Genomic DNA, 72,089 nt, shown 5'->3' with positions numbered 1-72,089 from the left:
GGTTTGTGTTGGATCCAGGTTTCTTGTAGACACCAAATATCTGCGGATCCTAGGTTAACGTCTGAGGAGTTCATCAAATGGGAGAAGCCTCGGGTGTTCCACGAACCTAGGGTTATGTTAATCTCCGAATCTATGTTCAGTAAATGGCCTGAGTACCTCTTATTTAGCTGGCATTTGTTTAATTGCTATTGATTGTAGTTTTTTGCTAATGCTTTGGGCAGCCATGCCCAACGATTGACTTCTTTCTTTGTACTTTGTTGCTTCTTCTCCCAGTTTAGCTTTTCTTTTCCTTTTAGCGGAATATCTTGCTTAATTGTGATGAACCAATTTTTTTGGGGGCCCGAAGGTACCCTTTCCAATTCTAGAGAGCTTGGCCGGTGGAACTCTGTCTGCTTTCGTGTAGTCGATCTTGGAAGGTGCTTGTCGTTCAGTACCGGGGCCTGGTCATTCCGGTATGTAGGTTCGCTCTTTACCTGGTCTTTCGTCTTTTTCTCCTGGGGGCATCTCACTGGGTAGTTCGGTGGGTCTGGTTTAGAATCAGTGCGCTCTTTGGGTCTTATGTAATCTGTGAGGTCATAGCCCAGCGCTCTCAATTTGTTTTTTTCTTTAGTTAAAGCCGATTTGATGGTTTCAGATTGAATGTGTAAGTAGACACTATCCACTCGTTTTTTTTCCCTGAATTCCACAATTGTAATGTCATCTGTGGATAGAGTTTTTAAAGCTGGGACTAGGTGTAGTATTTTTAGAATCGTTTTTCTGTTTAGGATGAATGATGGATCTTCCTTCCAGATGCTTTTCAGAGTGAAGGAGCGAGTCTTTGTAGACCCTATCAGTCGGTTTATGAGGTCTCTTCTTCTTCGGTGGTCCTTACTTTTACCCCTCTGTGTAGGAGGGTGCCTCTGGTTTCTGCGTCCTCTGGACCTTGGCGTACAGTGGTGGTTTGATGGGGATGAAGATCTCGGTCTGTATTCTAGTTTATGGAATCTTTTTGGAATTCTTGTTTTTGAGGGTGTACGCTCATCTTTTTGTGAACTTTTGTGCACTCTGGAACGCCGACGTGAGTTGAGCGCTAATGGTCGTTCCTGTGATGTGTTTTTAGCGTCCTGACTCGACGGTTGCGTCCTCCTAGAAGGAGGTGATCTAAAGTTGTCCCGTGCTCGGAGCGTTTCCATTTTCTTTGTAGGCGAGTACTGGGAAGTTTCTCTATGTTTATTTTTTTCCAAAAGTTTTAGTTTTTTTTCCTCCAATGTCAGAAAAATTGGACTTGCTGGCTCTTGAGCTGATGGTTTGTTATTTCTTGTAGTTTTTCTGTTTTCTTTTTTTTGTTTCTCGTCCAAGGGGTCGGCCAGAACCAATGGGGATTGACTATTTGCGTTTCTCTTTCTTTTTTTCACCGGCGTCTGGTCTTCCTCTTCCCAATCCTCACACATTTCTCTTGTGTTTAGAGCTACGTCCATCAACTCGCTTTCAGTAATTGAGCACACGGTATCTTCTACGGCCTTCTTTTCCTCGCTCGGTATTGTTGGGGACTTCGGTGGTAGGAGAGTAGTGTGGTCAATTAGTTTCGGCTCGAAATGTAGGTAAGATTGTTTAAGGGAAGCTGGCTGGTAGCTTTCGTTGGTTTTTAGTCTGGTTGTAGGCTTACTCGTTTTTCTCTTTGCGGTGCCTCTCAAAGCGGGGTCGTCTTTTTGAATGAATTGGTCTGCTGACCCAGATGCACATCCGTTTTTTGAGTGGAGGTCGGGTCTTGTTTTTTCAATAATATTATTCGACTTGTTTTCGTGATCTAACTGTAGTTTGATGTTCGAGGAGTTTGTTTTTTCTTTTTGCTTCGTTACCCGAGGCTTATTTGTAGTGACATTCTGTGTTGTACTTGTTGGAGAGTCTAGTAGAGCCTTTTCATCACTGTTAGAGTGGTCTATCGCTGTTGGTATGGCCGAGGCCCCTGTGAAGTTAAAGGTTTTAAAAACTGGTGCCTCAGTTTGGGTAGATCTCGAGCACTTTGGACGATCTGCAAAATGGTCTAACTGCTGTAGAGGTTGCTCTAACGGTTGGTGGGTGCGTTCCTTTGCTGTTATATATCCTTCAATAAAGGTGAGTCTCGTTTGTATGTGCGCCAGCATAGATGCTTGGTCTTTTGTTGAGTCGTTCAGTGCGTCATATAGTTTGGTGAACGGCGCGAGTGCTATTGTTAAGGATGACATAAGACCAAGAGATCTGTTTTTTTTTTTGATGGTGGAGATGGTAGTCCAATTGTAGTTTTGGTGGTTAAGGATTTCATTTGGCTTAGGTACTTTCTTGGATTTTGTGTTCCTTGTGGGTGTGATACTTTGAGAGGGCTCTCCATCTTTCTCACAGGTCTGTTCCAAGATTGCTGGCGTCCGGAACTGTGGAGGATCCGAGCGCCGAGGGGTCCACGGGGCAGGCACATTGGCCACATTTGTCCTTTTTGTGCTTTCCTCCTCTTTCCACTCCCGGCTCGGCTCTTCGACCTTTTTTGCAGTTTCTCCCTTTCTCTGGTCTCGGCGCGGCTCATCGGCAGCAGGGCTCGTCGCCTCCGCAACGAGCTCCCGGCCAGAGACTGCTCCCAGTTGAGGAGGGAGAAATCCGCTCTGGGTGATCTGACGGTCTCCAGGGGATAGGCCGGCGTCTTCGCTCGCGGGCTCTCCAGCCAACCTCTCCACAACGACTCCACCTGGGGACCGAGTGGACTGGTCCTTCGTCTCATGGACCTGCGGGCTGGTGGGTCTCCGTGTTGGCTTTTCACCATAGCGTAATGAGACAAGTGTTGATGAATTGTGGCTCGGAGGAGTCTGTTGCTTAGACGGAGCCTCCAATACTTCCTTTAGCGGCTGATTATTCGGTTCCCTCTTTAGTGGTTCGATACCCTCCGTTGATTTCGCAGGTGAGAGTTTCTGGTCAGTTAGATTTGTTTTCGAGCCATCTTTGCTTTTGTTTTGAGGCATTTGGAAGGGCACTTTAAGTGCTTTGGGTTTTGCCATGGCTGCCGAGTCTTTTAGCGAGTGAGGTTTTCTCAGGTGGCTCGCCCGCTTTAAGGGGCTTCGTCTCTCTAGGCCACTGTCTTCGCTTTTCGTTCTCTGGCTTCGCAGCCAGTGTCCTTCCCCGCTGGCCTCGCCCTCGTGCATTGCGACGTCGGATGGGCCGCGGAGCGGCCGCGGACTACCGTAGACTGCGAGCACCTCAGCGAGCAGCTCCGCGGCCGCTGCGCGGCCAAGTTGGTTATTTAAAGTCTGTGTGGCTCCTCCTCCACGCTATGCAGCCACTGTAAGCAGACTGGAGTCGAGCAGAAAATGGAAAGGAAAATGCCGGTGGGGTGCCGTAGACTGCGAGCACCTCAGCGAGCAGCTCCGCGGCCGCTCCGCGGCCAAGTTGGTTATTTAAAGTCTGTGTGTCTCCTCCTCCATGCTATGCAGCCACTGTAAGCAGACTGGAGTCGAGCAGAAAATGGAAAGGAAAATGCCGGTGGGGTGCCGTAGACTGCGAGCACCTCAGCGAGCAGCTCTGCGGCCGCTCCGCGGCCAAGTTGGTTATTTAAAGTCTGTGTGGCTCCTCCTCCACGCTATGCAGCCACTGTAAGCAGACTGGAGTCGAGCAGAAAATGGAAAGGAAAATGCCGGTGGGGTGCCGTAAACTGCGAGCAGCTCCGCGGCCGCTCCGCGGCCAAGTTGGTTATTTAAAGTCTGTGTGGCTCCTCCTCCACGCTATGCAGCCACTGTAAGCAGACTGGAGTCGAGCAGAAAATGGAAAGGAAAATGCCGGTGGGGTGCCGTAGACTGCGAGCACCAGCAATGACCTACAAATAGAAGCAAAATACTACAAAAAAAACAAATTTTGCGGAAACAGCGTTCTCACATCTAATTGCTAATATTTGGAACACCATGCCCAAAGAAATTAGAACCACAGAAGACAATATCACCTTCAGGAAACGGCTGAAAACCTGTTTTTTAAACATACAATAACTTCTTCAAAAGGCACACCTGCAACAACAACACCACAGACAAACAAATAGCTAAGAACCACAACCAAGAACCTGGCTAGGTACGATCAAACAGCAACCAAAGAGCCGTGCCAGGTGCTCAAACAAGCCAACCTACTTACTAACCCATTTTCCCTTTCCTGCTCCTCCAACATAACTGACGCCACCACACCAGACCTTGGTCTAGCCACACTACACATAAACAAACCAAGAATCAATAATATGTTTCACATCCAGAATTTCTAGATGCTGAAGCACACCTAGAGTGAATCACCCACAGAGTCCCTAAAATCATCAACAACGCAATTAGAACCAAGATACCGGATTATATTACTGCTATGGCCACCTGTGACTCCGGGTCCCTTATGGACACTATCTAACCTGTGGCACTACCAAACCTACCACAAACCCACACAACACACTAACACCAACACAGCACATTACCACACACCCATACGGTTACAACGCGTGAGGCCTCTCGCACAAACTCTCACATGCAATACAAAACTCACAAACGCCAGTTCCTCCAGGTTCTCGACCTATGTTCTCACCCTATCCCCACTAACCTCCCTAGTCCTTCTCTTGCAGTGCCACACAAGTTCCTGGGGACTGCCCCTGGATGGTAGTGGTGCAGAGTATGAATCAACATTACATAACATTTGTGGAGCTTTTTGAGGAGGCGTTAAGAACGCTGTTCATGTTTCATTGAGTTTGGACATATCACAGGATCTCTCTCTCCAAGTCTCTTGATGATGTCCCTTTATTTATCCCTCACTGGCCATACTGTTCCCCTTGCACACATTGTCATCTCTTCCTCCAATCCCCTTTCTTCATCTCACATCGGTATCATTCCCATTATACTTAACCATTTCCCTCTTACTATCTCTATTTCATCTGTCCTTAAGCATAATTCTCCAGAGTCTCTTACCAGCAGCATATTTTTATCACCTCATTCTTTATCTTACTCTCACCATCCACCTCTCACCTATCATCTCAACTTTTATTTATCCATTTCTCTCTCACTTGTATATTATGCACCCACCCACCATCTTTCCCTCACCTCCTTTGCTCCATCTCCCCTCCAAATCTCTTTCACCGTCTCTTTCCTAGCACATACTCTCTGTTCTTAGGTTCAAATGCTATTGCCCTCTTTCCCTGCTCTTGTTCCAGCAGCGCTCTTCTACTATATTTATTATGGGAACCCTAAACAGTAGGTAATGAAGAAAAGGGTGCCCCTTTCTTTCTAAGTAACTCTTGACCACCAGCTTCAGCCAAAAAGGGAAAGTGTGCCATTTCCCCCACAAAGATGTAGAGGCATGGGCCACCACCCGAAAGAAAAGAAGAAAACAAAACTCACCCCAACTCAAAATGAGCCAATGACGATATTCATTGGGAGGGGCTGGTGGGTTTGGTTCGTCAGAGGAACATGAGGGATCCCTAACCATTCTTTTTTCCCCATGATTTGGAACACCAGGGGACACAAACATTTATTTGAAGATGATGGATTGTTTGACCATATTTATTGTTTTAGTGTCTTTGCACTACAGGAAACCTGGTTGATAGATCATTTGGTGTTGGATGGGTGGACCCTCCCCAAAATCTGCCTCTAAGGGGAAAATTGGTAGACCTGGGGGTGGACTGGTCCTGGGTGCTAAACAACCTTTGTGGCTGGTTGAGATGGTATGTAATTCACTTAACATCCTGGTTGGTTGGTTGTCTCTAAATTATTCACCTGGGACAAAGGACATTATGCTTGTCAATTTATATGAGCCCGTCCCCTATGCTGCGCCCCATGGTGCTGTTATGAATCATCTGGTGTGGTGAGTTGAATATGAGACCGACGACCTTACAACAGTTCTGGTTGGGGACTTTAATTCCAGTATTCCCAGAAACCATGAACCAGAGGACGGGGTCATGGACGTACACCGCTCAGGCCCAATGCTTTAGTCCAGACTTGATCGCTGTTGCTCTAGGTGCCTGAGCTGGGCGACTCTTCTGTACACTCAGGGTTTTGTCATGATGAATGTGGCACAGACATCAGACTGTCCGCCACAGTTCACTTGGTCTTCCCCTCCAGCTCTACCATTATCGATTATGTGTTTGTTGCCAATGGTCCATCTGTTGTAATTGACATAGGCATTCACCAACGCTTGGAGAGCCATCACTTTCCCGGCATCCTAAGTATTGATGTGGAGTGCCCCAGCTACAGTGATCACAACACAGGGTTGGTTATCCTTAAGACCCGTTTGGGATGGAATCCTACCAGAGTTGAAGATGCTTTGGAAACTGCTCTTAGGGTTTTCTCCAACTTCTCCCCAATAGAGCCTGTCCCACTTTTGGTGGTAGACACTGGTTTTGGTCTGAAAAGAATATCACAATACGAGGGGTATGTTGCCCAATAGCACTATCCAACTGAACAGGGGCAACAATCGGAGAGCAACTGGTCATGCCAGGACACACAGGCATTGTTATGATAAAGTAATCTGTGACAAAAAGAGATTGATTTGCAAGTAATTGCAGAAACCTTTGCATGATGGCAGGAGGTTGATCAAGGTTACCTACTCCAAGTGGCTCAGACTCCACATGTTCTCTAAAGAGTGTCAACAAGGGTGATACTTGGTGATGTCAACCACCAACCATGATTTGAGGAATTTGAGGCTGATTGTTAATTGCCAAAATCCTCCTCCTCCCAACCTCAATGCTGTCCCTGAGCTTGAATGGATTGCTTACATCTCAGCCACCTTGGGTTACCCTAATCCCAGACAGGCGCATATGCCTCAGAAGCTGGGAGGTTAGAAAGTTGGGAAAAGCATGAACGACGTTGCCAGATTTATTAGTGTCAGCAATGTTTCTTGGGCCCACGGGTCAGATGGTCTCTACAACCTGGTAATAAAGGCTGACGTCCCACTTTGGGAAAAGGTCCTTCATCATCTATTTTGTTGCATTGCTGCTACCCAGGTTCTTCCCTGTTCTTGACACGACAGCATTCTTGTCCCAATTACCGCCTACTGGCAATGTTGGATGTTTCATTCAAAGTTTTTGTACAGATCCTATTAGAGGAATTAACCAACTGGGCAGAGGCTGGAAATTTCATCCCCTGGAACCAAACTGGCTTTAGAAAGGGCTGCTCGACTTCTGTTAACATCTTAGCTCTCCCTACCATCATCGAGCAAGCCCGGCAGATCCAACTGACCTGTCTATGCTGCATTTTTTCACTACAGTGCTGCATTTGATACAGTCGATTGCGCTAGGCTCTGGGGGAAGTTAAACAGCTGGGGGATTCAATATGGCTTACTCAAGATGATTATGCTGTTGCATGCTAAGACTTGTGTTAAGTTTCGGCTGGAGGGCAATGGGGGCTCGTCAGCTTGGATCCACACTGATGTAGGCTGCAAGCAACTTTCCATCCTAGCCTCCATACTATTTAATCTATACCTCTCTGACATGGAAAGCACTGGTTGACCCGAAGTGTCTCCCAACTAAACTCGGCAACACAGTGGGATTGTGGATGGGTTATGCCAATGACATTGTCCTCCTGAACCTCACTCTAGGTGGTCTCCAAATCACTCTGGATAATCTTTACTCCTATTCGGCCCTCAATTCTCTCAGTGTCAATACTGCGAAAACCAAGATTATGGTTTCTGAAATCCCACGCAGACGTGCATTTAGAGCCAGTTGGAATTTGGAGGGTATTCCCATTGAGGTCATGACCCAGTATGTATATGTTGAGATTGTTTTTGAAGCCAACCTTAGAAGTGTGCCCCATCTGAATGGCCCATACTTTGGGGGCCGTTTTTCTCCTTTGCTAGTTGGGGAGGAGGCTATTCAGTGGGGAAACTGATCAGGCTGTATTCTGTTAAAATTGTACCTATCTTTTGTTACATAGCTGAGGTCTAGACCCTGGGATCAGTGGGCAACCTAACTAAGGTCAAAAACAAACTGCTCAGGTAACTCTTGAGCTTGCCCCCGTACGTCCCTGATGAGATGATTGCTCTGGAGTTGGATCTCTCCCAGATCTGAGAGCAAATCATGCTAAATTGTCTGACGTTCTACTGGAAGTTAGCACATGCCCAGAGCTATACTCTCATGGGGATTCTGTTTGAGGTCTTTACCACCAAGGTCCCCTTTAATAATAGATCTACCTTGAGAATGATGCAGCGTCTTGTCGATCAGTAGCTTAGGAGCTCTCAGGAGGAATATCTGATGTTGGGCCTGAAACATTTTAAGAGAATGATGAGGGGTAACTTGGAGACCTGTGATTGTGACCAAATGATTCTTACATTGGCCCCTAAGTCTACGGCCAATGGGTTTTTCCCTACATACTTGACAGACAGACGGCTCCTCCGTACATATGTTAGTTTATTGGAAACCTTATTGTATGGGATTATCTACGTCTCAAATTCAATGCTGTTAAAATGCTTGAGATTGTAGGCAGGTGGTCGCAAACTCCAAAGAGGGACAAGCTCTGTCGTTTTTGTGGCGAACAGGAGGTGGAATCGGCCCAACACCTCCTTTTCCATTGTAATGCTCTGGTTGAACTGCGCAGAAGGGCTCTCAGAGCATCAGGGTTTTAATCTTCTGCTTCTCCCGCTGTTCTATGGAAGACTTTTTTGTTTGGATCCCATGAGGGACTAATTGGTTCTTTGACAAGATTGTGGCGAGAGGTGTATGTTAATTTTAGAGGAGTGAATATTTCTCCTTTGTCTTCTTAACTGCTACTATGTTATTGTGGTACATCTAGCTGGCAGGTTGTCCTGCTAAGATGAAATGGCTTTGCTGCAATGTATTAAAAGTTATTTATTTAACTGTCTGATACTAAAATGATAAAAATAAAAATAAAAAAAGCAACCTTCACCCAAACAGTGTGAGGGGCATGGTATTCACCTAGAAAAACAGTACGGCACAACTTTCACAGTAAAGATGAACTTGGAACATCCTTCGCAGCAACGAAAAGAAGGGCACACCCTTCACCACAAATACGATTATAATATGAAGCTTACTTCCTCAAAGGAGGGCACACTTCAGCCCAATAAGGGAAACAAACATAATGTACCCTCAACAAGGGGAGGGCACATCCTTTATCCAAAGAAGAACATACTTCTCTTAAATCCTAAGGATAGAACAGGACTACTGTTTTCCTGACAGACGAGAAGGGAATCGAATCACCCTAAAGAAGTGAAGGACACACACTATGCAACCCTTCACCCCAAAGAACAAAAAACAACTCTCACCCCAACAAAGGAAAGTAAGCAATGTTCAGCCAAAGAAGAACTTGTCAGGACTGTCACCCTTGTTAGGCAGAATCATATGCAGTACCCTTTGGGAACACCACACACATTTAAGGCTACAAGTGTAAGTACAATTTCACCTTTGGTACAAGCCTGTACTACACAGTAAATTGGTAGTGATGGCTACCATGAGCAGCCAGACTTATCTCAAGAGTAAAGTGAGCAGTACAAGAGTTTACACAAAGGACAACAATTACTATGATTCAAGCAAACACTGATTCAAGGTTTCTGAGTAAAAACATATACATTTATTTACACCACCAGTTAAAAAACAGTTCACTGTCATAAAGCAGCAGAAAATCACAGTCTGAATATACTACAACAACCCCCAATTAATTCTGGACAAGTTGGGCTTAAAATGAAGTGTGAGCAAAATGGCACTCCAGCAATTTAAAAGGGAGAAAAGACAAGGTTATTCAAAATCAACAGCACCAACACGTTATAGGCAGGGCAATCTAGAAAGGCTACTACAACTAGGATTCAAGTCAATAGGTCTGGGCCAATGTTAATGGTTCAGAGTCTTTGCAGAAGATCACACAGTTCAAAGTAGTTTGCGGTTAAGTCTTTGCCAAGAGTTAAAAACGAAGTTGGTCGGAGGGAAAGTTATTCAAAGGAGAAGAGAAGGACAAGCGTTCGGCGAGGCGAAAGATTTCAAGCACTTTCACCGTGGTCGGACAGAAAGAAAGACCAAGTTTGCACAGCACCTTAAAAGAAGAAGAATGCTGTAGCTGAGGCAGTTGTTCCTCTCCGTTCCTGCAGGCTCATGGTTCCTGAAGCTTCAGTTGTGGTGACAAGAAGGATGATGGCTGGAGGGTCCTGCACTGCCCAGGGAAGAAGCCAGCAGCGGGGCAAAACAACGAATAAAAGGTGTGCTCCTTAAAACCTAAAAGGTGTGCTCCTTAAAACCTAAACTGGCTCTCTTTCCACTGGCTATCTGATCTACTGCAATGATGCACAGCAAATTCGACCAGGATGAGGACCGGTGTCTGGTGTTTGGTGAGCTGGTTCTTCCCACAAAGCTCATGGGAAGAAGATTCCTTGCAGATCTCCTCTGTCGTCGAAGTTTCAGGTGATTTGGACTTGCAGCAGGGCTTCACCGGGTGTCCAGTAGTTGCAGCAGTCGTCTTCCTTCAGCTCCTCATTGGTTCTCCTCGTTCAAGTGGTGACTCTGACTTCCAGTCCCAGGGAATGGCTTTTTATGCACCAAATCCCCCATTCACACAGTCTGGCTGTCAATCACACAGCAGGGTGTCTGTCCTGGAAGGACCACCACCTAGCCAATCAAACAAGAGTGTAACTTGGGTCTCTAAGGAGATCATGTGCAGGGAGCCTCAAACCCTTCCCTCACATCCTGCCCACTCAGTCACTCAGGTGCCTAAGGAGGGCTTCTGTGCAGAAGCCCGCCAAAGGACGGCGAATAAAGGAACCAAACCAGGTTTGGCGCGCAGAGTAAAACACTAGAAAGACCTTTACAAAAAAATATGACAAAATAACTCGACTGGAACCAAGTTAAAATAAACATGGATTACCGGGTTTGAGTTTGAGGCTACCACCATAGCCTCTAACGGTACAGAGGCTATTTTCATAGTCCGCGGTAGAATAAAAATGGTAGATACCATTGCCACCAGCCAAATCTTAGGGAAAGGGGAACATAGTAATGTTCCATGAGAATCAGACAAAAGGGGATAACTATTAACCCCTCCAGTACTCTATTGGAAGATAGGGTGTACTGGGTCTGTAAATTTAAAAAGACTAGTAGAATCAATGGCAACTTTACATGTTTTGGGAGATAGTAGTCAGTCCCAGAAAATTGAGTTTAAAGTGGGAAGCCTGAAAAGACAACCCTGTGTCACTGCACTAAAGGTACTGGGTGACACACAGTAAACAGATGAGGCCTATGGGGTGGGTGAGACCAGGGACGTCATTTCACCAAAATGCCAGAGGTAGCAGAAGTGACATCAGATGACCCCTGACCCCTGGTGACATCACAGGAAGTGATGTCATTTGATCGCACCCCGAAGTGATATCGCAGGATGCGGTGGAATGCGACCTTTCACCCATTGACAAAACAGGAAGTGCTATCGCATAGCATTGTACACTACAAAAAATATGGTTACGATATCACTAGAATGTGATGTACATTTCATACAAGAATGGATCGCCATATGTATCGTTAAGATCAGTGTGTATAGGCCCATATCACCAAATTACTGTGAATGCAAGCACCATGACCAAATGATGATGTGTTGTTATATAGCACTTACGCTTAAGCGCTTTATATAGAAAAAATATACACCCAATATCACCCAACCTGTGTTGGTACTCATGTATCGACCTCAGAAGGATGAAAGGCTGATTTGAGGCGTTTAAGAACAGACTAAATCAGTGACTCACCCCCTGAAGTGTGCCTGAAATAAACCTTTAATGAGTATCGATTATTGAATAGAATTCCAGAAAGACACGTTATTTGGTATTCCTAATCTTTCTTATTTAGGGTCAGTGCTGAAAGTGTTAGACTTGTGTCACTCCTTTTCTTCTTTTTCTTCTTTTTTAAGGGGCTTTAACAAGAAAGCCAGCCACTCCAAAACTAAAGAGCCACATGGTGCTGGCCACAGCCCATGAGCTTGCATTACAAAAAAAAATAAGTTTTAAAAAAAAAATAAGTTTAAAAAAAACAATCTTTTTTATTTCTTTTTTTTCTAGAGGTCGCAAGGGTGACCACAGAGGTCGCAAGGGAGACCTCAGAGGTCGCATTTGCGACCTCTGGCGACCCCCAAATGACGTCCCTGGGTGAGACTCCATAACCCATGAGCAAAAAATGTACAACACACTGAAAATTAAAAGTTCAAAGCCCACAAATATAGAAAAAGAGCTGGAAGGCTCTAAGGTAGAGGGAATTTAGCACTTGTGTGAGAAATCTCCCTAACAACTCTCCACCGGGAAAGGCCACATCCTCCTCCAGGCATATCCCAAGGCATCTTTTCCAAGGGAAGTCTTTGGGAAAGGCGTCAACTTTATAGACCTTCTCATCACGGAAGGCATGTGTAAGAAGCTGAACATTAAAGAAAAAAGGTGGAACCACCATCCGCGCAGAGAACAAGGGAATAACCTTCCCCCAAAGAAGAGGATAGCATCATTTCTCTAAATGATGCAAAGGGCACAACCTTCAACCATGAAGGAAAGGGCACACCAGTGATGGCAGGAAAACAAGGGTACAGCTTCCGCAACCCTTACTACAGAGAAGAAAGTTGCATAAGCTGCAATGAAGCTAGGCATGGTCATCACCCCAATAGGATATGGAACAACCTGCATCCTAAAAAGAAAAGGGTCTGACCTTAATGTCTTACAAGACATGGTCACGACTCCAAGCCTCGAAGCAGTAAACATCGCATTCTTCTAGCTAGTACTCAGGACTCCTGTGTTAGTTGCGAATCTGAGGCCTGGGGGTACTCAGATATTTGGGTAGACATTTCTCAAACCTCAACCATAAAAAGTGGGATCCTGCCACCAAGGTGAACAAGAACTCCTTCTGCTGAAGGACTTCAGACACACTAGGTTATGCATGCTGTAAACTGACGTTGCAGGAAGGACAGGCATGGCAGCCAAGGGCAGGCATTGTGGGGTTATTGTTCACAAGTTTCATGATCATTACACATATTTAGATAGCTCGCCTGTGACAGTGCTCCTTGTCCTCATGGAATCCAACCACCCGGATTTATAAACAGGTACGGGCGTCCCTACACACATACCAGCCGTGAGCCTCTTTATAGAAAAACCCAGGAAGCTTTTTTTCATAGTTCCAGTTACTCTTGTAGTTTCTACATCAGACCCCGACCCCCACCCATCCACATTCCCTCCACTTCAGATCCCCATCAGACACATTCAGAACACTCACACACACAACTCTCAGCCGTATTCTCCTGAGCTGTCAGTCATACCCCTTGAACCAGCATTCCATCAGCACACATGAAAGGCCAGCAGAACACAACAGCATTTACTGGTGTCCAGTGATAAAGTCACCTGGGAAATGGCCAGCCGCCAAGGGGAGACATTTCCCAAAGAATGCACCCTCATAAAAATCAAACACTTACCAAAAATATTCTATGATGGGAGTTTATAATATCAAATTCTACCCCTCTTAGAATATTTAGGAAAAGTATTTTAGGGGTCAGGAAAAAAAAGTCGCACAGGCCACATTATCAGATGGAACACACTTACTCAGGCCCTACACCCATGCACCCTGCCCTTAACCCTATTGGCCTTATCAGGGCAAGAGTAAGACATGATGGGGTTGTTAACATTTAATTCAACCTTAACACGGGGTGCCAAATGGCTCTATCTTCCCAAACTCCTGACGATCGCACCCCACAGTCTCCTTCGCAGAGAAAGCTTGCAGATGCCCACAATTATATGATTTGTGTGCCCAACTCAAACAATGATCCGTGTTCATATTGAAGGGTAAAAAAGGAAGGTGTGTTACACAGAATCTGATATCAAGAGGAAGCGCGAAACCCAACCTGCATAACACCAACCGCGAAAACGATAATTCTCAGAAATACAGCAGCGAACATACTTGTGCTATGTTCCGTGGTCCCCAGGGTTGGACTGGGGCATAAAATTGTCTCGGGGACCAATGAGACAGTGTCCCATGGTTGCAAATGTAAATTTATTCCTTTTGTGACAGACTGCTTGAGTAGTACCCGAGGGAGAGTTTTTTGATAAAATGTGATGAGAATTGTGTATTTTAAAGAACATTTATTCAGTAACCATGGTCAAAACTACTAGCTGCATGGTGAAGTAACTTAACAACTGAAAAACTGGCCAACACTAGCTTTTTGTGTTCTGGTTTCAGGCATTGCTCCATAGGCCGGTCCAAGCCTGGTGGTCCCTCTCAGCTCATGGTGAGGCCAGTTATCTGGCCTTGTTCATCCCTGACATCCCAGCAACTATATTCTCTCCACCTCGCGTCTTACTGCTATGCCACTCCCATGCTGTCTCTTTACCTACCTCGCCCCTCTTCCCTTGTAGTGCTTTGCAGTATCTTGAGTGCACTCTTAGGGCCTGATTCATGGAATGTTTTGCACGGTTCAAAGTGACTTTGCACTGCCGACAAAAACCGTGATTCATGGAACTGTGCACAATGTGTGTCGGTAGTGCAAAGTCACTTTGAACCGTGCAAATAGTTCCATGAATTGGGAGCTTATGCACTATCCACAAAAACGTACCCATGTAATACTCTTTGATGAGGCTGTTACAGGTGAGTGCCCCATTAAGGCGAGCTCACTCGGGGGGGGAAACGTCACGTCCGGATGGGACGTGAGGAAAGGGAGATTGCCGTTGCAGGGGCACGTCCGATTGTAACGCCAATAAAGAAGGTTGTGCATTCCAACGCTGGCGTCCTGTCTTTCATGTGGGGCCCCCTAAATCCCAACATTTGGCGACGAGGATTTTCCACGTGCCAGCGGTCCTCCTTGTTTTCACGCAGGGGATCCCCCCCGAGCGTGTCCAGACAACCACGCCGGTGATCCCACTGGTGAGCGGATCCCCGCTGCAACCTCTCCTCCTCCTTCGCACACGCGATCCCACGGTGCTCCGTGTTCCTCCAGCTGTTCGCTCCATCCTCTGCACACAGCACCATCAGCCGCCCAAAAATGCTCCCAGGTATTTTCCACATGACATCAAGGGCCTAGCAACCAAGAGAAAAAAAAAATGTCTTTGATCTCTGTCTTCTCATACGGCCGTTCCTCATTTTGCGGAGACCATCTTCCTCGTCCCAGTACCATTGTTGTACAAGAACCAAAATAGCTTTAAAGACAATAACCACTATTCAAAGGCCAGGGGTCAAGCATTGAACGCCATCATGAGTGCGCCAGCTGATCAGGCAACATCCAGCACGCCGCCACCACCAGCGCCGGCAATCACGAGATCTACTGCCACGGCATGGCGCATGCCACCACCGTTCTCCATGACACCCCAGGCAGACAAAGGGGCGAGGTGGGTGGAGTGGCTAGAAGACTTCAACAATTTCATTGAGGCTGCGGGGGAAGAAAACTCCCCTCGCCTACGCAGTATGTTCATAAACACGGCGGGTGGAGAAATAAAAACACTAATAAAAACCAATCCGCAAACGGAAATAAATAATTTCCATGCCCTCATAGCTGCTCTAAACAAACGCCTTGTCATCGCGCCCAACAGAGACTATGAAAGATATGTTTTCAACCAATGCTCACAGTGCAGCGACGAAACAATGGACAAATTTCTCACGAGACTACACGTCAAAGGCCAGTATTGCCAATTTGACGAATTTTCGCTTGATGAAGCGCTCCGTCTCAGGGTAATTGAGGGCTGTGTGTCGGCAGCACTACAGAAACAACTTTTAAAGACACCAGTTTCCATTGAACAAGTAAGTTAAACGGCACGTATACTCGAAAGAGTGGAAAAACAAGCTACACACATAGCCAGCAATGCCACTGAAAAACAAGACAAAAGTGACACAATAGCGGCAATTCACGCTGGAAATAGAAACATCAACTCAAGCAACACGTCGACCCCACGCATGCAGAGACAATGCTACAGGTGTGGGATGACATTCCCACATGCGGGATCCTGCCCAGCTCTCTCCCAAAAATGTGGCAACTGCGACAGGGAAGGCCACTTCCAGTCTGTATGCAGGGAAGGAAAACCATTTCCCACCCCACGTGGGGGTGCCAGTTTACAAATTAGGCCAGCCCAAAGGTTATACACGAGCTCACCTCAACAGGCACGGTTCTACCAACAGAGTCCAAGGAGATACGTGCGGATGGTAGAAGAAATCTACCCGGAAGATGACAGTCAAGAATTCATGCCACAAGGACAAATTGCACATTTAATCGATGAATATGGTGGACCGCCAGGGGCACACCACGAGTCGGCAAGTGAGCCTCAGAGAGAGTATGACTATGACAACGCATATGACCCATATGCTCACGATGAGTTTGTCAATCTCATAATGGATGAACAGGAAGCCCAGGAAGCACCCAGAATAACGATAGACATTTGCGACAAACAATTCTGTTTTCTGATTGACTCGGGAGCAACCGTAAATGTCATGGGAGAAAAAGAATTTCAGACACTCTACCAGAAACCGACGTTAAACTCGTCAATGTTGAAAATATATCAATGGGGTGCATACACTCCACTGCAGAGCATCGGATCGTTCAAAACAAGACTCACGTTTGGTGACAAACACACCAATACTGTGATCCATGTCATCAGAAGCCCCACCAAAGGTCGCTGTTTGTTAAGCTACAAGACGGCATCTTGCTTAGGACTAATCAACATATTGGTTCGAGAGGGAGATATTGTCAAATCGTCGGACGGTCAAGTCATACAGCAAGGACAGGTTTCCGCTGTGACGTCTCAGCACACCTCACCCATCACCAAGGAAGTCATTGTCCAAGAATATCCACAACTGTGTCAGGGTCTAGGAAAACTGAAAGGCCCACCAATAAAGCTACACATAGACGCGACAGTGCAACCAGTCCCACAACACCCACGCAGAGTAGGATTTCACCTACAAGAGGCAGTCTCTAAAGAGCTAAACAAACTACTGCAAGATGACATCATTGAGCCTGCCACAGGGCCGATGCCGTGGGTATCCCCCCTTGTAATTGTACCAAAAGAAGGTGGCCGCCTGAGAATATGTGTAGACATGCGAGTAGCCAACACCGCCATACAACGAGAGCGACATCCTGCACCCAAAATTGAGGACATGATAGTCCAACTAAACAAAGCAGTCCTTTTTTCCAAACTAGATTTAAACCAAGGATACCATCAGTTGGTACTCCATCCTGAATCACGACCAATTACCACATTTGCATCGCATGATGGATTGTTCCGCTACAAGAGACTAAACTTTGGCATCTCCTCAGCGGCCGAAATTTTTCACGAAACTATTCGACAAGTCATACGCCCCATAAAAGGAACTCTTAACTACAGTGATGACATTTTGGTTTTTGGGAAGTCTCGCAGTGAACATGATGACGCGCTCCGTGCGACATGCCGAGCATTGCTGGATGCGGGACTGACCCTCAATATTGACAAGTGTTGATTCAGCAAAACGAAACTCAAGTTTTTTGGCCACATTTTTTCAGCGGATGGTATGACCCCGGACCCTGAGAAAGTATACACCATTTTCCACCTCGAGAAACCTTCCCAGATCGCCGATGTCAGGTCATTTCTAGGGATGGCGGGGTACTGTGCTCGATATATCCCGCACTATGCCTCAATAACGGAACCCCTCAGGCGCATGCTCCAAAAAGATGTTCCATTCACATGGTCCGAGGAGTGCCAGTCCGCGTTTGATACCATCAAACACTCTCTGACGGAGGCTAGGAAGCTGGCATATTTTGATCCTGAATGGCACACCGAGATAGTTGTAGACGCTAGTACGGTCGGCCTGGGTGCAATTCTGGCGCAAACCAGTGGCCAGGACACTCACCCGAGACACATTGTGGCATACGCCAGCAGAGCACTAGCTCCACCAGAATCGGCATACTCGCAGGCGGAAAAAGAGAGTCTGGTGGCCGTCTGGGCGTGCAAGCATTTCCATAATTTCATCATTGGCAAAAAATTCACACTCATCACGGACCATCAAGCTTTGTTATCGCTATTTGGTAATCCTCGCACGAAAATGCCCCCCAGGATTGAGAGATGGGGCATCCGCCTACAAGAGTATGATTTTGAAATCATCCATCGACTAGGGGGTGAGCACAACCCTGCAGATTACCTCTCTAGGCACCGGACAGGCAACCACACTCCAAGAAAAGGTGACGCAGAGTACATAAGATACATCAACGCCAACGCACTACCATCTGCCATATCCGTCGAAACCGTTGCGGTCGCGTCAGCTGCAGATCCATCGCTGGCATTAGCGATCAGTTTGACGGAAAATAGCAAGTGGAAAGACTTTCGAAGAGCAGTCCAAAGCCACCCAGGAGCATGCCACGATGAGATGGAGCGCCTGGCGAGAATACATACGGAGCTAGCTGTCCAAGGCAAATCCATCCTGCTACGAGGGTGTAAGATAGTCATTCCCGCCGCTTTGCGCATAGAGGTCATCAAGACGGCGCATGAAGGTCATCGGGGAGCGGAGAACACGAAACGTCAGTTAAGATGCAATGTGTGGTTCCCTTTCATGGATGATATGGTCGATCGGTGGGTAAAGAACTGCACAGCATGTCAGTGCACAGCAAAACCTGAACCACCAGTACCGCTCAGAATAACTACGATCCCAGAACATCCCTGGGAAAGAGTGGCGGTTGACTTCTATGGGCCGCGGGAGGAAGGAGATTATTTACTGTTGTTCATTGATGAACACTCTCGGTTCCCCATTGTGAAACGTGTCAAGTCAACAGCATTTGCCCATATCGCAGCAACATTCGATGAAGTTTTCAGTGAGTGGGGCATACCTGACGCACTTAAGTCAGAAAATGGAGCTCCGTTCAGTGGCCATGAATTTGGGGTGTTTGCCAAACACATGGGATTTCGCCATCAAAGAGTAACACCAAGATGGCCGCAAGCCAACGGCATGGCGGAAAGGCTTATGGCGTCTATCAAGAAAACCATGCAAAGAGCACGCCTGGAAGGATCTGATCCACATTAAGCGCTATGTAGAATGTTGCGTGACTATCGCAACACCCCTCACGAAGCCACCAATCGAACCCCAGCAGAGCTCATGATGAAGTATCAAGTGAGAAGCAGGGTTGTCAACAACCCAGCAAAGAGGCCCAAAGTCGATCATGAAATCATCGAAAGAGATGAAGCGGTGAAAGAGAGAGCTCGTGAACAAACCGACAAAAGAAGGGGAGCACGACCCAAGGATTTCCAAATTGGGGATGAAGTATGGGTACAAATAGCTGTAACAAAAAAAATAGATTTGCAGTTTGATCCTGAACCGCTTCAGGTAGTTGCAGTCAAAGGAACAGTGATAACTGCGGCCAATGGAGAACAGGAAGTGACCCGCAACAGCTCAAGGTTTAAACATGTCATGAAAGGGCCAGAGGAGAGACCACCTCAAGAAGAACGTGACACAGAGGACAGAGACAGTCAGGATGAAACGTGGGTTCCCCTCGGACCGCAAGTCCAACGCCAAGTTGCCCCCGAGGAAGACACCGGCGGCGGCTCTGCCCCAGAGACACGAGGAAGACCCCAGAGGAATGTGAGGAGACCTCCCAGGTTAGTGGAGGAGTGTTAACTGGTCTTGCCACAAGGCCAAGTTCATGTTATGCAAAAGGACAGTTGTGAACATTACTTGAAAGGACATTTGTCCGGGGGTGTTGTTACAGGTGAGTGCCCCTTCAAGGCAGCTCACTCGTGGGGGGAAACGTCACGTCCGGTTGGGACGTGAGGAAAGGGAGATTGCCGTTGCAGGGGCACTTCCGATTGTAACGCCAATAAAGAAGTTTGTGCATTCCAACGCTGGCGTCCTGTCTTTCATGTGGGGCCCCCTAAACTCCAACAGAGGCCTCCTTTTTTCTTCAAATTCCCTCCTCCATTTTCCTTCTTCCTATATAGCGCTTTGAAGCAGCCTCTGGCTGATGTTAAGCATCGCTTTAACAACCACAGTTTTTTAAAAAAATAGCCTTATTCTGCATGCACTTTCATTTTCTCTTACCTCGTTCCACTCTACCACGCCTCACCTCCTCCCTCCCTTCCCCCCTCTCCACTTGCCCTCCCAGTCCTATGAGGAAAATGCCCCTTTGCAAATGTTTAGCAAATAGCTCTCAGAACTCTGGCACTACCTAGCTCAGACATTCTGGAGTAGGGACCTACCTGGTCCGCCTTGGTTCTACCTGTGTCCTCCCCATGCTGACCTGAAGTGTGTCGGCTATCTAGCGGTTCACTTAAAGTGCAAGGGTCCTGGCATTCCAATTGTGCCCCTTATGAACACATCTGTGGTTGACCCCGATGCCCCATTTAAAAAAAGGTGGCAAGTGTTTCCCCGGGATTGGGAATCTTGGACAGGCGAGGAATCTGAAGAAGATGCCCAAAGAAACATAGCACTGCCTAAATGGATGTATACGGTTTGGCCATGGCACAATTGTTCGCGGCCGAATTGACCGTGCCGTGCCGCAGCCAAATCTGCCCAAACTGAAGAAAAAAAACCACATACACTCCCATACACGCCCCCACCCCTTACTTACCGTAGTGATTACCCAAACTGATCATTTACAAACGATCGAATAGTACTGGCCGAATTCAGACAGATTTACATACGATTGTGATAATCGTGATACTGCCTAAAGAAAGGCCCAGTTACCATGAAACTATTGGAAGCCACACAAACAAAAAGTAGCTGGCAGGGCTCACGGCAGTGGTGGGCAACCTATGGCCGTCCAGATGTCCCTTGATCCCTCACCATTGAGCATGCTGGCTATACTGGCTAGGGCTGATGGGAGTGCCGCGGGTTGCTTACAGGTTGGTTTAACGGTTGCAGGGAGAGCATGAGCAGGGTAATCGGCCTGGCTGGGAACTTCCAAGCTGAAGCAGGCGGTCATCTGAAAGTGTCCAAAGGGTCACCTGGCTCTGCTCCGTATAGAAAAAAGGAGTGTGTGGGCATTTGAGGCCTTCCCGCAATATTTTTTTCCTCACCAAGGAAGGATCTATGTTATAGGTTAGGTAATGTATTAGCCTTTTGTCTCGCACACTACTGACATGTTGGCATCTCAGAACTGAAGGTAATATGGCTGGCCTGACTAAATGGCAAAGCAGTGTTGTGAAATCTCGTGTCTCTGTGAAATATAGGTGCCCATGCTCACACGTGCTTCCAGTTCATGGCACGTCAGCACATCCTGGTTCCAGTTGACACCTACAGAAAACTAAGGCATCTGGGCCCGTTATCACCCTTTCCACATCCTGCACAGTTGGACTTCTGTTCTCATGACCATTTAGTTAACTAGGAGCAGGTGTACTTTAAATCTTGCCTGTGTGAATCATATCAGAACTGAACTCTGTGCCCCGCTGACCCATTGGCCAAGCAGTAATTCACTGCGTGAGGGGCTGGTGGAGAGTGAGGTGGTGGATGGGTTAAAGACTGGCATACTGACTTATTTCCCTTTCGGGCAGAGCTATAAGGCTTTTCCTTAGAAAATGGCCCTGCGCTCCCAGTACACCCGATTCCTTGCATTGCACTCCATACAGGCAGAACACGTGACTTACACACTGTCCGTGTTCTGTCCCTCCTATTTGGTAGGGGTTCTCTCTGACTTCCCCTCCAACCTCAACCTCTCTATGTCCTTCCTACTTTTCACACTCCCACTGCGCCTCTCCCAAGCTACCTACCTCGCTTTTCTTACCGTACAGCGCATTGAAGTTACTTCAAGACTTTATTAGGCACCATCCAAGCTTCCAAATCTACTTCATGCATTTGAGCGCTGTCCCCTCTTCCTCTCTCTTAAGCGCTAAAGATAAAACCAAACAAAGGCAAATGCATACATGATAGGGACGCCAGTGGCATCCTTTTCGTGGTGACACTAGAGGCCTAATATGCTGAGCACAGGTTTCTTGAATAATGCACATTTGGCAGCTCCCTATTTTATTAGAAGGACTTCGCCCAGTCTTGTCATTGCCACCAGAGGAACCTCACACAATTGACTCATTGTGTTACACAGTAAATACGAAAGGTGTAGACTCATTGGGTCATTGTCTGCTTTCTGTGTGGATCGCGTGGCGTCATTTGCTTGGAATCACATGGATTTTCCCCAGTCTCGGAATGAGCTAGCCGAGTGAGCGAGTGCCTTTTTGAATTGAGTATTTTAGGAGAAAAGGAGGCATTCTTAGCCGCCATAGGCGTGCGTATATTATTTGTATTTAGGTTTTTATGTTACGCAAACATAGCTAGGATGCAACAGAGAGCTGTGCAGGTCGCTGAGGAAAAGAGGCATGTGGTATGGTATGTGGCATGGGATGTCCCGGCCAATGGGGGAATGCTGGGATACCAGAACGGAAGGAGCCTAGGTGCCACATAGGCAATGAGTAAGGTCTTGAATTCCTGCCTGGCATGGCGCGGGATAACCACCGGGCAACTCTGTGATATAAAGACATCTTGACTTAACTGCCTGAAGAAGGGGCAACACCAGCTGGAAAGATTGCACAACAATATATGACCTAGTTCAATAAAGTTGATGTCAGCGCAATTATGGCCGGCACGGTCGTAAATCTGCATGAAGCATTGCAAAACTATCTTGCGCCTTCATGCTGAAGGTGACATGAGTGCCAGTGCATCATGTTGTGCTTCAGAGTGTGGCAAAGGTTATTCATGTGCTCTCTGCATGCCACCCGGAAAAGTTCTTCAATGAAGTATTAACGCCACCATGTTCATCCTTTTGCTCCACATTCAGGGCCTGATTCCTGGAAGTGTTTTAAAATGGCACAATCCCATAGGAAAACGTTCCATGTATCAGGACCTCAGTGTTTGATGTTTGGTAAATAATGAAAGTACTGGTGATACCTCAGCCCTGCGCAGGTGGTTTCATTTCACGGGGCGGGCAGCTGCAGGAGCAGCGGCGTGCGCAGTGACCCACGCCCCACGTTCTCCAGTGATCACTGACACTTTGCATAAATATGTCGGGCCTAACCAGTTTGGCTTTCTTGCAGGGCATTTCAGCAATCATCAGTAAGGAGTGGCGAAACAGCCTGACTCATGAACATCCCTGCCACTTGTAACAAGCTTGATCCCGCCCCCTGAAACAGAACTAGAAGCAAATCTGCTAGGCATCTACCAGAAAGGCATAGGTCTGACTGCAAAAATGACACAGATGCTCAGAGGGAAGGAGTGAAAGGAAGAAAGGCCTCTGCTTCTCTGAAGTATTGGCACGTCTGCACCCCCCCCACTACAAAACTACACCATGAACTTACATCTGAATTCTATAGACATTCTATAGACATTTGTTTTCATTTTGTTATGTACCTTAAGTACAAAAAAGGTAGCAGGTGCCCCTCTCTAGAAAGAGCACGGCATGATAACCTGTTCTGTGTTTTTTTTACCCACTTTGAGAGTCCTCAGCCATCGCTTTTTAATCACTGGACTTTTCACAAAGGAGGAATATCCATTTGCATATCAGTCTTTGTCTCACCCACAAGGGCAGTCCAGCACCGAAATGCCTGGCAATCCTCCTTTGAACAAGAGTACTAACAGCAACCCCATACCCGTGTTTCGGCCTAGTCGAGCCTCATCAGTGAGGTGGAGCAGTGCCTCTGAGCACATTGAGCAAGGGGTCCACGTCTGGATTCCCCTAGGTAACTTAGGATAACCAACCCCAAGTTTCTTGCAAAAATACAAAACATTTAGCAGGTGCTTCTTTTTATTATTATGCTAATATTATTATTATGCTAATATTATTCTTTCTTAAGCTCTTACATAATGTGGCATGTCAATGTACACCGGGCAGATCATTGCGTTCACATGGGCGTGTTAATAATGGGGTGGAAAGCCCTTGCGCTTCCTGGAAGTGCTGTGGCTGTCTGAAGCCTGTGTTTGGAGCAGGCTCTCCTTCAGATGGAGTGAGATGCAATGCAGAGCTAGTGGAGTGAAATCAAGACTAGGGGTGGAGAGTGTGGGGGGGGGGGGCGATATTCCCGAGAGCAGCATTGCCAACTGAAAAAGAAGTCAAGATTTATTACAATAGGCATGTTTTAAATCATATGTGTAAGTATACTTATGCATGTATTAGCAACAGCATTTTGGGAAATGTTAAGGATTTCAAACAGGCAATACACCCTAGTCTCAGCCTAGTATGCAGTGCGCAAATTAAATACTTTATTGTGTCGATAGGTTCAATATTCTGAGTGATATACCACTCATATCACACCCCGTCACAATGGACCAGGAATCAGGCTAGTTAGTAAAGGTAATATTTATTTATCTATTTAAAATTCAAATCAAACATATGTTTTAATATATGGGTCAGCAATCACCAATGTGGTGACAATACAAATAAGAAAGTGGGTAAGGCAGTTGAATTCACTTATAGCAACACAGAATATAAAACACAGAGAAAAGAACAGTTTTGGCTTGTTTGAAAGATAGTGCTTAAGTTAAGATTTCCCCCTGCAAATTTCTCAACTCACAAATAAGCAATTCTACACAGATGTAAGTAAGCAGCCGGTATTCACGAATAAAAAACAGTGTACAGGATTTGATTGCAACCTTCCCCCCCCAAATAAGAGAGAAACACGGTTTGGAAATCTTACACTTTTAAAATGAAATTCGAAAATGGCTGAGCAAAACAATGAAAAGTGTGCAACAAAAGTCCTTAAATCAATATAAATCTCTATGGGAGCAACATGGGAAAGATGCCAACAATCAAAAGCTATAGTATGAGAAAAACTACACACTTTGAATCTTAATGGAAGTTTAGAAATACTTGAAATTGAAAATCACACGTGTAAAACTTTGCAGAAATGTGAATTCCCGCCTAAATTTAACTAAACGGGTTTTAAGGAAAATGGGTGGCATACACAGTTTTTGGATGTGGAGTGTGTGTTGGGATGTAGCTAACATTTGTATGTTTAAGTCAGAGTTGAAATGAAGTCTCTAGCTATTAAATTGAGGAAGTTATGCAATGTTGAATGAGAGGCGTTTTTTTAGAAAAATAGAACAGAGAAAAACAGAAAATCGGTTTTAAAATGACAGGTTGATTTTACCTAAACTAGATTTAATGGCTAAGAAAAAGAGAATGCCACCTGTGAATCTCCACAGTTACACGGCCAATTGTAACCCTTCACATGGCGGATACCCCTTTTCTTTATGGGAATTACTTTATTTAATCAAAATCACTAATGGCTTATGGGCTAGGAAAACATAAATGAGGAGAACATTGGCACTAACACTCGGAATCACAGACAGGGTTACAAGAATGGTTCTGACAATATTATAGGTTCTTAAGGTAAAGATAGGATGGTTGAGAGATTGGGATAGGACAAGGAAAGGCAAAATGTGCTAGGATTTACTATGATTCCTATTAATACTTACAGTCCACTTTAATTTAAGATTTTGGACCGTCAGGGGTTCTGGTCATCACACGGATCGAGTCTAAAGGACAGCAGGACACATCTGGCAGAATTAGGTCAGCTGGGCAGTTCTGGTCACCTGGACTGGCACCTCGGACTGGACTGCACTGGACTGCGCTTGTTGCTGGAGACCGGAGATCAGTGAGATGGCGAGTTTCAGCAAGCAAGCATTTAAGGTAGCAAGCCAGACTGGATCAAAATGCTTCCCTTAGGTTTTGTGATGGCTTCAGAATTTGGCCCTAGCTGAAAAGGAGTTCAGCAATGCAGAATCCTTGGCTTTACAAAGAAATCTGGAATCAGGAACAAAGATGGAGAATTCAGGAACAGGGTGCCATGCGAAAATCAGAAAGGAGTCAGGAATCAGTGTGTGTCTGTGTGTTGTGAGCTTCCCTTATTTATCATGCCAAATGACATCACCAACATTTATGGTAGGGGCAGACTTACTACCCACACCCACAATGCTATGATTGGGCCAGAGCACAGTTCCTGCCTTGCCCTTTCCTGGTTGGATGACAGAAAGGTGTGTCATGTTTTATGAGATGATCTGGAGACCTCCCATAGCTATTGGGACCAAAATCAAACTTTCCCACAAATACATATTTATGTAGTTATGCCCTCTAAGAAAATCGCATACATAACTTACATATTTTGTGGGATACATTCCAATCCAACTCCCAAGTAGGTGGGACTTGGTTTAGTCTTTCTGTAGAGTTTTGGCAATTTTAACCATAAAAGGTGTGGCCTAACATTTCCCAATTCTATACAAACATGCACAATTACCCCTAGAATGCGGGTCCACAATATTATATTTGCAAAATTAATAGTTTCTGTGCAATTGGTCATTCTTTATAACCTCTGTTCCTTACGCAGTAAGAAATTCTATCAAGTTTTCAAATGAATAGCAGAAATTCAGATTTAGATGTATGTACTTTTCACTCTTTTTCTTATTCTTGCTGCCAAGTTAAATGTCTTGAAGTTCAGCGGCAAAATAAGCATTTTAAACCCAAAAGTCACATGTCAGTTTGTTTTTTTTCTTTCTTCCCAAGTGTGAGCAAAAGGGCAAATCCTTTGAAGTTGAATGAGGGGCCTCTCCCTGGAGAGTGGAGCTTCCTGCCCCTCCCCTGGAAGGGTGAGTGTCCAAGCCTCCTAGTGTCTTCGCCTGGGGCACAGACAAATGTCTAATGAAGTCCCTTTGTCATGAGTAATCAAGGCCTCCCAGCAGCAATTAGCCCTTTCTGCCAGCAGTGGAGATGTCAACAGGTGGAACTGTCAGAGCAAGGTTGTTTTTTTTATATAGTTGATTAACTCAGACTGGGTTTAGCTTTAAGTGCCACTCTTTAAATCTTTCATGTATACATATACCATTAACACAGTTTAAAGGTGGATATTTAACATTAGCAATCCTTTGACATTCTTAAAGAATTAAGCCTTTACACAAGAATATACTTTACAACAGACAATTTTGCTCTTCATTCCTGAAAAAGCACATTAAAGCTATTTCTATAAATCCGATTTTCAACTGCAGCAACTACACATTTTAGACAGCATTAGTTCTTTCCTTGGGTGCTGGATTTGTTTGCAGCCTGGATACATGTATCATGCCTTTGTATAGAGTTTCTCTGGACAGATGTTTCCTGATACCTGTAGCAAAGAGATAGCCACGTTTTGCCCCCCGTGGAAAATGAAAACAAGTGTTCCTGGATTGCTTTTTCATAGATACATTTTATAGGAGCTGTCATTCCAATGAGACCCGTTTCCTCTGAGCCACACTGGATGATCCTCGGCATTGCAGGGCCCTTTAATCTCAATGATTCAGTAGAAAAGGTATTTTCGGGTTTTCAGCACAATGATGCTGTTTCATCCACTTTGCTCCATGTTGACTGTGGCAGAGCCCACTGGCATGCTCCTGCAGTGAGATCTCTGTTTTCACCCCCCCTGACTGTGTGTGGCAGGGTGTGCAGCCTTTTTCTAGTTGTGACACAAACGCAGTTTTGAAGATTTCGGTGTGCACAGGCATCACCGCAGTAATTTTGGGCTGTTTCTTTTATCCTTGCAGTAAAGTGATGTAGTGAGACACATTGGAATGGGTCAAAATATCCAACAGAAAAGGGAATGCAAATAGGTTTTAACTTAACTATAGGGTTGGCAATATATGTATATTTCCTAGCATTAAATAAAAACATTTGCCTTCCCTTAGCGTTCTTTTTGTGAAGCAAGGTTCTCCTGCTTTGCCTCTTGTTTGTGGTCATGATGCCATGTTTCACCCCTTCATGCCTCTATGCAGGCCTCTACTGAAGGGGTTGGCAATTTTCCAGCAAGTCAATGTATCTTATCCATACTCTTTAATAAAGCCTGAGCTCCCATGGAGTGCCGCTTCTGTCACATTTGGCCAGTAGCGTACCTAGCGAGAATGGAGGGGTAGAGGGGGCAAGCTGCCCCCCAAGGCTCTTTTGAGAGCCTGAATGGGACTTTTGTCAGTGGGACACCTCTTTCGTTCGGCATCTCAATGTGGGTACTCAACATAAAAGGTGTCGTGCTGCGAGGACAATGTGTGCTGAGCAATTCCTGCTCAGCACGAGCATTATCATGGCAGCAGCACACCTTACTCTTTCCGAATGGGAGAGGTGTCCCACTGCCAAGATAATGCCCCAAGGAGCTCTGAGTACCAAAGGGGCACTCAGGTTGCTCTGTGTTAACAGAGCATTTCAATGTGAACCATTAGGCACTGATGGGAGGGAGGGGGCACTATTAGCAGGGACATTTGCCCCTCTAGAAATGTGCATGAGAGGGAGTGATCAGCAGTGAGAAGACTGCTTAATGCTGCAGGCTTTATGAAGTAATTACTATGGCTTTTCCCAAGGGGGATTTGTTAGGCTCACATTAATTTGCATAATGCTATTGTGACTTTACATGCAGGATGGGGAGAATAAAACTAAAGCCATACTCTTATTGCACAACATATTTCTATGATGTGTAAAGTTAATTATAAAAGAGTAGTTTCTCATGTAATGTGCATTGCTTCTAACGCATTGTTATCAATAAAGTATTATTTAAGCACATGAAAGGCAAAGGAAAACCTTAATACATATCTATATCAACTAACCCCATGAAGATGGGCTCAGTTGCTAACATTTTTCACATCCCGGTTTCACCATTTAACCAAAGTGTGTGATCTTGGGCAGATAATTTTATCACACTGTGACACTCATTATGAGGTGGGAGGTAAGGGATTACCAGCACCGGTAAGGGCACCGGTGCCGGTAATCCCTTACCTCCCTACTACAAGTTCCCTTTGCGGATCCTTCCTTAATGCCTGGTTTTTGCAGGCGTTAAGGATAGAGCTAATAACGGTACCGCAATTTGCGGTACCTTTATTAGTGCCTTCCCTATTCCCATTGATCCCTATGGGGGCTCAAATGGGAATGGAGAATGGCCCTGGTGAATGGGGAATTAGCGGTCCCTCCGACCTCGGAATGGATCAGTAATTGCTCCATTCACCAGGGCAGAGTCGGAAGGGTTTTGGGGGCAGCCATGGAGCTAATAGCTCCATGGCTGCCTCCAACCTCGTAATGAGGCCCTGTGTCTTATCTGCAGCTGTGTACGTGATATGTTAATATATCATGCTGTTATTAAAAAAAATCCTGAATATAGAGTTGCTCCGTATATAACAATAGTGCTATTTAGGTATTTTTCACCATATTGTTATTTGCCACTTGTCTTAATTATGGCAACTTATTCTAAAGTCACTTCAATTGTGCCTCCAAGTATCAACCACTGATGATGCTCCTTGTGATGTCCTTTTCTGTGAAGTCATTTCTGTTGGTGCAATCCATATGCAAATTAGGAGGTTTGTATGTATTTTGCCCCATAGCGCCTAGGCAGAGCTCTAATAGACGAGTTCCCTGCATCTATAACGATTCTGCAGTTTCTGCCACTAATGTTACCAGAAAAGTAGATTGGGGCAGTGTGGGCGGTTTGTGGGCCCGAATTAGACCATATGGAATTGCGCGCACTGCATTTGGGGGGAAAGTAGCAGGACTTCTTATTGGCTCGCACCCCCACTCTTGCAATGCTGGATACTCTCCTGTAGGTGGTACAGCCCTTGGATTTGCCACACAGGCTGGTTTGGTGTCAGGTTGTGCTGCTTAGTCCCACCCTCCATGCCTCTTTCATCCTTTTGAAGATGGGTGCTGACAAGACACAAAATTCTCTTTGCAAAATTTCAGTGGTCAGTTAATTTATTGGGAAGTGGAAATACTTTCATGATTAAAATTGTGGCAGGAAATGACTTCCGTGAGAAATAAAACGCTTTATATCTTTAATAAACCTAGTTCTTTATTTGAGTGGGCCCCAACCCGTCTCGCACCCACCTTTTACAAACACCCCATGTCACAATTGACTAGGAACCAGGCCGGTGTGTATCAATCAATATTTATTAATTTATTATTTAATGGAAAAAGGAAAAATATTCAACATACAATTTTACAACAGCCACCAAGTGTTGGCAACACAAATGCAATGCTGCCTACAGAACAATTGGTTCAAAATCCCAACAGAGATCACATGGATCTTTAATGACAAAACAGGAAAAATGGTTTTAAAGCATATGATTGCAATAAGATTAAGCACTCCCCCTGGTACACTCACCCCAAACATCAGCTAACTTAATTCCCTTTGGATGGAAGGCAGTGGCAAGGAGTAAGGATAAAGAGAGAAAAATCGGATTTAGAATACAACTCACCACCCCAAGATGGGAAGTCAGAAAAGAAAATGAAAACCCGATTTTTGAGCAAATTGGCAGAATCAGATTTGCTTGATTACTCGCACAGCAGCTCACAACCATGGTGGGACAGCTAGAAAGGACATTTGTGATGCTGCACTTGAGGAGATAAGGAAGCCTAAATACTACTACTCAGCACACCAAGGCAATGTGAGGACAGGGCAGGAAAATCGATTTTGGGGAAGAAAGTAAATGCAAAAGAAAAACACACACAGCAAAATGGAAATTCAATTTACACAGGATTTGTGATGACAGGTAGCTACGGAAAGGGATGAGCTGTCAAAATCGAAAATCGGTTTTAAGGACAAGGACAGAGGCACATAACAGATAGGATTCTAACAGAAAGGGATTGCTCTCAATGGAACTACGGTTTAGGTTTTCAATGGGACATATGCAAATTAGGAATTCGTCTGAATATACAAAATACACGGACACATTCGCTTTTCAGTGACAAGGAGACTAACTGTGTTGAGGCTATACTTTAATGACTATAATTAGTAAAAACACTCGTCAAAATTGTTGGTTTTGGATGGCAACAATATTGAACATGAATTTTTGATGGGAAATTAATTGATTTATTTCAAAATGATACTAAGGACTTATACGGACAAATGAAAGATTCCTCAAAGGAATACGCTAATATACACAGGCTAATAAAGATTCTTCTATGGAAAGGTGAATGAATTATACTTGCAATTTGGACTTTCAATGTGATTTTCAATAAGATTTTCTATGGGATTTTTAATGGGATTTGAGGTAGAAAAGACAGGGGTATGCAATTTGGGACTGGGGTTATTTGCTACTTATAAAGTAAGCCCTTGGTGTGGGATTCTGGAAAGTCAGCGGGATCTCAGGACCCTATGGACAGTTAGGCAAGGGGTCTGGCCTCTGCACTCTCTTGGATGTGATCAGCTGCCTCTTTCCTCTTTCTCCTGTCTCCCTGGGTTCTGGTGTGCGTGTTTGATCCTGTGTCTAGTACAGTCCCCCCTTATATACCCCAAAATGACATCATTTATTTTACAATTTGGGGAACTTTACCCTAGAATTACTCTTACCCTGGGATAGGACAGCCTACCATTCCTTTCCCTGCCCCCTGGCATCATTGGTTCAAGGGGAGGGATCACCATCTGTCTAGTTGACATTTATGAGAGGTCTTTGTTCTCTTTAACAACTTTCTAGCAAAACTGAGTTATATATCATAACTTCCAATTTATATTAGACACCGTCATAAGATATAGATAGGTGGTTTCAGGGAGTCAAGGGGAATTAGGCAAGCCGATCTCTGACCCCGTCGGAGGTAGCGTCGCCCCTTGGCAGCTTTTGGTCATTTTCATAAAATGTACAATAGTTATCACTCTGCAATGTACATCTCCATCTTCCCACCAACTGGAAAATGTGTCCCATTTTAAAATCAGCCAGAAAAGAGTCTTGATTGGCCATTTCAGCCCACAATGTCCTAGAAACATGCACTTAGTCTCTGAAAATCCGCCTGCAAATCACATGGGAAAATATCATACAGCCCCATTATTCCTTATTTTGAGTGCTAGGGAAAAGTGCCTAATGCATACATCCTTCAATGTCAATTTGGAGGATCTGCCACATATGGGAAGGCAGTGCTTCAACCCCCACAGCCAAATGTCTCCCCCTGGCTCAGCTTGCAACAAAGGACTTTTCTGGTGCCCTTTGAAGTTTGCAGTTTGTCCTGGGAAGTGGGTGAAAAAGGAACTCACACTTCTTGGTCAAGCACTGGCCCCACTGGCTTTCTTTGTCTTTTTGCTGGTACTGCCTTTCAGTCTGGCAGAATCTGTAATTATCACACCCTCCGCCCCGTCATATGTCATTGCAGAATAGTTCACTTATAAGTGTGACTTCCAGGCAGAGGCCAGGCTTCCAATTGAGCCCATAACTGGTTTTACTGGTTATTCTGAGTCTCAACCTGTTTGAAGTCTTGTGGGGGAGAACATAATGTACACGTGTAGCCACCCCCAAACCCTCACTGACATTTCTATGCAAGCAAAAGCCACAATTTTACATTGGATTTTAAACGTAATGTTTTCTTTATATTCTTTCACACGCATGCAGCCGTATTTCTCATGTAATGTTTGAAGTGTGGTTCTGTAGGTCATAGGATTTTCTTTTAATTTGACCTTTTGAATGGGTTTGCAATTACTGTTTTTCATGGACACGGAAAGGTAGACCCTCTGCACAATGTTCTTTTGATTTGACACAGAAGAAAAGCCAAGCCGTTTTTTATTCATTTTCAGTGTTTTAGAGTGCTGCCGTTCACAAGAAAGGGAAAACAAAAACTGTGTCGGGTTGCAATGTGAAATCCTTGCCCCTCATGTGAAATGAACAGTAAGACAAGGCTGTTTTCGGATTATTGCCTAACTTTTTGGCATTCAGATGGAATAAAGCACGCAGGGATGCTTTTCAATTCAGCACATAACTTTGTGGTATTTCAGATGAGAGAAGAAAAACAAGCGCAGGTCCATCTTGAATGCAGTGCACAACTTTGGTATTCAGATGACAGAACAGGATATGTAGAGCCGTATTTTAATGCAACGCAAAACTTGGTGGTTCACATGAAAGCAAAGCAAACGCAGGGCCATTCTTCAATGCAGTGTTCACCTGTTTGCCACCCATGTGCCAGGGAACAAAGCACAGCCGTTTTGGGTGAAAAGTTCAAATGCTTACCACACATGTGCCTGGGAAGCAGAGCACAGGCATTTTTCGTGGCAATGTTTAAATGCAGTTTTCGAGTTGAAGCAGGTTTCTGCTTATGACCTTAAATGCACCTCACACTAAGAAAACAAGCATTGGAAAAGCCAAAAGTTTGGGCTTTTCTGTACGCATGTGATAGCCCTTTGCCATGCATTGCCATAATGCTGATAACTGGCTCTGAGAAGGATGCATATGATAGCAGTGCCTGGAATATATCTATCTACTAACTATTCATAAGCCAAAAAGTAGGCTTTGCCACTGCTTGATTCTAACAGGATTTCAGTGCAAGGCACAGATATGAGGACACACATCCTGCTTGTAAATCAAATTGCTGAAGGTACACTTGGTTTAGACAATTTTGTTACATTAATAGTTCTTTTGGAGCTGCAGTTAAAGGAATAGTGCGCTCAAAAATATTATTGTCCCAAGCGCTCAGGCATGTATTTTTAAGCATACGTTGATCGATCGTAAAAACATTTCCTATGGACCTTACCGTGGTTTTCCTCACGTTTTCACATGCAAAATCAGGCAGCAGGGAACAGCTATTTTGTGCTAATCTTATCCGTTGCTGCATCACCCTAAGCTCAAGTGCCCTATCGGCACTAAATCATAGTTTTCGCCCCTGAAGCTGACATCACTCGACGCGTACGGCCCCTTTCACAATGCGGATGCACGTCTCGTGTTAACGTTCTCTGCTTATGGCATGTCTCCATGGAAATGGCAGGACGTCTCTTTCCTCAAGAAGTATAAACAGACCGCTTCTCACCATACAACATCAGAGTTGCTTTTTCAGTAGTTTCACAGTCTTTTTCTGAATAAACTTTGACTCATTTCTGCTCTGTTTAGCTATCCTCCTTGCTCGTAGCCCGTGCAAACAGGTACTAGTGCCAGCATTATTATCGATTTTAATTTTGTCGTATGATGGCATCAATAATGCCCTACCAGTACAAGCCAGAGTATTCCATGTCAGAAAGAGAAAGATGGGAAACGATGGGGCTTCGGAGGACAGTTGGGAAGATGGATCACCAATCAAGAGCCTCAGCCTAGTTGCATGGACAACGTCTCCACCTGGTGTACCTGCAATCGGTGCAAGGTCATGCCAACCGAGAAGGAGAACTGCTGCTGCCGAGAAAACTCTGGATGATTGACCTAAATATCGGAAGAAGACACACAACTGCTATGCGTTACCGAGCTGCATGACTTCAGGGCAGCCTGCCTCACAAGGTCCGTGTTGAGGATTATGATGGTGCCTATGCACGAACTTCGAGCAACAGTTCGCCCTCGCAATCCAAGTAACGAGTAAGTGTGCTCCAGATGTGATTTAACTTAGGACATGGATGCCTCCTATATTGTCGTAACTTTGATTTATCACTGCCAAATGAATGTAGTCTGGCAATTCAATAGTTCTCTCGCGCTTTGTTCAAATCATTGTGGTCATCTTATGTGTCTTTCTTGTAGAACCAAGAAACAATATTTCTCTGTCCCCCAAACATTATGGATTGCATGGGTGTTCACTTATGTGATGTGTCTACACTTTAAAGCCCAAGTTCATTGATCCATGAAGTAATATTTGTACTTGAAACTATGTCATAGAATATAAGTTTGCATGTTCAACTAAGGTTTGTACACTTATCATGTTCATTTAAAGTTACAGCTTGTATGTTTCTCTTCCACAGGTGGTACAGGCTGAAGGCCTATCGTTCATTTACATGGTGGCTTCATGGGAGGCTTGGACACCGCATTCGATGAGTAATACTGGCATGTGTCATTGGAAACATTCGAGCCAAATTCCCCAGCGACAGCAGACAGTACAGGGGATTTTCCCACACTGTGCAGCAACCCAAAGTGTACAATGTTTAGTAAATGTGTGACATCAACATCAGCAACCAAATAAAATACAATTGAACTTTTATGAATAGCTGTTTCCATTTTTCAGTGAATCAAGGACACGCTAACTTGTCCTGGCAGGGCTGGTGAGGGTACCCCAAAAGTCCCCAAAATACAAATATAAGCTTTATTAAATAGACACATCGATAAGGGAATGAGACTGGGAGAGTGGTTGAGAGAAGTATAAAGGCTTTATATAAAGTCTGCACACAGAGAACTCTGTTGCACGTGGTTCGGCCGCGCTCATCTGGCCGATGTGAAGGTCAAGTCAATTCCACGGGTGTTGTTCACTCCTGATTTTCCAAACTACATAACATTTTCTGACACACAATGAATAATGCAAATCGTGTACAACCCCTAGAATTTTGGAATACCTATAAATTGTAACTACATATAAACACGTTTCATTTCGATTTCTTTGTGGGCGGAAGGAGTGCAATGGTCTTACTCTCCTGGTGCGTGATTAGAGGATTACATTCGAGATTTATTTGTCCTGGTGCCATCAGGCAAGTATGAGTGAAGTGACACGTGTTGGTCTTAGCAAAATATATGAGGACTTGTGGATAGGTTATATTGGGGGCACTCTAGGGCGGTCAGTGGAAAAGGCTCACGCTTCTGCTACATCAAAGTGAGAATGTATGGGCACATGGGGAAACCATGTGATAACGTCCACAGGAATGGGGTGAAAGGCTCAAGAGCAGCTCTGTGGAGATGGATGGGTTGCAGGGCAGCATTTGGCCCGGTCACATACAAGGTAGATGAGCTCAGTGGAAGGATAAAATAATACACTGTTTTCTAGCAACAATTCAAGCCAGTACATACGTGTGAAATGAGTTTGTTTGGCACAGGCTTAGGGGGAGTAAAAGGTAGAGGCCGGCTGTGGTCGCTGTTCGCAGCACTGCAAAAGGGGAGAGGAGGCTTCACATTAATCTGAACGTGGTTTACTCCAAAATGAGTCGGAGGTTTATACAAAATGGATTCCGACCGGGTCCTGCAGTAGGCCCTATTCTATTGTTGCCAGGATTTCTCTTCTGACACCAGTGATGAGGCAAAACATCCCCTCCTTCCTTCCACTGGCAGGATGTCCTCATAAGTGTGTCATCTCCGTTCAGCAGCGTTCCAGCCCCTTTCTCCATGCCTCTTGGGCATCCATCCCCCCTCCAGTATCAATGGCAGTTCGCAACTTGGGCCCTGCCATCCTGGGGTGCTGGCAGGATGGGACCATCTGAGGTGGGCTACACCTTCCACACTTCAAAGTTATCTTCCGCAAAGTGTCCATTGTGCTCAGGGCATCCCCAGACCCAGTGTCTGAAGGCCTGTTGGCTTGATGCAGACTGCGCCCCTTCAATCCACATAAGTGTGTCATCACCATTCAGCAGTGTTCCGGCCCCTTTCTCCATGCCTCTTGGGCATCCATCCTCCCTCCAGTATCAATGGCAGTTCGCACTTGTGGCCCTGCCCTCCCGAGGGTCTGGCAGGATGGGAACATCCGAGGTGCCTTACACCTTCCACACTTCAAAGTTATCTTCCGCAAAGCGGCCATTGTACTCAGGGCATCCCTGGACCCAGTGTCTGCAGGCCTGTTGCCTTGATGCAGACCGTGCCCCTTCAATCCACATAAGATCATGCCATAAACACGTCACTCATTCACAAACACACCCGCTTTTCTAATTCTTTATAAACCCCTTGATATTTATCCTGACAACATCTGTGAGCACTGGAAGTCAACTCGTGATCGTGCTACCTGTGAGCATCTGTGAGCACTGGAAGTCAACTCCGGATTGCGCTACCTTTTCTCTTGCTACTAACTACCCGGCTTGATGAATCTCATTGATTGTAAGTCAAGGTAAGTGCACGTCACCTGATCGTCTCTTTTTGATCTCTGTAAAATTCTATCTATTTCAAACAAATGTACCCAGTAGTGTAATGTTCATTCATCTCATTGCCTTTACCATTGTCTTCTATTTAATTGGTTATGTTCTCTGTACATAGCAAGTGTCAACAGTGTCAATAGGGATAGAATTGCATCCATTGCGGACCATGTCTATAAGCATGTTTCCTTTTGATGCAAGAAAGTACATTCAACGGACGACTAACACATTACGATTTCCATCACCTCAATCAATTCTGTGTGAAAGTTACCCTATTGTATAATTGACTACGCTACACAGGTTTTGCTTCTGTGACCAAGACAAACATTGCATAGAAACATTATGATATAATTCCATCCCTATCATGCATTCATGTAAAACATTATTGTAACTATAAGTACTTTTTTTAACAGATTTGTCAAGAATGCCTACGTGTAAGGTTGCCAGTTGCTGTTCTAAGACCCATTGCAAACCTGAGGGCACAATAATGCATACATTCCAGAGGAATATAGATCGAATAAGAGAATGGTTTAGATATTGTGGATTTGCGACGGACGAGCTTGAAACTAGAACCCTGGAAGTCTCGAGGGACTTGAAGGGCGATACATACCGCATATGCAGCCTGCCCTTTGCCCCGGATATGAACAACCCATTGCAGTACAAAAAAAAGCATCGACTCAGAACCTCTCGTAAATCGCTTCAGAATGCAATTCCAACTCTATTCATGCACACGCGGGACCAGGTGAGTTCACGATGATGAATTAGCTGTAGATGATGAATTAGCTGTAGGCCTTGGGTTATCAAACAGATAACTACATGAAAAGATTGGTGCTTTCGGTGTAATTGTTTCTTACTAAACTTTGCATATTTACCAGATTTGATTACTTTAGAACTATACCACATTTTGCTAGACATCTGTCGCTGGTTTTATGAGCATCGGACATGACTGTGCACTAGTGCACTTCCAAATAAGCATAATCGTATCGTAATCGGTTGGTTCACATTTTAATTCTTTTAGGCAAGCATATTGACTGAAGCACAGACCCTTGATACTGGCGACAACACCAAAAATTCCAGTATACCAATGGTGAGCCATAAGGACTTGCAGAAGTTCATAATATTGACAGTTGGATCTTCCCACATATCTAATACAAATCTAATTTTCACTTTATCACTTCGTGGCAATTCACTGAAAATGAAGGAGCTAGTTTCTGCATCCTTTTCTTTCCCAGTGTCCACAACCACTTCGAGCGCCTATCAGGTAGTTTTATGATTACACAAATGTATTATACATGGAATTCTAAATAATGTGAAATAGTTTATGTAGCCAGACATTTGTTTACATAGAGTATCATTTATACGTTTTTATATGTACCAAATGTCTGCATCTGTTAGTCTCTGTTCAATTTCACTGTTTTAATCCAATCTAATACAAAGTACTGTGTTACAGGGTGATGATGGTACTTTGACTACAGTTACATCATCCTTTGGAGCTGTTCCTGAGTCTGAGGTATGCAGAATGCCATGCCAAATGCTTCAGTGCAACACTAGAATAAGTTAGTTTTGCATGGTGATCTCTGATCGAGTGCACTTGCCATCAATCAGGTGAAATTCAAAATGTCTATTTTGACTAAATGATGTACACTGTTTACGACGGTATGTATGTAAGCGACTTGTACGATTTTTTTTTATGAATATTCGATACATGGGATGTATACAAAGAGGTGAATTAGAAGAGGAGGCACATGGATCAGAGGTGGTGGACCTGCATGCTGGTGCGGTTGTCACACTGAAAAAGACGCTTGCACTGACGAAGAAGATGATTGCACAGAAATACAAGAAAACAAGGGTAAGTTACACACAAATTCGTCTGCGAAAACTGTTTTGTGCTGGTGTTGTCTTCATAACATGTATTTTCTATCTAAAGTGCTATATACTGCATGTTGTATTTACATTGAACATATTTTTACAACCCATTTCCCTAGAGGCCAAGAAGCATAAAAACTATGAGCACACAGACAACATATCAAACTAAGGATGCTGCTTGCCAAACAGATCTCACCATCGAGCAACTATTATTTGAGGTGCAGCGTGTTCCAGTCAATAAGCAGACTCGAGATGCTTATGCTCAATGGGCAGAAAATGAATGGAATGTGACAGGTGAAGCAAGCAAAGTGTTGTTGGACCATTGCTAATATGCGAGAACTGGACAAGATGAAGATGAAACTGAATATAGGGAAGATGCTTTTGAAAAAGCATGGGTTTTCCTATCCCACAACAAGTGGGACAGTGCATTTTTTAGTGATAATTTGGTATCATGGCAATCACCCTCTGGGCAACCACCCTTTTGCAAAGAACTCTCTAGTTATTAGTGTTAAAATAAAGTTATATGACTATTCCAATGCTTCAACCTTTGCAGTTGTGACTGCTAGCTGCCTAGATTTAAGAATACGAGATTGAATTCCCCTCTCGCACTCTCATATATTTGTACTGGTTGCCCTCACTCCCACCCCGCATCAGACCAGCTCCTTACCCTGTGTCCAAGAGAACAGGACCACGGTTAATATAAATATCATTAGTTGTTTGGTCTTGCTGATTGATGCACCACTGCTCCAACATTCACTCATGGACAGAAAACCCACATTTTCACAAATGTGAACATGGACCTTTATCGAAGGAGCAGGAACGCAAGACAAAGTGGTTGGTTCCATCTTCACCTGCACACAAAGCTCTTGAGAAGATCGTGTTTGATAAAACTCTATCAAGAGATCTGAAGGGACTCACAGAATTCTGTCACACAGGAGATTTTGAGATGTTCCACAATATGTGCCTAAAGTACCGGCCCAAGAGATTGCATTTTGGTATACAGGGTCTGGAATCTCGCACAATACTTGCGTTATTAGAGCATAATGAGAACATAGGCAGACAACAATATAGAACTGCTGGACAATTTGGGATGCTTCGTTACGAAATGGCCTTTGTAAAAAGAAGCAAAAAGTGGGTGGTCAAGCCAATATACCAGGAAATGGAATTCAATTTCGTGAAAGATCTGAATTTGACTGTGTTGGACATGCATACTCATGGAATCATTCGTGGCTTGGTTCCTAGGACACATACATTGCCACAAAACATTGCAAACATGCCCTGTTCTCCGAAAGCAGAACTCGTGGAGCAGTTTGCTTCCTGATACAAATGATCAGCAGCTATTTATATGTTCAACAATTTTGATACATTGTGCATGACCAATGGAAAACATATGTAACTTGAATTTCAAAGCTATCAAAAGTAGAAATTGTCTAAATAAAGCATACAAAAAATGTCTTTCCAGATGTACCCTGTTTGTCAATTTGTTTTTGAAGAAGTGCCTATTTGAGCACTCCATATTAGGTCTATGGGAGGTGAATTTGAGGTGGTGCGGGGGTAGGGTCTGAAGGTGCAGAGTCCCCAAAATACACAATATAATAATAATAATTGTATACATCCATAAGGGAATGAGACCAGTAGAGTGGCATTGAGAAGAATAAAGTCTTTATAGAGATTCAGCATACAGATAACTCTGCCGCCTGTAAAACATTATATCAAACACATTCCATTTCCAAATGATTGCAGGGGTGGGGAGTAGAGGGGTACTGCTTTTCCAAGACCTTATCAGTGGGCAAGATGTACCACAAGCTTTGAGGTTGAATGAGGGCATAAAGGCAGTTATATTGGGGGACTCTAGGGTGGTCAGCAATGAACGGTCACACTCCTCAGAGGAAGGAAACAAAACCAAAAACACTGTTTGAATTATAACACTTTGCGGTGGACCAGCCGTGACAAATATGCTAGTATAACACAGGCGTCGGTGGAAAAAGGTGGGGGGCAGTCACTGTTCGCTGTGCGTGGCATTTGCAAGGGTGCGGGCTGTTGATGCTCCATGTGCGCGGCTCTCTCTAGCCGAAAACTGGAGATGTCCTCAGCTGACAAGTGGATTATGAATTCCGAGTGTTTTCATAAAATGAGCAAATCTCTGGAAATGTTGTGCGCCATTGGTTTATGCCAGCAAACAATTCATTGATCTGAACGGACACTCTGCGTTACGCCGATAGAATGGAAATGCTGATTATTATGTAAGTTTTACTTTAGACCAATTTGTAGACAAAGTAGTCAAGGTTTCATTTCATGACCGGTATGGCTGGCTGGCTAACATTGCAATGGCTTGTTGTTTTTGGCAATTTATGAGGACACTCAGAAACAACCGGTGTGTACTTGTATTTGTCCCAGGCACGTGGGCAGTCCAGCACCGAAATGCATGGAGTCCACATCTGTGTTTGCACAAGTTCCACCAATGCCCAATTCTAGGCTAATGTTACATTAAAATGCTGTCATAGCACCAACCTCTCAATCACATCATAGACTCCAACATTGCACGTGGATTTCTCTGTATTTGCATTGTTTCATGTTAGTGTTCATCATTACTTTTCACACAGTGCATAAGTAATGGATCAATTAGAATAGAGTAAAGAACGGCTACTGAGACACATTTCTGTTAAGTTTTATACACAGCCACATCCTGCCCTATTGCGAATCTCATCATTTCCAGATGCCAATTGATGGCTTCTTCAGCCGGCAGTTGATGATACACGTCAATGGTTGGATGACCATCATGCTGTTTTGGGATGATCCCCTGTGCCCATTTGTACGGCAATAAGGAGTACCTTGACATTGTTTACGGTGGTGTAGCAACATGCTGATGCCAAAGCCTTGCGAATCACGGTGCCTCCATCCAATGCGCTTATACCCAACGGAACACAGTGTGACTCCCGATAAACATTTTTATATCGAGAAAGACAAAGAAAGAAACAAAAAATTTGGTTGAATATGGACATCGGCGGATGTTCTCGGTCAGTTTATTGTGAAATAAAAGCACATTATAAATTGCAGAGTTTTGCGGTTTCCTTTAAAGATAGTGTTTGGCATTCAGAATTGGGACGTGCTGTGCTGTGAGAGGATGTGTGTTGATATTCCAGGTTCTGTGCCAACTGACGTCGGGACGTAGGTGATGATTGGGCGTGTTTGGCTATGCTGCACAGTAGCGTAACGGAGATAGGCGGAGAAAATCGGTAGGAATGGTGATGTCAACTTCAGGGGGACAGGACGGTAGAAGGAGCACCCCCCTGCAAGAGGATTTCTGCATAATTGAACTTCCCCACCTAGGTCAGTTGTGGTTTTCAGTCTGCAGTGCCCCTCTCTGCTCTAAAGCGTCGTCCCTGAGTGCTACAACTATGCAGTCACAATAGGCGGAGCTACTGCACAATGAGTTAAATCTAGTTGCTGTGCTAAAGCACTGTGAGCCCAAGCTGATCATGGCACTAAAGCACCATTTACTAGTGAAAGCAATGCACCCTCACCATGAACCTGAGGAGCGAAATCTGCTGTAAATGTATGCACCATAGCCATGAGCAAACACCCAGTGTGGCCCCCTGTGACCCCAAACTAAGACTAGAAGCAAGACGTTGAACCATCACCGTGCCCTTCCTAATGGAGAATAAGCATGTGTGGCTGAAGCCAGCTTTTGAATCCGGTTAGTCCATTTGCTTTATAGTTTGTTTGTGGATCTTTTGAGGGACGAGTGCCCCAGTGAGAACTCTAAGGGCTGGATTCACAGAGCGAGTTCCTATGGGATTGTGCCATTATAAACGGCTTCTGAGAATCAAGCCCTAGATCAGTGACTAAACAAAGCATTATTCATGTTTGACACGTTCCATGCAGAGCACTAGGAGAGAAACCTGTAATTTTACAGGGCTCGAAATTGGTGGGAGGTGTTTAACTCGTACTTGTGGAATAAAAGAGCACCAACAGATGGAAGAAGCAACTTCTGACTCTCCAGGGGAGCTGGTGCCACTCATATATATCAGCACTGCATTAACAGGGAGAGGGAGAGACTTGATAGCAAGGGGGTTTTGTTATGCTGGGACCTGTAATCACCTTGAGAAATCACTTCGTTTGCTCCCAGCACTGATAAAAACATAACATAACATAACAGGTATTTTTGAAAAGCGTACATTCACCCCTGAAGGGGAATCTTGGCACTAATTAAAGATATTTATTGTTACCCACCTTAATGGAACTCGTTTGACCTCAGAAGGATGAAGGTCTGGGTGGTCCTGCCAGGATTCACACCTGTGACAATGAGGTCACACACAGGACACTGCAGTGGATGCATTAGTCCACTGAGCCACAGTCCCGGCATTATCAGCACTGACTCCTTTGATTCACTTTTGTGCCTCATTTTTTTCAGTACTACTGGGAGCAGAGAGACCTTATGCATGAGGGCTACTGAAGGCACAGTGCATAAAGCAAAAGGACAAATCATTGTTGCCATGATAGCACAGCGAGTCGACTGCTCGCTTTGACGCAGGTTCGAATCCCGGCAGGGCCAAACTCTGCCTTTCATCCTTCCAAGATCGATAAATGAGCACCACACACTTTGGGTAATAATAAGCAGCGCTCAGATGCCTGAGGGTTTGTAGTGCTATATAAATGCTAAATTATTATTATGTATTTACTTGGAGGGGCATTGAGTAATCATTCAAGAAACCACTTGCATTGCGACCTACTTTTCAAAACTGTCCCCCAGCCACACCAACATTTTGAGACTGGCTGCACCCCTGAATAATATATTAAGTTACACTTAGAAGACATTTACATCAGAATGGGTCCTATTTTATGGGCACATATATTATTGCTTGCATCTAAGGCGGAAGCTACATGTGCACTGTGCTAGGGTCTTGCAAAGCAAGGTGGCTCATTTTATTAAACAGGGATAGGGGCTAGCCCGTTTCACTTTCAAAGGGCATGCCAAAGAGCAAATAAAGGATTCAAGGTCAGGTGAGGAATTTTAAGAACCCCAGATGTCTTTGGATCCCTGCACGAACGCAGTGAAATGAAATAGACGTGAAAACATAGCCGAAAAACTGACGGTCATCCCACCCGAATAACTACCGCACACAGCCCTATAACATTTCAGGTTTGGCCAAATAATAGGCACCCAAATAATCAAACCTATTTGACTATATATGTTAGGTAAAATGACAAGTAATCACGTGACGTGATGTAAGCTAAGACCCCTCTCCTCCCCCAACCACCGCCTCATTCAATGTTATTCATTGCGACTCCAAGGAACACAAATTGCATGATCGTTCAAACGTATCTTTTCTCTAAAAGGTGTTAAGAACCTAAGTTGAATATACGTGCATTCAACAATATAACAGCATGCTTTTTAATGTAAATTGATATGATGGATAACTGAGAGTATAGGTAGTAGCCTCGTGAACAGAAAACGAGAGGGTGCTCGTTTGACTAATGATGCATTATTAAACAGATTTGGCTGTATTTGGGGATCCAAAGTCAGTATGAGGGACAATGATACCTAATACAAACATCCACATCTTAAGCACACAATAAGTTCCGTAAAAGAAGTTATGCAGCACACAGAGGATGCTGTTAAAATGAGCGATCTCAGGGATACTCGCCACCACAGAAACTCTGAATTCTCCCCAAGAGTATAACAGTTATAACCATAAAACAATCTGATCCTCCACGTTAGCATCAGGCTCCACAACCTCTTGACTAGCTGCTGAATGAACTTTCTTTACACCATAGCATGAAATCCAGACAGACCAAGAACACAGGACAGGAAGTGGAAGCCCGTACATTTCACGTCGACGCATGCGCTCTCTATGACGCGATCCGCAGTCTGCATTGTGATAGGGCCACAGAGTTATTTATTTCCATTCATGTTGTGTGCAATCTGACTATGCATGAGGATTTTAGTTTTCCGATTTAATTCTCATCCTTTGTTGCTTCGTGCATCAAAAATATGATATTGCTAAATGTGTGCATTTTCAAATGAGCTCTCAAGATTCCCATTACCTCCACGTCCACTCTTCCTCGTCTCAGTACTTACTTCATGAGGCCCCTGCCTCCGACACAGGACCTTCTTCTATTTCTTTAAATTCCTATAACTCCTCCCCCACATCCACGTCACTCAGTTTAATTTTTCCTGCCTCCGGCAGGTTTGACTTTTTCTTCCCGGTGCGTGGCACTGGGGAGCACCGATTGCTGGCCCCCTGGAGGGGGGGGGGTTTGTGGCGGGGCCCTCGGCTCCCTCGGGTGCGGCACTGCTCCTGGGCCACCTGCGGGGCTTGGGGTCACAGTTGAGCGGCATTGCCTCGCTTGGTTCTTTGCTGGGCTCTGGACCGCAGCGTGAGCATTGTGTCCCGGGTCCTGCATGGCCCGGGGGAAGGTAAGGAGAGGGGAGGACTGGGCTTGATGTTTTTCCCCTCTCCTCCTGTTTTGGCCATCTTGATTCGACAGGCCTTTTCCTCGTGCTTTGTGTACACATCTTTATTGGAAATGATGGCAAGCACTTGGCAGTATGGGTTAGCCTTCCCTTTTGTTGTGTGGCCTCTCTGCGTCTTGTCGTGGGGTGACAGTGGCAGAGAGTCTTTGAAAGTGCGGGGGCTCTGTTCTGTCGCAGGCATGTCACATACCACCCGCTCCTCAGACACACACGGCACAGGATGCACCGGATGTTAGCTGCATTCTCTGGGGGAAGGTAAGGAGAGGGGAGGACTGTGCTTGATATTTTTCCCCTCTCCTGCTGGTATGGCCATCTTGACTCCTTCAACATGCCGTTTCCTCGTGCTTTGTGTACACATCTTTGTTGGAAATGATGGCAAGCACTTGGCAGTATGGGCTAGCCTTCCCTTTTGTTGTGTGGCCTCTCTGCTTCTTGTCGTGGGGTGAGAGTGGCAGAGAGTCTTTGAAAGTGCGGGGCTCTGTTCGGTCGCAGGCATGTCACATACCACCCGCTCCTCAGACACACACAGCACAGGATGCACCGGTTGTTAGCTGCATTCTCTGGGGGAAGGTAAGGAGAGGGGAGGACTGTGCTTGATATTTTTCCCCTCTCCTGCTGGTATGGCCATCTTGACTCCTTCAACATGCCGTTTCCTCGTGCTTTGTGTACACATCTTTGTTGGAAATGATGGCAAGCACTTAGCAGTATGGGCTAGCCTTCCCTTTTGTTGTGTGGCCTCTCTGCTTCTTGTCGTGGGGTGACAGTGGCAGAGAGTCTTTGAAAGTGCGGGGCTCTGTTCGGTCGCAGGTATGTCACATACCACCCGCTCCTCAGACACACACAGCACAGGATGCACCGGATGTTAGCTGCATTCTCTGGGGGAAGGTAAGGAGAGGGGAGGACTGTGCTTGATATTTTTCCCCTCTCCTGCTGGTATGGCCATCTTGACTCCTTCAACATGCCGTTTCCTCGTGCTTTGTGTACACATCTTTGTTGGAAATGATGGCAAGCACTTGGCAGTATGGGCTAGCCTTCCCTTTTGTTGTGTGGCCTCTCTGCTTCTTGTCGTGGGGTGACAGTGGCAGAGAGTCTTTGAAAGTGCGGGGCTCTGTTCTGTCGCAGGCATGTCACATACCGACCGCTCCTCAGACACACACAGCACAGGATGCACCAGATGTTAGCTGCATTCTCTGGGGGAAGGTAAGGAGAGGGGAGGACTGTGCTTGATATTTTTCCCCTCTCCTGCTGGTATGGCCATCTTGACTCCTTCAACATGCCGTTTCCTCGTGCTTTGTGTACACATCTTTGTTGGAAATGATGGCAAGCACTTGGCAGTATGGCCTAGCCTTCCCATTTTGTTGTGAGGCCTCTCTGCTTCTTGCCGTGGGGTGACAGTGGCAGAGAGTCTTTGAAAGTGCTGGGGCTCTGTTCTGTCACAGGCATGTCACATACTACCCGCTCCTCAGACACACGCAGCCCAGGATGCACCGGATGTTGGCTGCATTCTTTGCGTGCAGCCTGTGAAAACGGCGCAGATTTGGACGCGTCTGCAAGCGGCCTGAAGGGTACCAGCCTGGCATAGTCTACACTTCGGGTTCGAGTCTCTGCGGTGCTGACTCGGCATTTCATCCTTCCTAGACCGACGCATTGGAACGATTTAGAGCTTGGGGCTACCAGCTACTGGATACAGGGCTCAAGCCACCTCTCAGTAATGTGGCGAGTTAGTGGTGTGTTTGGGTCTGTGCTAGCTATGGACGCAGACTCCTTGTCCTGTCCTCTTCCTCTGAACTGCACGAGGGAAGGTCAAAGGAGATGATTTTCTTTTCCCTTGTCCGGCATGGAATTATAGAAAATGCATCATGGAAGTAATGGCCATTCAGAGGGTTCCCAGTGTCTCTTCTTTTAGGGCCTAGGTCCTCCGGTGCTGACGTGTTGCTTTCACGCCTCCTCTCAGACTTGTGGGAAGTGATATGGCACATGGTGGCACATGTCTGTGCTTAGAGGGGTTCTCAGAGCCCCTGGTGCCGGTGGAGGGGGATGTCACTTCAGTGGGTTTTTCCAGTGTAGGAATACCCCAGTTGGGGGGTTGCCTTTGATGTCTGCTATCCGGGATGGATTGCTTTGCCCTGCTTTGTGACAGTACTCTGCCCTTTTGACGCCAGCCTGGTGGCTCCTCTGTCGGCTGGGGGGGCCCTGGTCTGCTGGACTTCTGGGCTGCCCTGTATCTTCCTTTTGATAAGTCGGATCTTTTTGTGGGCTGACAAGCATGCTGTTATATTGTGGCGCAGGCATGCTTCAACATCCTGTGATTTTCCTCTGGTGCAAGTGCAGTGTCTGGCATTTTTCCCTGGCTCCTCGTCTCTATCTTCTCTGAGGTGTATGGGACCGGTGGGGTTCGGCTTCCTGGGTAATGGGCTCCTTCCGGAGGGGGGTATCGGTTGCAGTTCCTGTCTCCTCCTGTCCAGGTTTGCATGGTTAGGACTTTGGTACCCAGCTCACGGTCCAAGTAGTTGGCCATGGGATCCGTTCTCTAGGAAGGATTGTTGTGGGTTACCGTTCCTTTCCCTGTTCAGGACCAAGATTTCTACTTGCGGGTGTTCCTGGTCCCTATGCCTTCTAGGATGTGTCAACTGCTTATGGGTCTCAAGACCCTGCACTGCTTGTCCGGACGTCTGGGGAGAGTGTACTCTGGATGTTGTGCAGGGGGGGCGCTTGTTGGCTGGTCTGGGCTGGGTTCTCAGAAGGCAGTGTGTCTCGGCTCGCCTGTTGCTGAAGTTACGGGGCGCGTGGCGTCTTGCGTCTTTTCGGTTCCTTGAGCCCGTCTTCGGTTATGTCCCCTGGTGTCTTATACTCTCTCCCACTGGTTTCCGACGTCTCGGCTTTCGTAGTTGTGTTTTCGGTGTCCCCAGCGCTGCGAGTCTCCCTGCTGTGGTGGCGGGGGGTTTCAGGTCTACAGGCTGAGGTGTGCATCCTCCTGTGGCCTCTCTTACTACCGACGCCAGCAGAAAGGGTCTACATTGGGGGTCCTCTCAGCTCAAGGGTTGTGAGATCTGGGGAGAGCCGGCGATCATCCAATTGGCAAGAGTTGTGCCATTGTACAAGCTCTGGTGTACTACAAGGAGTTGCTGGACGGTCGGCGGTTTTGATCCGATCGGACAATACGACGGCCTTGGCATATGTCAACTGCAAAAGGGGTTCCGGCTGTTCCTTGAATGCTCTGGCAGCGCTGATAGGCACCTGGGAGAAATCTAATCTGGTGTCTCTGGTGGCCTCACGTATCAGAAGGGTGGACAATGTTCAAGCGGATCTTCTCAGATGCCGGTTTTCACTCCTCGGCGGAACTGGTCCTGTTGGCCCAGGTCTTTGCAGTGACCTGTGTCAGATTAGGGTCCCCGGTTCTAGACCTGTTTGCATCCCCGGTCTCAGCAGAGGTTTGCCTCTTCTGCTCTCGGTTTCAGGCCGGGGGGATTGGGGAATGGACGCCCTCTCTGTACAGTGGCCTTGGGGTTTTCCTTTATGCCTTTCCGCCTATTCTCCTTCTGCCCCAGGTGGTTTGGCGCATCAGAGTGTCCAGGGTGACTGTGTTGTTGTTAGCTCAGTTCTGGTCCCGCCGGAGTTGGCTCCCCTCTCTGTTGGAGCTTCGGTCCTAGGAACCTTGGCTGATTCCGAGGTGGCCGTGTCCCCTTCAAGGGGATCTGCGGTTGGAATTCCACTGGATGCAATGGGCAGTGTGGCTATTGCTCAGTTTAGGTTGATATCTCAGGGGTTCTCAGAACCTGTAGTTGAGTACATAATGGATGATCTTAGACCCTCCACTCTGAAGGTGTTCTGATAAAGGGCTTCCCCCTTGGGATCTCCCTCTTGTATTACGGTTCCTTCAAGGGCCTCCTTTTGAGCCCTTTTCTGAGATTGATATCAAACATCTAACACTGAAATCTGCTTTTCTTATTGCCTTCGCTTCTGCCCGTAGGCTTGGGGAGATTGGGGCTCTCTTATGTCACCCTCCTTCCCTGAAGGCTCTGCCAGACTCGGTGCTGCTGAGGTGTGGTCCGAAGTTCCTCCCTTAAGTTGTATCTCGGTTTTCATACCTCTCAGGATCTGGTTCTCCCTGACTTCTTTCATGATCCGAGAATGCATGAGGAGGTGGCTTGGCTTAACATTATGTCCGGCGGGACGTGTTGGAGTATTTGGCTAGGTTTGCTTTTTCCCACCAATCTGATAGTCTTCTGATTGCTTGTGGTCCGGCTGGGGCTGGGCAAAACGCATCTGTGGTTTCCATTTTCCGATGGTTCCGGGTTGTGATCCCAGTGCCTATATGACTTTTGGCCTGCCTGTGCCTGCGCACGATCAGGGGCGGTCCGCCAGGGGTTTGGCGGCTTCCTGGGCCGATGCAAGGAGGGTTTTTCTCTGCAAGAGATTTGTATGGCTGCCGCCTTGGCTGGTCTAGGGATTTCCATCAACCGCTATGGGTTGCGTTTCTCCCACTCGAGGGGTTGGTTCCTTCGTGGTTGGAGTTTTATCTGTGGGGATGTGAATTAAGAGTTATTGTGGGTGTGTTTGCTGCACTGTTTTTAGCTCCGTTTCTCATTGGGACCTTTTCCCCGTTGCTGCTTTGGTATACCTCATGAAGTAAGTACTGGGACGAGGAAGAGTGGACGTGGAGGTAATGATCTGATTACTTACCGGTAATCTTCATTACTCCTAGTCCCACTCTTCCTCGTCACAGTACTGACGACCCTCCTCACCCTCCCTGCGGGGAAGGTCCCATGCTCTGGCTTGGTAATATGAAACTGAGTGACGTGGATGTGGGGGAGGAGTTATAGGAATTTAAAGAAATAGAAGAAGGTCCTGTGTCGGGGGCAGGGGCCTCATGAAGTAAGTACTGTGACGAGGAAGAGTAGGACTACGAGTAATGAAGATTACCGGTAAGTAATCAGAGCATTCCATGCATTCTTGTTTTTCCATAAATGGAAAAACTATGAGTCTGATGATTCAAAGAAAGGCAAGTCACCATTTTGGAAGCTTACTTGGAAGATGCATGGTATCTTTATCTTTCAAAGATGGCCGCTAGTTTTAGCTTGTTTTCAGAGAGCTTCATTAGAGACAGTCACCCAAGATGGCTGCCTCCATGGAACAGCTCATAGAGTTCCAAGATGGGCTGGAATGGGTGGTATTAGCCATTGGATTGGCATGGCTAGGGGCAGGGAATGGGAAGGATTCAATAACCACACAACTGTGTATCCCTCCTCAAATATCATCTCCATTGGAAAAGCATTACAACACTCATTCACGTCCATATTTGCAGCTCTTATGTTAAATCTCCTATTGTAATGACAATAGTTTTGGCTAAAAGGTTGAGCTTTCAGCAACACCTAATAACCTAAACTAAAAATCAGGAGGCAGTGCAGCAAGTGTATTTGTTAAAGTCTCTAACCACAGGCTGTGAAGGGAGGGTGTCTGGGATATTATTTAAGGAGAATACAAATACCATCGGCATCTTTAAGAACTTGTTTGAGGCTGCAGAACTGCAAGACATTTTAAACGTGCAATCTGTAGAAGTCTTTAACCTCATTATTCCCATTTGTTGGACGTTTTTTGACTTCTTGTGGACTTATAAACTTCAAGAAATTGCTTCACTGAACACTCACTTGCACCTCAAAGGCATGTAGAACAGTATTTGTCAGGTAGTGGGGGCAAACAACTTACTGTTTGTGCTAATAGCCTATGATTTGTGTTGGAATATGTTCTGCACTTCTGTGACCAGTGGTGGAGGAACCACACAAGTTCTGGGGCGCTGGAGGGGAGCAAGTGAAAGCCAGGGGATTGGATTTGCTACTGAAGCATCCCACCTTCAGAGAAAACAAATCAGAACATTTCGGTGGGCCTCCAGGGCTCTAAAACATACAGGAACCACAAATAAAACAAAATATAGCAATTCTTCCGTTGAAGTTGTAGTAGTTGTAGTTTATTCACACCGTGAGCAATTTGTGATGATGATTTTAAACAAATGTTAGTTTTCTGTTGTTATTTTTTTCTTATTCTAGACAGCAAAAAAGTTTCATCTCTCTAGGCCAGCATTACAAATCAGGGATGCAAACAGCATTCTCACAAGCCTACTTACACTACAGAAACTTAAAAGTAAATGGTGAGCACTGGACAAGAACATTTGGAAACTAAAAACCTCGGGAGGATAGCTCAGGGGTAAAGTGCTCGCCTTGGAAGCAAGACGACATGGACCAACACAGGTTCGATCCCCGTGTCCGCGCTTTGAAACCTCTTGGTATTAAGCGCGTTATAAATAACCTATCATATCATACCACCTCCTGTACCCAGTGCCCTTCTGACGTGTAACTGGCAGCGCAGCAGATCAATAGCCTTTGTACATTAAAGGCGACAGGGGGAGAGTTCATCTGTGTTTTCATGTGTTTGGGACAACAGCATCTTCCACCAGGGGAAAAACAGAGGTAATTCCTCTTATATCCCCCATTCAGGAAAGTGCAATATAACCTGTCCGCTCAGTTTCTGAGCCACTGGCAGTGAGGTCGAATACTGCTGCTGCTTCATGCCCTTGCAGGGTTAGAGCGAGTCAACACATTCCAGGGCGCCCTATGTTATGTTACGTTATCTGGTCTTGCACCGCGCAGTGCTGCCACCTGCGTAGTCTCTTGGCCCTCTGGCGGATCTGCGGTTGGACTGTTGTGTTAGTGGGTTGGGGGGGAGAAGAGCAAGAGAGCTTCAATGTGCTGTTGGCAGATTCAGTTCAGAGAAACCGGTCACTGAGCATTGATGCGTGTTAGGTTGGTAGCTGTCATGTGGTGCTGGAGGTATGATTTTGCCCTATCAGTTAGGTTCTTTCCACGATCAGCAACATGGTGGGTTCACGTGGATAACACAGGTGAATGAATCATCCAAAATCAAACAACATAAGAGCCTCAAACCAGGTGATGAGACAAGCGTAATCCCTGTGGTGTGCATACATCTCCTTAATGTCAGCATGTGGGTAGGGTGGACTGGCCTATGGGGAACGCTGGAGATTTCCTGGTAGGCCTTTGCACTCCTGCCCACTTTTGTGTGGTAACCTATTTTATATACACATTTTCTCATAGCAAAAGGGTAGGGCTTCCAGAAAATGTGTAATATGGGGCCACTTTGAACATTATTTCCAGGGCCCTTTTTGGTTCCGATTCCACCCCGGTGGGTGCATGTTGAGTGGGATGAAAGGGAGATACACCCGTCTGCCCTAATGGTGACGGAGGTGTGCCGACGTGTGGGTGGGTACGCCAGAAGCTGCTAACCTCATCTGTCAGGCTGAATTTCTGTGCTCTGTGGGAGCCTTGGGGACTTTCTGGGCTGACAAGACTGCACCTGCAAGTTTATAGTTTGATAGTCCAAAAGTGAGACCGCCCAGAAACTGTCTTCCTGGCCTTGTACCAGCCTATGGTATTTATCATTTGGGCAGATGACCGGATGCTTTAGTGCCCCAGTGAGGCCTGAAGTGGCTTTTACTCTGGGATTGTTGGGGATTCCCAGCAGAGAAATCAGTTTGAGAACTCACGCCCATTTTGTAAAGTCCCTGTGTTCCCTGCCTCCAAATTCTCAGGCCACGCAATGGCTTACACACACAACACAATGACAGGAAGTACAGGAAACCAGCAAGGTGATTTATGGGACCTCACGACTTGCCAAGGCAAGAAGTGGCCTGTCCAAAACCTTGCATTGCCAGCATGGTCAGAGCCAGGAATTCATATGCAACCATTGCTTGCACATATATTATCCCTTCAGGTGTGAACAGCAGTCATGGGCTGGGTAAGACACCAGGGGGTGCCAGATCAGCGACCATGTTCTTAGATCTGACCTAGAATTAGCCACAAACTCCTTATCACATTATTGGCAATCCAGGGGTCTCACTCTCCACCTTCTCAGAAGAGATCAAAATGAAGAGGAGGCATAACCCATCGACAGTGCTAAATCTAAGCAAAGTGGGGAGGATGTGGCTGAATGCATTGCAAACATGTGCCAGCCAATAGCAAGATCTCCGTGTGTCAGATAAGGGCGGTTCCATCAGCGGCAGCACTTCATGAATGAACGCATCACTCGTGATGTTTTAGCCCACTGTAAGCAATGCTGGAAATGAACAGAATGTACTGGGGTACACCGCAACCCTTGCCCATCCCGCATGCAGGGTGGGGGGCAGGAGGAGGGCGAGGGAGCAGATTGTCAACGGTGTGGCCAGACTAGGGCAGGATTGTGAGTTGGGTGGGCGGGACTGGGACGCAGATCAATTTCTCCCCTGATTGTAAGAGAAAATAAGCAAAGGCAATAGGTCAGTATTTGTCCTATACTAGGTGCTGCCTCACATGCTCAGGTGCAGTAATCATTTTTCCAGGTACAGATTGTTATGCACAAGTATAACAACCTCATAGTTCAAGATGCAGCATCTCAATACAAAACACTACATGATCAGCTGGGGCCATCATATGCCAAGGGCAACATGAGATACACAGCAAAGCCTCACATGCTCAGGTGCTGTCAGCATATGCCTTGCTTCAGCCTGGTATACCCAGTGCAATCAATGGATGCTCTGTTATGCTAATTAGCCTTTTTATTCAGTGCATATTCCATTGGTTTGGGGGGTGTACCATTGCCTGTTTGTGTATGGTGCACCAGTGTATAGCTCTGGATTCTGCGTGTACATGGCATGAGCATATTGGTGGAAAGGTGTGTAGTTGGAGTATGCCTTCATTGGGCGGATGCCATCAGGTTTCATGCATGGTAACCAGATTTGTCAGCCTATTGTGGTAGTGTGATCTTGACAGCACATCCTATGCTCAAAGCAGTATTTCCAGATTGTGTGGACTAGCTAGTTCCTCCAAGTGTGTATGTATGTGGGTAGGTTATTTGCATTGCGCTTAACGCTGCCTTCAAACCACTTCAAAGTGCATTAGAGGAAGGAGAAAAGGGAGAAAGGGGGATCAGAGAGTGGAAATAGGAGAGAGGGAACGAAGGGAGGAGTTGTTGAGCACTCGGAAGAGGGGAACAGGATAAAGTCTGAAGGCATGCAGTTCTGTGCCTCGTACTCAACGTGTGTGCTGATTGGCCAACCCTGTTCCCTGGTTCTCTATCTGGTGGACACATTGTCCCAGGACAGAAAGCCCAGGGCAAAAGCAAGCAAGAAGGGAGAAGTGTGTGAACTCCATCATATGCACGCGCCTTTACCTCTGGGAGCGCTTATGGGCATTGCAGTTTGCAGGGATCCACCCTCCTTGGAATGCTAAGGAACTGGCATACCATTCTTCTGGCCTTGGTGCGCAGGCCAAGGTTCCCGATCACAGGGCCTGGGTCCTAAGCGGCTTGGGAAACTGCAACATAGCTGCTCCCTTGGAGAGAGGGATGTTCCCAAAGTAGGTACAACGGTGGAAGGGGATGTCCTAGTTGGGTGGAGGATGTCCAGTGTTGCGCGGAAAGTTAGAGATGTGCACCAATGGGGATGCAGCACTTGTCTGGCTGCGAATTATGACGGCATGAGAATCAGAAGAACATTTCAAGAATCAGTATTTATGCATGGAAAGTGCATGTCATGCAGAAATCAATTCTTCTTACTGGTTAGCCTGATTCTTCTAATGTGTTCGTATTTTGGTGGGGGGTGCCTCTCATTCTTGAGGGATGAGATCTTAGTAGGGGTTGGCTTGGTAAGAGTCAAGTTAAGGTTGCTCGTGGAGTTCAGCTGTTGGGGTGGGGGTTACCTATTTCTATTGTAGGTAGCCACCATCATTGGAGGGAGTCATCACCTGTCCAATTTGCTCACTTTTGATCAAAAAGTGACAGGAGAGGGGAAAAGCCAGCCTTTAAAAGATTTGTAGACAGCAAGGTGTGTGCCTATGTGCAAGGTGTGCGCTTATGCGCAAGGTGTGTGCCTATACCGTTGACCTGATTCTGAAGAATATTCCAGTAATTGACGGTTTGGATCTAGAACAAGACATTGCAAATCGTGGTATTTACATGCAAATAATAATTATTGTATGGTTGTTGTCATTTATATAGCACCTTTTACCATTATTATAGTCTCAATGTGCAGGTGGTGGGAATGCCCTTGGGGCCCAAAGTCAAGAGTGTTGGAGGTCACATAGTAAGATTAAAATGCGTGTGCATTTGGCCAAATAAGGCTTAGCAGGGCCAGCTAGGCTCTGGACCAATACAATGTAGTTTGGACTGTGAGGACTTTTGGCTGATGCCATGAACGGTTTGTTATGCTATGCATAGAAGATGTGGCGGCCACCCGGTAACTAGTGTAGGGCATTAAGTGCCAGAGAGATGTGATTCCCCGGTCTGAGAGGGAGAAGGGTTCCAGCTGTTGTCTTCTACATGCACTGCAGTTTACAGAGGAAGCATTCCATAGTGACCAGGGAAAATGTGTGGGTATAGTCAAAACACTTCGAGGGTTCTGGTTTCATGGTTGCTCACATATATGCAGAAGCTAAGAAAAAGGATACATATCACCCAGAACATTCCAGTGGTATTGTTATTGTTATTTTATAAGGGGTCTTTATTGAGCATAAACTTAGCTTTGAGAAGCAACAAATCACTGTAAGATCAATAGAGGTTACCGGGATACATTAGGTTGCTACAAAGTAAACAGTCCTAATAACATAACATGTATTACCAGAATACCTTTCAGGGTAGCAGAGACTAGTCAACATTCCCAGCTAATGGGAAATGTATAACACTGCCAAGAAGGGTGTGATCGGTCAAACTGAATGTGGGCTCTTAAAGGGTGGCTGTCAGGAGGGATAGTGGGTGGAGAAGGTTTGGTGGTTTGGAAAGCTAGTGGGTGTGAAGAAGGTGTTACTTGAAGAACAGGGCCTTGATTGAAATTCTGAAGTAAATTAAGGTGGGGGTGAATCTGAGGTTGAGTGTCTGCTTCCACAGTCTCGGAGAATAGAATTTCCAAAGCACCCTCTAATACTAGTGAACTGTTTGGGATCCTTAAGGAAATTGAGAACCCTGGTCCCATCAAAACAGAAGTTGTGAAAAATACTAATTGGTGTACTAGTATCCAGGAGGCAATGGGGGGTACAATTGATAATATCATATCTCCATCAACTACACTGTCTTAGACTCTTTGCATGACCCTATGTCTTATGATCTCCCCCCACATATTGCCGCACCTTTTTCCTTTAAGAGAGTGACAGAAACAGAAATGGCAGCAATTCTGGCCAGTCTTAAGCCTACTACCTGCAAGGGAGATATCTGCCGAGCAGTGACTATTAAAGGATGTGCAGCTCAGCTACTGCCTATAATAACCAAGTTTGTCAACTGCTCCTTTCAAGTTGATGATGTAACTTAGGTTATCAAACAGGCATGGATCTCCCCGCTGCTGAAGAAGCCATTGCTTGACCTGGCTTTACTGGAGAACTATCGCCCCATTACAAACATTACAAATATTCAGATTCAGGGCTTTCTGGAAACACACAACCGTCTTGGCCACAAACAGTCAGGTTTCAGAAAATCATATGGCACTGAATCCACCATCCTAGATCTCAAATATAATATCCTACAGTCCTTTGAGGAAGGCAGTAAAGTTATGCTCATGTTATTAGATCTATCGTCCGCTTTTGATGTAAAGGACCACGACATAGTGATACAGAGAATCTGTGACAGCGCGTTTTTCTCCCCAATGCAGCAAAATGAGTCGAATCTTTCCTCTCTGGCCGGATTGCTAAAGTATTTTGTAACAAGTCCATGACAGAGAGTTAGCTGGTGACATGCAGGGTGCAACACGTGGCGTGCATCTCCCCCACTCTGTTTAACATCTTTATTATTCCCCTTTTTAGCATGCTGGATAGGGAGGGCACCCTGTATGCTAACTATGCGGACGACAACCAGTGTCTGATCTGCCTGACTGGGGACTATAACAAAGACACAATCTCCATTAACCAGGTGTTTGGTCTCATTGAATCCTGGATGAAGTATAATGGGCTAGCACTAAACGCCAGGAAGACTGAGCTGATGAGTGCAGGGACTGCTAGCCAGATAAAGAAACTGAGGGATGATTATCAAGCTTTTGTCATCGCAAGCTGCAAAATTAAGACAGTTAAAAAAGTGAACACCTTGGGGGTGGTACTGGACCAGTAGCTTTCTATGAAAGGGCATATCAGTCGCCTGGTATCTAGTACAGGATACTACTTGAAGCCAAATTAGGCCGTTCCTTAGTAGATCCAACTGTGCATCGATCATGAGACCAATTATTGGGGCCCGCATTGACTACTGCTCTGGCCTTCTTCAAGGCGTTGGAAAAAGGGATCTTGCAAGACTTCAGGTCATCCAAAATAACACAGTGAGAGTGGTGGAGGGTTTTAAACGACCAGATCACATCTCCACTGCCAGGAAAAATCTCCACTGGCTCCCAGGGGAAGAGAGTGATCTTTCGGACACTCTGTATTACACATCAATGTCTTCACAGAAACATTCCAAATTATCTTGCTCAGAAACTGGCCAGATTGCCGGAGAGAAGGGTGCTGAGATCTAACAACTCCAATCTCCTGTTGATTCCCAAGGCAGGATTTGGTCATGGTTACACAAAACTCCTTTGCCCACACAGACCCCAGGCTATGGAATAATCTCCGACTGGACCTTAGGGCTTGTCACAGCTTTCTGAAATTCATACAAGCACTTAAGACACTCCTTTTCTGCTAGTTACCTTGGCCATCACATGCCCCACCTGCTTGTCCTAATATGTTTTGTTCCTATATGTGTGCCCTTGCACTCTAATGCCTACAGGCCTTGTCAATGCACATTATAAATAAAATAAATAAATAAATAAATACATAGACCATGGATGCCTGTTTTCAGTGGTTTCTTCTTTGCATTTTGGATGCTCTAGTCTGGCTTGGTTCTGACTGCTGGTGATGTACTTACCAACAGAGACCGTAACTTAATATGGTGTGTAGGAGGAAACATGCATGATGACATCTTGTTGGATGATGCTTTCTCATTGAACGTAATGGATGCCTGCAAGAGTTTCCAGTGAAGTTTAGTAAGAGTGAGCATTTTATGGTAATTTCTGTGAAGAACTTTGATGAGGCAGGCAACCACATGAGGACAGTTCCAATAGACGATAATGTAGCGTGGGAAGGCTCATGAGCAGATCATTTTGTCTGTCCAGCTGAGGTAAAACCAGGGCCTACACAGTGATTCTGAGCGGTATCTTGTAGGAAGAGCTTGATTTTCCAGAGGGGGATAGTTGGTGCTATGCTGCCTGCGGTTACATTACTGTGTGTGTTTTGAAGGAGAGGTGGGTCTTGTGGGGTAAAATATAGCCCCTGAATGTCAGAAATAAAGAGGCCAAGTCTGGATTTGAGAGTGTAGTTGACTGGTGCTATCCATCCGGAAATGCAGGCCAGTCCCTAAACACTTCTTGTTCTGACTTAAGGCCAAGTGACATGGAAAGAAATGGGCCTAGTTACACTCTATTAAAATTGACAAGTGCGCAAGTGGAGAAAGGCCTACTTGGAGCATTGCGATACTCATGTTATTTCAACTGTTATATTAAATAACGACATTACACATAGATAGATTAAAAACTGCAGCAGAACACATGGGAGGAAAAGAAATGGTTGTTCATGAACAAAGAATGGTCTATTCTGTTTGGTGTAGATTTGAATACTGCTTCCTTATGTAACTATGGACTATCTGTGCAGAGACAGTGAACTTATTTTTGTTTATAGAGTATGTAAAGAAAAATGGTGTTTATGAACATCAAGCCTAAATTTAATCTGAAATGCAACATGTCAAACATACAGTGCCAATGGCAAATGTTATTCCTTTGGGATCATGCAGATAACTGGCTGCTGTTGTTTTCCTCCACTGAGCTGCTGGGTATCTGTAATAGTGACCCCGACCTTTGGGGCTGGGTTCACCAAGGCAACCAGTCTGTAAATTCAGTAAAATATAAAGACATTCAAAGGTAGAGATCAATTTTGTGGTGATTTGAGCAAGGCTTTGAAGCCGAGCAGAAGAACATGTAAAGATAAATACAGATAAGCCCGATGGCTGGTCACATGTCTTGAGAGAAATTAAAGTTAGTGGGCCATGTTATGCCCTGTCATTGATTAAACATTGAATATGGGTTTTCCTTAAAAAAGGGAACAGCGAGTGTCCTATAGCGCCCACCCGGGGTTCAAATTATACAGAGAAAAAGCCCATTGGGACCTTGTAAAAAATACATTGGGAAATGGGAAAGTTGGCACAGGAGTAGTTCATGAAAATAAGGTTTAAATTGGAAATGGTCCCAATCTTAGTTATTTTGGCACAGCAGAACACTGTGAAAAACATTAGCTCTGCTCAGGAAGGGCGTGCTGAGGTAAAATTAGTATGGTCTGATTCATCGTAAAATATAGAACCCATATATATATATATATATATAAAATATAAAAAAAAATATATATATATATATCATCATGGGGTTATTTGAAAGACCTAGGGAGTTAATACCATATGAGATTTTTTAGAACAAACGATGCACAAATCCAAGTCTATTTGAAATTATGTATCTATTTTCCTCCCTCAGCCTACATCATACATATCTCTCAACTCCTGGTCCTATCAGCAGGCAGGGACTGTGGTGGGGGGAGGTGAAGGGAGCAAGCTAGACAATCTTGACCGTGGGAATTATGACCGGGATGCAGTGTCACCAGCCCTATAAGAGAGCAGGTTTGCATCAGAACTGTGAATTATTCTGGGAGAGAGCTGCTGCTGGACTATTGCGAGGAACAACTAGCAGAGAGGCCTCAATCCTTGCATTGGAGACAGTGACTGGAAAAAAAGAAAAGCTAGCTGAAATCCAAACTAGAGGAGCAGAAGGAGTCTGGGTGCAGGAGGAAATCCTTTACTGAAAGCCCTTGACCAGACCTGCACTGTCCTTAGAGGATCCCTGCTGTTTTCCCTGACCAAAGCCTCCCATGTAAGTAGATATCCCAAAGCCATTAATCGTGTGGGGAGCCACCTGCCTTCATCCCTTTCCATTAGTGGGTTAAAGGGGTGAAGGGTGAAGCTGGATAGGTCCTTTGCACAATTTATTAAATCTCACTCAAACTTATTTCCCCATAGAAAACGACCGCTCTGTTGAACTTGCATTGTGTTGGGAGCAACCAACCTTAATCTTTTCCATTAAAGTGTGTCGGGGGGTGGTGGTGAGGGGAAGCTGTGTAGATCCTTAGAACATGTGATGAAAGTAAATCAATTCATTCCCATACAGAAAATCACCTGATGAGTGTTGTTAGAATTTGAAACTAACAAAAGCTCATGCCCAGTGTGTTATAGCCCATAACGACTTTGTTGACTGTTTCTGAAATCCTTGACTTCAACACAGAAAGAGGCTGGGGAGGTTCCATAATTCCAAAAAGACGTAATCCATAAAACACCACCATTCAAGTCAGTGTGGAGAGTGTAAAACAAAATCCCCCATTCAAACCAGAATTACAAAGTATAGTATCTCATCTGCATGTGTGTTACAAACCAACATTTTTCTTTTGTTTCCATTTTTCTCTGACCTCAAACTATCAATTCTTGCCTTTTATTTCATGTGTGTTGAAAAGCGTTTTTCATTTTAGTTCTTTTTTCCCAACCTTGCCTTTTAGATCAAAGTTGCAAAATGATTTTTCCCATTGTATTTCTTTCCCTATCATTGCATTTCCAATAACAAGCCCAAAACAATGTTTCCCATTGAATTCCTTTCCCAAACAGCGTCTTTTAAAATCAGCAGCAAAAAGATGTTTCCATTGTGCTCTCACTCCCTGCAAATTGCGTTTCAATCCAAGGGGTCATATTAAATTGAGGCCTGAAGGGTGGGGGTTGCTGGCAGGAAAGTATTGTTTCAAATTAAATAATAACCTTGGACCCTGTATTGTATTGTGACTGTTTTCCATTGGTTAAATCAAAATTAAATCTGTTGTGATTGCATGTTTCAAAATGTCATCTGTGTTCTTTGAAGAACAGACTTATTGTTGTGATATTGGGTGTTGCAACAACTTTGGTGCCTGATGTTAGTCTATTTGTCAAACCTTGATTAAATAAATATACATGTAAGCCTGGTTCCTAGCCCATGTGTTCCTAGCCCATGGTATTCCTAATCCTATTGGTGACACAGGGTATTTGTTGGGTTGGGTGCGAGACAGGTTTGAGGCCTCAGCAAATTGAATCTGAAATAACAGCACTTTATTGTGCAAAACCTTGCTTGGGGGGAAAGCACTCCCTGGGGGGAGAGTGACTGCATAATAAACTGCGACAAACCTGGGGGCTCGTCGGGGATAATAGAGAGTCTTCACTTGTGACAGTGCAGTAGCAGCAGACTATTGATTTGGGTGTAATTGCATTGCAGTGAATTGAAAGTTGTGTTGCATTGCGAAGGTGCCATTCAGACCTGTACCCTTGGTTCCAAGATGGTGTATAGATAAAACAGTGTTGATTTTGAATGGTCATTGTGAGTGGAAACTAAGCAGGAACAGGGTTGAGATGTTTGCCCTTGCATAGAGATTATATCAGATGCAGAACACATTTCAGAATGAGCACCGTCAAAATCAATATGGTCAGGAAGCACCTCCTATCCAATTTGTTTATTAAAGGTGAATGGGTAGAACAAGAACATCAAATGTGGCAAGCTAGAATGATGCAGGAAGTTACCTCTGCAAATGTTGATATGTGACAGGATAATGGGATGTTACATGAGACAAACTTCTACATGACACAGACCAGCAAAGATTAACACATTAAAATGAAGCTGCTCACAGCATATATGTACTACCATATGATGATCATGGAAGAAAGATACCAGGAGAGTGTATCCTTTGTGCGAAACAAACCAGTCTGAGCTTTTGAATCAAGCACAGAGTTGAATCAATTAGAAGAAAAAGCACAACAGAGCCAAAATTCAGAGTAAACATTAGAAAATATTATTCAGCAGCTAAGAGATGAGTAAGCAACACAACAGCAAGTGAATGCAGAGGGAGAAGTTCAATTTTCTGCACTGCAAGGGGAATATCAAGAATGTGTTGAAAATCTGAGCGCATTTCAACACAAATCAAGTGAGCAGGTTGTTCACAATATAGCCTGCTTAGAGGATATTCTCACATTTCAAGCACAGATTAAACAACTGAAAGCTGAAAACACCAGTTAGTCATTAGGGATGTCAATTCTCAGGGTGAATTCCATCAGATGCGCCAAGATCTGAACACTTTGAAACAACAGATAGAGCAGTTGAGGGGTGAAAATAGCAAACTGAGTAAAGAGAAGAGTGCCCTTTTCCAGGACGTGCATCAGTTAAGGACAGACATGGAGAAATGTGAGATATGTTCTTAGGAACTGACTGACATGAGGCTAGAATGGAACATGTGAGGCAAGCAGAGGTTGACATAGAGCAGCAAACAGAGGCCAAAATTGCACAAGGGGAGGAGATTAGTCTCCTGAAAAAGAAGAGGTCTGAATATGCGCAGACAATACAAGCCTCATAAAGGGAAAAGGAGTCCCATTGTGAGGAGAACAAGGGACTAAGAGACTGACTATTAGAAGAAAAGAAAGTGCTAGAAGCTACTCAAGCACTGATGTCAGAGTTGAAAACTCGGGCCTCTGTATATCACCAAAACAAATGTGAGAAGTTGGAAAAGGAAATTGCCAAATACAAACAGGCTTTGAGGAACCCCGACCAGTCAGGTATGGAAAAACACCCTCTGACCACAGAGTGATGATCTCGTTACAAGAGACCTCAAGCCAACTCACCACCTCATATGTACAGGGTGCAGCTAACTTCATACCTCCAGTTTGAAAGAACAGGGAAACATGAGACAGTTGGACTCAACCAAGTCTAGTCCAACTGAGTCAGAAGGCCAGTGCTTATCATATATTGACAAATATTCATCACAACCCAGTAGGAGGGAAGGTGGACGGAGCAATGGGCTCTGGGATCTTAAAAATACCCTAACACGTACTTCTGACCAGGATGGCTCCTATGATGAAAAGATCAGGGAGATGGACTGGCACAAATTGAAGTTACAAAGAGACCACATTGTCCACTTTGCAGACAGAGAAAAAACAGAGTTTATACATCAAAAGAGTATTTTAAAACAATTCCACACATTCAGGGAGGTGGAAGGAATTCCGTACCATACCTAGAAGGGGGGATGAGGAAGATGAGTACTTCCCTGTGTGAAAAAGGGAGTACAAGGGAAGTGACCCTGAGAGCACACAGAAACATAGGGGAGAAGAGACCAGACCCTGTCATTCTGGGAGGGAATCCCAGTCTCATAGAGGTAGGGAGCGCCTAGAGGGCAGGGAGTGGACCACCAACAGTAGCAGCTCTAAGTCAGAGAATGATTGGACTCAGGTGCAGTGGAAAAGAAATCCTGTGAAACAGAAGAAAGGTCTTGTGAAAGACCCAATTCGGCTGATAAAGGCCTTGAAGAGCTTTATGACTCCCTACCATAGGAATGCCAAATACTCAGCATGGGAATGTCTAGAGATGTATGACCAAATGATGACTTCATTTGGTATCAAGAATGATAGAAATTCCATGGAGTTCGTCAAATGGACATTCTCCCTGGAATACTCCAGCTTCTTTGCAGGGCCGCAGGACCAAGATCACCAAATATGGTCCACTTATAAGTCGGCTATCTTAAAGCATTACTCTATTCACAGGAACCCTCAGGAGGACCGTAAGGCGGCCTACAACATGCAGTGTGGGGAAGACAAAACACATAGAGATTTTGTGCAAGAGCAGAAGCACGCATTTTCACAGACCTCTAGTTGGCCGAACACCAATAGCCGGGAATTCATCCACACTTACTTCCATGCGCTCGCGAAATACATTATGACCCAAATGGTAAGGGACTTCCATGAGCGTAGGACCCTGTATTGGGTGATAGAACAGGCCACCTGGATTTATGAAGTACGAAAGCCCTCTGGAAACAAAAACCACCCTTTAAACCTCAAACCGTCAAACACACCTGCCCCTGCAAAGGTAGCGGAAGTGAAAAATACTCCCGTATTGGATTGGAAATCGGGGGGGTAAAAATATTGCTTCCACTAATCCCAACAAGCAGAATGAGAGGCATAGGGGACCCTCAGATACAACCCAATCAGGTGGTAGCCAGGCAGGGTATCAGACCAACGCACCATCTGACACTGCCACCTATGTCAGCCGAAGATACAAGGGTAACAGACCCATCCTGGGGTATTTATGGATTCCTACAGCACAAGGGGGGCAATCAGATAAGTACTGCCCCAGGAAACCTCCCTCAAAACTTCCCTCAGAACTACCCTCCGGAGGGAAGAAATACTCCACCCCCCCAACCTCAGTTTCTTTCCCAAATACCCTTCAAACCCCAATTTCCAGAACAATCCTCTTCTCTCTGTCCGCTTTCAGGACAATAGATTCCCAAACCAGGGAGAAGGGAGACCTAGGATGGAAGGTTATCAGGGAAACTCCCAATACCCAAGCTACTCTGGGAGAAGGGACAGCTACCGAGAGCAGCAAAGGTATAAATCCAGACCCTCCTACCAACCAGAAATGGTGTCTCAATTGGAGCGAAAAGTCCAACACTTAACACAAGTCCTGGGTCGCATGTTGAGGGCTCAGCAGCACCCTCCACTGGAAACTGCTGCCCAGAATAACTCAGCACCTGGGCCTTGTGCCCCGGAGCAATGATGGGAAGGATCCTTCGACAACCAACAGGTTCCAGAGGAGGGGGACCGGGTGGAAGGGAGATGCAAAGCCCTCGAGGAAGCATCCTTTTCAACCAAAACAAAACCCCTGGGAACCTGAACAGTAATCTTCTTCCCCCTGAAAAGCTGGAACCTAAGGAAAAGAGGTAGGAGAAATTGAGAGCAAAATATAACCCACTTTGTGGAGGAAGTCTGTATCATCCCGCTCGAAGGAGAACAATCCCTGGAGGATTAAGGGAAGAAAATCTTCTCTTTCAGGGATGGAGGGAGCCCTCCCAAGGAAAAATGGGTCCAAAAAGACCCAGAATAATAATGGGTAAGTTTGGAGGCTGACCCAGAGTAACACATTCTTAAACCCCCCCACCCCAATGTCACCCAGATGACCCTGAAAGCACTGAGATATTCTCCCCGCAAACGGGTTCAGGCAACTGTCTCCAGGAAAAGGGGACAGCAAAGAATCAGGGGGAAAAGGGAACTTCCCAATCCCACTTGTTTCTTGGTGCAAAAACTTCTTTACAGATTCCCGGACTCCGACACAGGAAACTGTCCAAGATCACACAGTGCCAGAGTTCAATATAAAAAAGTTAACTGCCAAGCTGGCACTGATGCACATTTTAAGGAAGATGTTATTCTTCCGTCAATGTACAGAGTCAGTGTGTATTATCAACACTGGTGGATACTGGATCCCAAGCCACCCACCTGTCCAAAACAGCTTTTGACCAACTAACTTCAGGAAGGGGGGGGGAGTCACGAAATTCCCCTCACACCTCTTCCTAGACAACTCAAAAACTTTAATGGGAATGATATTTCCCTCAAAGGGACTGCAGATCTGGAGATCAAAATTGGGTGACATAGGGTGAAACACCTGTTGATATTCATCACTCCAGAGGGCACACCTTGGCTACTGGGAAATGACCTCCTTTGGAGGTTATCACCCCTAATTGCCTGCGTGAACAAGGTCCTCTGGGCTCAGACTAACCGGCCAATCAAATTAAAGCAAAGTGCAAATTATGTGAGTTTAAATGGCACATGCCACATGATTGAACAACGGTCTGACAAAATAGAATTCCACTTTAGGAACAATCATGTCCCAGACATCACTCTCATGTCTGTAGGAGAACAAGCTGGTGATGGGAACCCTTCTCCATTTTTGAAAATTAACCTCCCTCCCAGTTTTAAGTGGCATTCCACACTGGAAGGAAATACACTGAAATGTTATACCAATACACAATCAGAAGAAAACCAAATCCCATGATAAATCCCATGAAAACGGTTTATGAAAAACCAGCTCAAAGTTTGACCGACATCCAGATAAAGGGTGAACAGCTGTTTTTCCCAATTCAGGTAAATGAGGGGGAGGAGTCTGTTCTCGCCTGAGTATGCTTGAATAACGGAAGAAGCTTCATAAGTGAAGCATTATTCAGGAAAATCCCAAAAGATCAGACCATTCCCACATTTGAATTGATTGAAAAGTCAGAAATGGGGCTGGAAAACCCACATTCCAAACATCACCTGCCTTGCGGGTGTATGCTAAACATTTCCATTGGCAGCAAAAGCATAGAACATAATTGTTGGGTCGTGAGAGATGTCCCCTCTACTTTTTACTTAGGCAGGGACATTCTCTATGGATTCACAGTTAATTTGGACCTAATTAATCACAAAGCCTGGTCCCGACTGGGGATTAACCTCATGGGCTTTGACTGAGAAAGCATTTTGGTCAGCTCAATTGCTGCCTTATGCGGTTGAAGTTCAAGTGGGAGAAGGGATTACCATCCCAGCACATGTGCAACAATTTACGATTCCCCTAAAAATTAAGCGAGGACAGAACCTCAAAAACAAGGACGCTTTCATTAATTTGAATTATCACCTCCAACATCAAGGCTTGTATTTACATCCGACACCTCTAGTTGACCTAGAACATGACACTATTCGAATATTGGTGGATAACAGCGACTCTCAACGTATCACTGGGTGCAGATACCTTTATTGGAATGGTGGTTGATGGCCAAAATTATTCTATTGATTTAGGTAATGAGATCATTGGACCAATTCCAAATGACTCTTCCTGCCCTTAGGGTGGGGAAGAGTGACCAGTGAAGTCAAGAAGTATGAGCTGGTATTTCGAATCAACAGTAACTACTTTCAATCCTTGAAACCTCATGCCCAGGCCAACACTATAATAAGAGATCTCTCCATCCAGCTGGAAGATATCACCTATCACCTTTCCAGGCTTTAAGCAGATGGTCAAAGAACGAATGAATCTCGCCAATTCATGTGAGACTGAGGAGCAAAAGCAGAAGCTGAAACAGGTGTTTTTGGATTTTAAGTGCTATCTTTGCAGTGGCTTCTTATGATTGAGGACACACAGAGATACATTGAACCTCCATAGCTACGGATGCTGAAACGGCTCCAGTATTTGTTTAGCAATACCGGTTTCCTCTTGCATCTATGGAGTCACTGAGTGAGATTATTAAAAAAACTTAGACTCCGTCGGATAATTTGTCAAGACCAAAGTACCTTTAACAACCCGGTACTGGGGATACTCAAACCCAATGGCCAATAGAGACTTTGCGCAGACCTTAGCAAGTTAAATCAATGAGTCCACATGTCAAGATGGCCCCTTCCCTACTTCGATCAGGGACTGGCCCAGATCCAAGGGTCAAAGGTGTATACTGCCATTGACCTGACCAACAGTTACTGGACAGTACCTGCGAGTAGGGTAGACCAGTACAGGCTTGCCTTTACCTTTGGGGGGCAGCAATACATGTGGACCCGAACCCCCTTTGGATACATAAACTCTGGCAATGAATTTAATATCCTCCTACATAAGGCCATGCCCGACTTGGGCGAAAGGGGAAACATGGCCTATGCAGATGATGTCTTAATCAAGAGCTCAACTGTGGAGGAACACATAGCTGAAATATGATATGTTCTGACCCAGTTGCAGAAAGCTGGAGCAAAACTGTCCTTTCAGAAGGCACATTGGTGTAAGACCTGCGTGAACTTCTTAGGGCATGAAATCACCCCTAAGAGTCTCAGTCCCCACGTGAAAAAGGTGAAGGCATTATTGAAATTAAAAGATCCTGCTGCTCTGCAAGACTTTCTTCTGACAGAATTTGATTATATCAGGAAGGAAGATCTCCGGGTGTTAATGAAGTTTTCCAAAATGTTCCAAATCCAAGACGGTTTGTTGGTACAGAGATCCATATCTGGATGTGACCAGTGGGTGGTACCTACCTCATTCTGAAGCCTGATGTTAAGTCACACCCATGATGCAGCCACTGCCAGTCATAGGGGGTTTTATACTACATTAGAAATCTTGTGAGAGGTCGTATACTGGCCACACATGGATCCGGACCTCGACCTATACATGAAGGGGTGTCTTAGGTGTGCTCATTTTCTGACAAGTTTGCTCACACACAGAGCTCCCCTACAGAAAAGGGGAATGACACTGCCTTGGTCGGATTTGCAAGTCGATTTCATCAGGCCAGTGATTCGCTCCTCTAGAGGAAACAAGTATATGTTGACTGTGACATGCTTATTTACCAAGTGGGTAGAATGTCTTCCAGCCCCAAATTGTAAGGCGGTGGCAGCGGGCGCACTAATGATCAATTACATTTTTTCTCATTTCGGCCTTCCCCAAAGGTTTGAGTCGGAGCGAGGAAGTAATTTTACCAGTGAGGTGATGACAAAGATGTGAGGATACTAGAGGTAAAGAGAAAACTCCACATTGCATACCACCTGATCTCGAGTGGGGAGCTGAGAGGTGAAATAAAACAATTGTGGGCATCTTGAAGAAGTTTGTGGTGGACTCTGGATCAAGTTGGAACATCCAATTAACGCTTGTCCTGATGGCCATTAGGTCTACACCATCTTCTGCAACAAAATTGTCTCCATTTGAGCTCATGACTGGATGTAAAATGGTTCTAAATCAGCATTTCCTCTAGAAAACTCAAGAGCAGACCCTGATCAACGCGTCCACGACCCATCAGTACATTGAAAATTCATGAAAACACCTTCAGTATGCTTTTGCTTATGCTCCGTACAATTTAGAGAAGTTGGCACAGGAGATGAAAACCCACTATGAATTAAAGACTACCAAGATGGAGTATGAAGTAGGAGACAGGGTCTATCTGTACAATTTCCAAAGGAACCAGACCAAAGAGCAGACATTCCTCCCCTCTTGGCGTGGCTCTTTTGCAATTATCAATAAAATCTCACCTGTTGCCTATACGATCCGCATCCCAAAAGGATAACAGACGGAAGAGAAATAGGTCCATATAAATCAGTTGAAGAGCTGTCATCCAAGACAGACTTTGCGACTGATTGAAGAACCCAGTGAATGTAGAGCCCAGGAACCATTTGAAGAATAAAACCCGGATGGAGAAAATCACACATTTACAGGAAGTAAAACAACTTATATGTATGAGGAATGCACCAAAAGCAGATCATGTTGTGAGTTGTATATTCCGAGTGAAAAGTAATTTGTAACTTTTTGATTTGTTGGCAATTTCGTATGTCAATAATACTTGGGAAATTAGTACTGTATAACATACTTAACCTCTCTTTTACTCTCGACAGATTAAATAACTCCTTGCCTCTACAGGCCTGAGGTGGAGCCACCGGAATGGGAGGGGTCCAGGACCAAAACCCCAAAATCCGAGAAGAGTGGAGTGCAGACCAGAGCACCACACCCTCAGGATGGGGAAAAGAGCTGATGTGCTGTAATGAGGAAATTCATGGAATGAACCAAAGCCAAAAGGAAACAAAAACCCCACTCTATCCTTCATCTTTTCTCTGGGTCATCTGAATCAACGATCCAGGAGGGGGGATCTGTGGGGTAAAATATAGCCCCTTAATGTCAGAAATAAAGAGGCCAGGCCAGTATTGGAGTGAAGTTGACTGGTGCTATCCATTGGAAATTGCAGGCCAGTCCCAAAACACCTCTTTTTCTGACTTAAGGCCAAGTGACACGGAAAGAAATGGGCCTAGTTAAGCTCTATTAAAATTGACTAGTGCACAAGTAGAGAAAGGCCTACTTGGAGCATTGCGATACTCAACAGCAGAAATGATATGTGACATTTAAGATATAAAGTGAAGGACAGAGTGCATTCATCAGGAAGTAAGAGATATTAAGCCCATCATATAAAATGACAGCATGAACAGAGAAGGGCCTATTTTGGTTGGTGTAGATTTGAATACTGCTTCTTCATGTAACTATGGACTATCTGTGTGGCGAGAGTGAACTTTTTTCTGTTTATGCAGTATGTAAAGACAAATGGCATTTATGAACACCAGGCCTTAATGTAATCTGAAATGCAGCATGTCAAACATACAGTGGCAATGGGAAATGTTATTCCTTTAGGTCCATGCAGGTAACTGGCTGCTGTTGTTTTCCTCCACTGAGCTGCTGGGTATCTGGATTGTGACCCTGATCTTTGGGGGCTGCGTTCACCAAGGCAACCGGCCTGTACGTTCAGTAAAATATAAAGAAACACAAAGCTAGAGATCAAATTTGTGGTGAATTGTTGATAACACAGTCAACAGACATGGCCATTCAACAGTGCATTTAGTTCTGAACAAAGACCCTTTGAAATCTGAACTGCAGACTGGTTGGGGCTGGCCCCTGGTTGTCAATTATTTGCTGATAACATGTCCTGCAGATGTAACCTTGAGTTCAAACTTCTCATAAACTATACATTAAGCACTGAGCAAGGCTTTGAAGCCCAGCAGAAGAACATGTCAAGATAAACACAGATAAACCAGATAACTGGCCACATGCCTTGAGAGAAATTAAACTTACTTCGGCCATGTTATGCCCTGCTATTGATTACACATTAAATGTTAAATTTTCCTTAATAAAAGGTGCAGTGTGTGTTCTATAGAGCCCACCCCATGTTCGAATTAAACAGGAGAAAACATGTTTGTGCTGTACATAATTTAAGTTATGTTGAAAAGTATGATTTTTGCCATTTCCATACACCTGGCAAATGGGAAATTCGGCACAGGAGTAGATCATGAAAATAAGGTTTAAATTGGAAATGGTCCCAATCATAGCTATTTTGGTGCAGCTGAAAACCAAGAAAAATTGTACCTCCGCTCAGGAAGATCGTGCCGAAGTAAAATTAGTATGGTCTGATTTGCCGTAAAATATAGAACCCATATATATATATATATATATATACATATATATATATATATATATATATATATATATATATATATATATATCATAATGGGGTTATTTGAAAGACCTACAGAGTTATTACCGTATGAGATTTATTAGAACCAAAGATGCACAAATCCTTGTCAATTTGATATATCTATTCTCCTCCCTCATACATCATACATATCTCTCAACTACTGGTCCTATCAGCAGACAGGGGGTGTGGTGGGGGAGCTGAAGGGAGCAAGCTAACCAATTCTGACCGCGGGAATTATGACCAGGTTGCAGTGTCACTAGCTCTATAAGAAGGTAGGTTTGCATCAGAACTGGGATTTTTGTGAATTATTCGGGAGAGAGCTTCTGCTAGACTCTTGCGAGGAACAACCAGCATAGAGGTCTCAATCCTTGCATTGGACACAGTGTCTGTGAAATAGAGTGGGGCCCAAACCAGAGAAGCAGAAGGGGCCTGGGTGCAGAAGGAAATCCTTGACTGAAAGCCCTTGACCAGACCTCTGCTGTCCTCAGAGAAGCCCTGCTGTTTTCCCTGACCAAAGCCTCCCATGTAAGTAGTTATCCCAAAGCCATCAATTGTGTGGGTAGCCACCTGCCTTTATCACTTTCCATTGATGGGACGGGGGTGGTGCTGGATAGGCCCTAAGCACAATTTATTAATTCTCACTCAAACTTATTTCCCCATATAAAACCACCCCTGTGTTGAAATTGGATTGTGTTGGTAGCAGCCGGCCTAAATCCTTTCCATTAAAGTGTGTGGAAGGTAGAAGCTGTGTAGATCCTCAGCACATGTGGTTAAAGTAAATTAATTTATTCCCATATAGAAAATCATGGGATGAGTGTTAGAATTTGAAACTAACAAAAGCTCTTGCCCAGGGTGTGAGAGCTGGTATAGCCCATCAAGACTTGGTTGACTGTTGTTGAAATCCTTGAATTCCACATAGAAAGGGGGTGTCCATAATCCCAAAAAGAATTAATCCATAAAATACCACCTTTCAAGTCAGTGTGGAGGGTGTAAACCAAAATTCTCCATTCATTTTAAACCAGAATTCCAAAGTATTCTATCTCATCAGCACGTGTGTTACAAAACAAAATTGTTCTTTTGTTTTCATGACCTCAAACTATAAAGTCCTGCCTTTTATGTTCATGTATGTTGAAAAACGATTTTCATTTGAGTTCCTTTTTCCCAACCTTGCCTTTTAGATCAAAGTTGCAAAACGATTTTTGTCATTTTATTGCTTTCCCTAATATTGTATTTCCAGT

Source organism: Ambystoma mexicanum, chromosome 1q, assembly GCF_040938575.1.
Source record: "Ambystoma mexicanum isolate Mex_15411 chromosome 1q, UKY_AmexF1_1, whole genome shotgun sequence".
NCBI lineage: Eukaryota > Metazoa > Chordata > Amphibia > Caudata > Ambystomatidae > Ambystoma > Ambystoma mexicanum.
This window is presented reverse-complemented; position numbering follows the sequence as displayed.